At 40.0% G+C, this 72089-nt stretch overlaps 3 protein-coding genes across 7 annotated transcripts; 2 read left to right on the forward strand and 1 right to left on the reverse strand.

Annotated features, from left to right (window-relative positions):
• Positions 1 to 9544: 9544 nt before the first annotated feature.
• sgk1 (serum/glucocorticoid regulated kinase 1) lies at positions 9545 to 44327 on the forward strand (the record flags this gene model as incomplete). 4 transcript variants are annotated; one of them, XM_080883665.1, is made up of 13 exons in its annotated part: positions 9545 to 9685; positions 13866 to 14105; positions 27386 to 27601; positions 31256 to 31319; positions 40081 to 40156; positions 40373 to 40448; positions 40556 to 40744; positions 40861 to 40992; positions 41766 to 42002; positions 42122 to 42217; positions 42346 to 42501; positions 42584 to 42673; positions 42874 to 44327. In XM_080883665.1, the coding sequence occupies 13 exons, from the start codon at positions 9545 to 9547 to the stop codon at positions 43039 to 43041; spliced, it is 1881 nt and encodes a 626-aa protein (XP_080739791.1). In that variant the 3' UTR covers positions 43042 to 44327. The 4 variants fall into 4 exon arrangements, with proteins under 4 accessions (XP_080739791.1, XP_080739790.1, XP_080739789.1 ...); XM_080883664.1 differs by lacking the exons at positions 9545 to 9685; positions 13866 to 14105; positions 27386 to 27601; positions 31256 to 31319 and adding an exon at positions 37944 to 38100; XM_080883663.1 differs by lacking the exons at positions 9545 to 9685; positions 13866 to 14105; positions 27386 to 27601; positions 31256 to 31319 and adding an exon at positions 38467 to 38565.
• Positions 44328 to 54219: 9892 nt separating this feature from the next.
• Positions 54220 to 64603, forward strand: slc2a12 (solute carrier family 2 member 12). Its single transcript, XM_080883891.1, has 6 exons — positions 54220 to 54380; positions 55148 to 55265; positions 58898 to 60193; positions 60755 to 60877; positions 62918 to 63050; positions 63310 to 64603. Exons 2-6 carry the CDS (start codon positions 55169 to 55171, stop codon positions 63395 to 63397), a joined length of 1737 nt encoding a protein of 578 aa, XP_080740017.1. The 5' UTR covers positions 54220 to 54380; positions 55148 to 55168; the 3' UTR covers positions 63398 to 64603.
• Positions 64604 to 64747: 144 nt separating this feature from the next.
• tbpl1 (TBP-like 1) lies at positions 64748 to 70067 on the reverse strand. Of its 2 annotated transcripts, none has more exons than XM_080883894.1 (8): positions 69950 to 70067; positions 69319 to 69418; positions 68824 to 69069; positions 68643 to 68725; positions 67493 to 67556; positions 67081 to 67184; positions 66468 to 66562; positions 64748 to 66092 (listed from the first exon to the last, which is right to left on the reverse strand). In XM_080883894.1, exons 3-8 carry the CDS (start codon positions 68956 to 68958, stop codon positions 66010 to 66012), a joined length of 564 nt encoding a protein of 187 aa, XP_080740020.1. In that variant the 5' UTR covers positions 68959 to 69069; positions 69319 to 69418; positions 69950 to 70067; the 3' UTR covers positions 64748 to 66009. The 2 variants fall into 2 exon arrangements, with proteins under 2 accessions (XP_080740020.1, XP_080740021.1); XM_080883895.1 differs by having other exon boundaries at positions 70022 to 70058.
• Positions 70068 to 72089: the final 2022 nt, after the last annotated feature.

Below are 72089 nucleotides of genomic sequence, written 5' to 3' on the forward strand. Positions count from 1 at the left end.
CCCCTCTGTTAGTCTTCCTTGGTCTCTTGTGTTCTGGGGGCCTCTGGATGTCTGGAGTTTTGATCTCCTCCATACCTGCTTCATGCCCTGGAGGACGGGGCAGTGGCCCCCCCACACCCTCTAGCAGATCATTACATGAAGGAACCTTTAAAAAAAAACAAAAAAACAAGCGCGTCCATGCTCACAGGTGTACACACGGGTGATCACACCCACAAACTACACCCTTTTTGGCTCCTACCTCAAAGCACACTGTGTTCTGTTGATCTTATGTGCTGCACAATAATGTTTAATATTTAGTATTTACTGTCATATTCCCATATATCATTGTGATGTTGTTTATTCTATTACTCTTGTTCTCTTCTGCTTGTTTTCTTTTTTCTTTCTCAGCAGGTGATCCAGGTGATCGATATATATATTTGTTTTTTCTTTTTTTGTTTCTTTTCTGCCCGTTCTGTTGGTTTTTGTTTTTTGCCCTTCTCCCCCGTCCCTCTTCTCAGCTGTTTCTCTTTCCCTCTTTCTTTCTCCCCTTCTTTCCCCCAGTCAAGTCTGTCCCGTATTCAGTAAGTGAAAATAAAATAAACAATAAAAGGGGAATCAAATGGACCATTATGGCAAGGCTGGGATGGTCAGTTTGGTAAAGTAAATCCGTTGGGCATCTTTCTTTGCCTTAACAATTCTGATGGCAAAAGAGCCAAACGGGACAGGCAAAAAAAAAAAAAAGAAAAAAAAAAAAGAGTTCACTGTCAACTCAGTGACTGCAAAAAGAGGCCCAAATCCTCAGCCCCCCACCACCGTGCTTGACAGCTGGTGTGAGATGTTTGTGCTCGTGTCCTGCGTTTGTCATGACGTTTAACAGTTAACAAACTTTCTGAACTCCGAGGTATTTGAAGCTGTCCACTCTCTCCACTGGGCACTCGTTGATGACGGGGGTCTGGTAGTTCCTCTCATGATTGTGCCCCAACATGATTGTGCCCCAAGTCTATTTAAAGATTCTGAAGTTAATTCAAGAATATAGATATATGCCAAAAATATATAGTATATATAGTATATGCAGATGAGACTATATATAGTTTCATATATTTCAAATATAAGGGAAGGGGTTTATGGTTGTGATCTAAAATGGACATCTATAGCACAAAAACATACATTAGGCTGCAGCCACTGAGAAAACAACTGTTATCGGATCAGTTTATTCACAATAGGTAACCATAATTTTTTGTTAAGATAAAGTATAGTTAACTTTCCATGGACTTTCTGCTTATATTTTTAGCTGACTGAGCTTAGTGATGAGCACCACTGGTTCTCTCCTCTCTACTTCTTTCCCTCTGTCTCCTTAGCTCAGCACTGCAGTATTGTCAATCCCACTGGGAGTTTCGTTGCTGAACTCCCTCCTACGCACACCATCACACACAGACACCAACGCAATACTGTACCGAGGCAAACAAGCACCACAAACAAATACACAAACACACAATTTGGCACATGGGGGATCTGTATACATGCCACTACATTCTCACAACCTCTCTCTACACTTGCAAGCACCACCACTGTTACCTCCCACGCATGTAATACACACACACAAACACATATGCACACGCACTCACACAACCTTGGACCAACAGTAGACTCGTGGCTGTGTGCGTGCTGCTCATTAGGCAATAATGAATTCAGTAAGCTTAACTTTAGGCCCTGGGAGAGCCTTGAGGTAAACTAAAACCTAATAAGCAAGGGTGACAGACACTGAAACACACATACACATACAGACAGACAAAAATAATCACACCCAAAATAGTGTTCATCACCCTATTTATTAGTTAAATATGGGTGTCAAAGGAAAATGAATGTTGTTTGCTCACTTTGCTCACAAGTCTGCCTTTAGTTGCAGATGGGAGTCCTTCACTTATTCTCAATCATCCTGATACCATCATACACATACCCACCCACACATATGCACACACACACATACAGACACCTCTCTCTGCAAAATATACTTTTCTTCATAATCTTGTCTTCTAACACCTTTGCTTCCTGAGACAATTCACACTTAACAAATGCTGCAGTTTGCGTACAGAATACGCCAACAATGTCACATCCAGAAAAAGTAGGGAAAAAAGCAATGCATGAATTCCTGTACAGAAACACATATACACCCAGAAAGTCACATTTGAAGAAGCTGTGTGCTTTATGGCAATGGTATAAAAAAAGGTTGCTATTTTCAGAATGGGAGGGAACTTGCGGCTGGTGTAAAATTGAAGCACTTTTCACTGTACATGCTCCTTGCTGAAGCCTGTAGAGGCAAAGTAGGAACATGGTTAATTTATGAAAGTGACTCAGAGTCAGTGGGATCCTCTCAGAAGTGGAAGACAGCGAGAGAAGGCAGTGGATGAAAGTGTGTTTCATGAAGCAATGCAAAGATGCGCACTTGCAGCCAGGGTCACGAGGTTTGGGCGTTGTTCCAAGTGATGAGCTCAGTACTTGATGTCACTGGTCAGCCTGTCCCTGGAACCGTATGAGCAGAGCTGAGGCGGACAGTGGAAATTAACTGAGTTTGATGCAGTAGAGAAAAGTGAGAGGACAGGGGCAAAAACGGAGAAGCTGGTTGGGTTACTCTTCAACATCCTTTTACCGTCAGAACTCCTTAATTCTTTGTGGTATCATTCAACAGGTCTCTGGAGACATTCATCAGAGATTTTTGTCCATATTGACATGATTGCATCACATAGTTTTACAGATTTGTCGGCTGCATTTCCATGATGTGAATCTCTTACTCCACCACATCTCAAATGTGCTCTATTGCATGACAATCTGGTGACTATGGAGGCATTTGAGTACAGTAAACTCAATGTAATGCTAAAATACTGTGATCTTAAAAAGAATGGACATGGTCACCAAAAATACTCAGGTAATGCTGTGGCATTTAAACAATGATCAGCTGATACTGAGGTGTCCCTAAAATATGGCACAGATTTATCCCCCATACCATTACACCACTAGCAGCAGCCTGAAATCATCAAGATGAAGCAGGATCGGTCTATGCTTTTATGTTGTTTACGCTAAATTCTGACTCTACTGCCTACCAACCCCATATCATGACAAAGGATCCTAAAAAGAAATTGTCCAATTTTGGTGAGTCTATCCAAACTGCATCCTCTTTTTTGTGTTTAAGATCGGCACCTGGTGTGGTCTTCCACTCTGTTGAGATTCAGAGATGCTCTTCTGCATACCTTGGTTCTAGCAAGTGGTTATATGAATTACTATAACCTTCCTATCAGCAGGAAACAGTCTGGCCATGCTCCTTTGACCTCTGACATCATCTCTATGAACTGCCAATGAGTATTTTCTCTTTTTCAGACCATTCTCTGTAAACCCCACAGACAATCTGAAGATCAGCAGTTTCTGAGTTACTCAGAAACTCCATTTTCAAAGTCATTCAAATCTCATTTCCTCCCCATTCTCATGTTCTGTTTGAACTAGAGATGGACCGATCCGATATTACGTATCGGTATCGGTCCGATACTGACCTAAATTACTGGATCGGATATCGGAGAAAAATAAAAAATGTAATCCGATCCATTAAATATCACGAAAGCACCTCACAAAACTTGCAACACGCCGTAACTCGCCTCAGAACGTTAGCACGTCGGAGCAGTATGCATCACGTGATAGAGCGGCTGTGGCATGCGGGACCTGTGGTGGTCTGGATAGCATTTGGAGCTTCGCTAGCAACCCGGCATTTCATCTCCGACAAAGTTATCCCCGAGAGAAGTAAAGCAAGTGTGTAAGTCCATCTCTGAATGTTTGTAAAGCATTCCTGCGTCAAGCTTAACAAGCGATATATGGAGCGACTGCCTCCTCTTGCTGCTACTTCAATCATGAAACTGCTTAACGATCAGCTGATCGGCCTTTCTGTCGCGAGTCCGTCTCTCTTGTTTGCTTTTGGCCCACTTTGCACCAGAAAGAGGAAACCAGCGGCTGAACAACAGCAGCTCGTTTAAGCTTGATAAGCTGTTGTTAGAATTTATTTACTTTCTACACCAGGATCTTTTTCTACGTAGCTGACGCTGGTAACTGTGCAGGGGCGGATCTAGCAAAGTTTAGCCAGGGGGGCCGATAGGGCATTAACAGGGAAAAGGGGGCACAAAGACATACTTTTCTTTCTTATTCTCATTTAAAATGTCTAGCTTTTAATAAATAATTATCTGACACCCAAAGTTTTAATTTGATGCAAAATGAATAGAAGTCCATTACTGTATATAGTAACTATTAAGTCTAATATATATACCCTAGTAAGCTATAGTACTTTTTCCTTTGGGAAGGTACCATCTGTGCAGTCTGCAATTTTGTTGAAGAAAGATGTTGAATCTATTTAATATTTCTTGAAAAATAATTGATTTCTGTGCATTTTTTTTCACACTGCATCAAATTAAGGTTGATTACGTCGATTAAGCATCATGAGGTGGAGCGTGAGGGGTGGTTCCCTATTTTTTATTTATTTATTTTTGTTGTTGCTGGCAGTTGGAACCCTATTAGTTAGGTTGCTTAATATTTATGCTAAGTACTCTTTAAAATACCAGAATAGGGAGGATGGTGTAGGTTTAAGTTTATTAGATTGATCAGTATTGCTGAACTATGAAATATTTTTTTTTGCATACAGGTATAACAGAATAGCTTTAGTGTAGTTGTTGTTTTAAACTTGAGTATGAACTTATACAAAATGCAGCAAGATATTTAAAAAAAAAACAGTTGTGTTGATTAAAAAACACTATATCGGATTCATATCGGTATCGGCAGATATCCAAATTTATGATATCAGAATCGGTATCGGACATAAAAAAGTGGTATCGTGCCATCTCTAGTTTGAACGTCAGCAGGTTATGGACTTGCTGCATGTGACTGGCTGATATTTGCGTTGAACAGATGCACATAATGAAATGTGTCTGGTGAGTACTGATCAACTGCCTGCAGATGCATACAAACCTTTATGCTAAAGAGGCAAATACATATTATGCTGATTATGATTTCCATTTATAAAATTACACTACTAATGTTTATTTCTCTTGTTCTCATATCCAGAAAAGACTGTATCATTTTCTTTCCTTTTTTTTTGACATTTTAAAAGTTTAAAATTGGCTCCCAATGTTTTCTCACTTCTTTAGTGTTGTCGGTGCTGCTTGAGTCAAGTTGGGGTGTTTTTCTCTGTAAAGTAGCTGAAAAGACTTAAAAGGAGATTTTTTTTTCCTTTTTCTTTTACCAGGTCTCGTTCAATATACAATCAAAACATACCCAGTGGAGCTCATTAGCAGTCTGAGATCGCAAGTGCATATCATCTCTGACCATCACAGAGGCTTGAAACAGCTTCACTTGGCTTTTAGTTGAAAGTTGCTGTTCTCCAATGTAATGTCTCATTACTTTCAGTAAATAATATGCTTGAAAAGGCATGTGAACGCCACGTGATATGTAGGATTTGTGAGCTGCAGCTCCCACACAGGCGATAATATCTGTAAGCTCTTTGGAGGAGGGCCTGGTTGTATATGACACTTCACTGCATTCACATAACTTTGAGGAAATTCTATAATTTATAGACTTTGCATTCATTTTGGCAAGTCTGTGAAACATTTAAGTAGCCCCATTGTCAATTATTTATTGGTCGGATTTGAATTCATAAGAGAAGCACACAATCTTTTGGGAGATCACAGAATTATTCATGTGCCATGCAGCTATATATTTTAGTGAGAATCTGTTAAGGTTATGTAAGTCTGTTGCTGCTGTCAGACTATGTAATAGCACCCTGGAGCCCTTACAGCTCTGGATGAGGAGATATTTTAGCAAACTAGGTTTTTGTCTTTATTCCCCCGACTGGATTCAGTGAAGCAAATCACTGGTGCTTTAATGCTTAAAACCAGAATAGGCTTCTTCCCTTTTTCTTCTATTGACTAGATGCAGTGAGGCAAATATTAAAATGCACATCAAAGAATAAACAATCTCTCTTAACTTTGGTGCTACATATGAGGCTTTCAACCTAAATTACCACTGGTGTGATTTGTCTCCTCTCTCTGATACGATCTTCAAGAGCGCACAAGCAGGAGGACACAGACAAGCTATTAAAAATCAGTGTAGTGCTGTGTCGACAAAGCCATCCACCCTGAACCCCTCCCCACTGTTGCTTTATAACATGCCATTGTTTTCCTCTGTCAACAACTATGCTGTATATACAATCAGAGAGAATATTTTAGAGACCAATTAAATGTGAAGGCATTCAAGAAAAACAAAGCTCAGAGGTTTCCAGATGTTCCTTCCATCTGTAGAAGCTAAGCCCAGTAAAGTCCACACTTTATTTCATCATTAACCATTTTGTGTCATTACTGCTGAGTCATATGACCGATCTTGATTATTCTGCACAGTCACTGATTCCCCTCCGAGAAAGAAATGCATCCCTCTCAATTTGTAGCTGAGGCAAACAGACTCACTTGCTGCCTAATTAGAGTTTCATTTTGTCTGAATGCTTGCCACATGTACAGCAGGGTGCCTTTTAATTTGCACGCAGTGCAGAGGTGTTTTTTGGTGAAATTGGTTCTTAATCTTTCCTTTCTAATGTTTTTTTTTTCATCAATACAGCCACTCAACACAGTTGCACCATTGTTCTCCGATAAACACAATAGTTAATCAGTAAAACTTGTGTGTTTCACAATCAACTGGTATTTTAAACACATAAAGTACTTTGCTAACTAATGGGTGAAGTGATTCTGTGCATCTCTTATATACAGTGTGTCCTAGACAATTATACTGTCAATTAAAAGAATCCTTCCTCCCTGCAGCTGTCAGACTGTACAATCAGAACTGCTGCCAACAAACATAGATGTTTAATCTGCGCTGTAACTGCAATAATTTAATCAACCGATTTGCACTACAACCTGGTTTGCCTCTTATCTGTAGTTATTTTTATTTAATTTAATAACTGTACAGTACTCTGTTTATAGTAACCATTGTCCTTAATGTAAAAATTTTAATATGTCAGAAAAATTGTGTATGTTTCTGTTCTGTGTCCTGTGTACTGTTTGTTCTATATGTGTCTTTCTGGCTGCTGTTACAACCAAATTTCCCCTTGTGGGACAATTAAAGGATTATTCTATTCTATTCTATTCTATTCTATTCTATTCTATTCTAAATGCACTCTTTTATGTAAACAAACAATCAAAAACAATATGTGTTAGTCTCTGATTAGTTCAAAGCAGTGAGTGTACATCTGATATTTTAGACAGTAATATTTTTATGTCTTTTGTCCTGTCTCCTCCAAATGCTCACAGCAGATGGCTGCCATTCTCTGAGCCTGATTCTTCCTGTTATCAGGGAGTTTTTCCTTCCCTCACCAAGGCCTTCCTCAAACGCAGTCGTCTGATTGTTGAAGTTTTCTCTCAATTATTGTATGGTCTTTACCTTTCAATTTAAAGAGGTGACTGTTGTGTTGGGTTGTGATTTGGGACTTTATAAATAAAATTTAATTGAATTTAAATATCACACAACCAATTATGCTTTAAAATTCTGAAACAAAATTGGAGTTATAAAAACTTTTAAAAAGTAGTACAAGAACAAGAGCGCCAAGATGTCATGTGATGACATCTTGACGCTCACTGCACAGGTCTTTATTTTAGCACGATGACATTCGTGCTAAAATAAAACCCACTCATGTAGTCATGGCTTGGCTTTTCTGTCATAAGTGTATATAAAACACTACCTTCTAAGATGCTACTATGGAGATATGGCAGCCAACAGGTGTTGGATGCTACTTCCTATAATCTTTACCCTAACCTAACATAATCCTGGTAATCGTGTTGGTGGGGTGGGTCAACAAAAACACTGCCTTGTAGCTCTTCCTACTTGTAATTCAAGTCACACGTTGACATTAGCTGCTAGAAATGCCGTTGAGCAATATGAATTTCGAGATGAAGGTCAAGTAGAAAGTAATTTTCTCATCAGTGCAGCAGAGTGAGTAAACATTTGCTTCTAATTGCTACACGAAAAGCCATGAAGCCTATCGTATATAAAGCGTATGTAATGGTTAATAATTCACGTGTTATTGTTTTACTTTAAAGGCAGCAGCCAGCTCGCAACTAGAAACACAGCTTTGTTTTTTGTTTTTTACAGGACACAACATCCATGAAAGCGTAACCAGAAAGTGATTCAGCTTTATTGTACACGGGTGTCAGATCAGGAAATTAAACTGCTCCTGCCTTATTGGTACAGAGGCAAGGGCATATGCATAGACGGGATGAGATGTGTGTCAGTGTGAGCGTGATGTCCGGCTGGATCAAAAAGAGCCAGTAACAGTGGTTCACTACCATTATCCCTCACATGCAGGCCTGCTGTGATGGATGTCACTGTCCTCTTTGGTCCTCAGCGATACAGATTAAGAAAAAAGGGGAGAAAACAAGGGAGGACTGAGGTGAGGTGAAGGAGGGAGAGAGAGTGGGAGGAGCCAGCCCTGACTGCAGCAGAAAAATGAGTGAGCGGAGGGAAAAAGGGGGAGGGCAGAGTGGTGATGAGGAAACAGTGAAGGATTTGGAGGAAGGGAGAGAGACAGAGAGAGAGAGATGGGAAGAGAAAGAGAAGGGGAGGGGAGGCAGCATCTGCTTGCTGCAGAGCCTTTCATTGATAAAGTAGCACCGGAGTGAGCCAGAGGACTGCAGCTGGACTCATCACACACACGCTTCATCATGCTTTCATTCATATACTTCGCGAGACTTCCTCTGTGCACCCACCCACAGTGCACCTCAAGTCTTTGCACCAGTGAGGACGCACACGCTCACCCACTAATCACACAGTGACATGCTCTTTATTTAACAACACCATCGCCTCAGACTTGCTTCTGTTCTCTGCATCCTATTTTTGGGAATGTAAGCTTAGCCCAGAGAGGGACACTTGTAACTGGGAGTTGTTGGTGTTGGTGGTGCATCTGATCTGGGACCGGGCTTCGGAGGAGTCTCCGGACAACAACAAATAAAAAAGACAGGCTGCAGCAGGATCGGGGGAAACCAGCCAGCGCAACGGCATAAAGGTAGGGATGGAGAAATTAGGCATTCATCTAGACTTGTAGAACCGTGCTTAAACACATCCATCTTGTAAATACACTCGTGGATGCACGTGTAAACTTCACACACAGCTGACATTCACTGAGATGCTGAGTGTGGGGTGCTGTAAACAATGCTGTTTCCTGCCCACATCAACAGGAGCCGGTGTATTTGTCTCTCCATCTCTTTCTTTTCTGTGAATTTCTCACTTTCTTCAGCCCGTCTTCATCTCTGTTCTGACAGGTTGGTTTTGAGGTAATCTCATTCATATCACAGTGTCTCACCCTCAAGTTTTTGGTCCATCTGCATCCTCCTGCTGCCTCTCGCTCTCCTCTTGCATCTCAAATCTTCCTCTCATCGCAGAGGCATCACTCCTGCTTTCGTTCCCGTATTGAACTCTTTCTCTTGCTTTCTCCCTGTCTGCCAGTCTGCCCGTCATCCTGGGATCTACAGAAGCAAGCGGTGTGCCGGTGTCGGCCATGAAGCTGGTTAATGGGGGAGGAGGAGGCGGCGGAGGAGGAGGAGGAGGGGGAAGCAGTGGCGTGGGAGGTGGAGGTGGGGGAGAGAAAACTGCCTTCTCCTTTAAGAAGTGCTCTGCCTTCCAGTTTGTCAAGAGAAAGGTGAGTTTGGATAACAAGCAACATTTTGGTGGGGGTGCATCTTTGTGCATATTGGCTGTGAGAGGTGGTGACACAGAGCCAGAGTGTGTGTGTGTGTGTGTGTGTGTGTGTGTGTGTGTGTGTGTGTGTGTGTGTGTGTGTGTGTGTGTGTGTGTGTGTGCGCAAACCAGAGATGATGTCATTGTGAAGGCTAAGCTGCTCTAATCAAGCGTAAGATTGGACTCCCTGCTTGTCTGTGTTTACAGCGTGTGTTAGGTTTTTATCTTTTTTTGCTTGCGTGTTTGTGTATTCCAAAACACTGTTGCACTTCGGGACCCACAAGTGTGTGTTGTGTTGAAATCACTGAGTGGAAGAGAGGTCCTGTGGTTAGGATCTAGTCAGCATATCCTGGGTTCTGCTGCAGTGCTGCCACAAGGCTCATTACTGGTGTGTAATGTTGATGGTTCGTATTAAATGTTTTCTGTGATGGTTTGTTTGTGTAGGTCTAATGAATGTGTGCCCTGGCTTTTATGAAAGCATCACTTAAAACTGTACTCAAAACTCAAAACGGTACTTAGGTCTCACTGTCTAATAAGGTTCACCTCACAAGGATACATTATAACTGTCACCCTCACTAGAGGTCAATAAATCAGAATTATGCATATTGCATATTACTGTTAAATTGCAGAATAATTACATCTGTGGGCTGCAGAACATCTGCAAGACTTTGCATTGCATATTTCAGACTATCATAGCTATATGTTGTAAAACTCAAGTTCTAGCTAAATAAATAATTGAACAAATAAATGTGTACTCATTAAGTTATTACATTTAATGGGGAACTAAACACAAAAGTGAACAACACCTCGTTCTCCTTCTTCTTTCGGCTGCTCTCTTTAGGGATCCCCACAGCAGATAATCTGCTTCCTTCCATCACTTCGTCCCTAGCATCTCTGCGTGTCCTCCTTCGCTACATCCATGAATTTCTCTCTTGTCTTCCTCTTATCCTCCTGCCTGGCAGCTCTATATTTAACATCCTTTTGTCCAATATCCCTCCTCTGCACATGTCCAAACCATCACAGTCCCCACTCTTGCTTCTACACTCCTGTCCTTCTTTCTCTCTCACTGCCTCTAAACATGCCTTCCCTCCCTCTCCTACTCTTTTGTATTTGTTCAGCAGTAGCGCACTATCCACTGGGCCCCTGCTGGTCAACTGCATTGGTTTCAGTCATCGTCAACCCAGGCTTCAACCAGTATGCAGTATGAAAAGCTCATTCTTATTTCATTTTTGCACCAGTTTTATACCGAATGCCCTTCCTATCTGCACTAGCCTAAACCTCGCTTAAAACAATAACGAATATATTACAACAATAGTTTGTACCACACTTTTTCAAGTTTTATAACTGATTAATTATTAGTAAACCAGTCATTAGTTGTAGCCCTAAGAAACTAGCGGCAAGATTTACTAAATGGGGCAAAACAGAAAAAAAACACACATAATTCGTTTTATGGGTGATTTGCAAATGTTGTACTGTTTTCTAAACACAAGCACAGAAGGTTCACTTCGACATCAAGCACAAAAATAAAACGTGCTTTTTATCTGCATTACATATCAGGGCAGTTATCAGTAAATTGCATGTCACAGACGTTAATAAATCAGTTTGCATACTTGATTGCATCTTGAGAAATGACCGTGTATGACTGCCGCAGCTTTGTTAGATTTCGAAAAGTCACTGTATGCTGTAATCTGACTAAAACATGTCAATCTTAAAGACAAATTTAATTATGCTCCCTGAATAATTTGCAGTCGATTTACACGAGATCAAAACACAAAACAGCGCGCGGTGCCTGCAGGCCATAACAGGAAGGATATGACTAACATTACTTCCCGCTTGTGGAAGAGAGGTAATGCACTCAGTCAATAATCACATTGCTGCTTTGGGGATACAACAGAACTTTTTTTTTTTTTTTTTATGTAGTAAAATAATTCAAATGACAAGTTAAGGGCTGATTGCAGCTGTTATTTACTTCATGTTGCCACAATTTCAGCCTTAGGCAGCGAACATCTTCCCAGATAGCAACAAATCAGCAACAATCACTTAAGCTCTTGATTCATATTAGTTTCTTATCCGCTGGGTTACTGGATAGATTTACATACATATCTGATCTGATTGTGTCACTGCTGTGTTTTTATTTTGTTTTTTGGTTGTTGTTTTTTTACTCAGAATATGAGTGGTCCAAAATGTCTGTGCTGGCTCAGATGGAGTACAGTATGGTGTGGATTACTGATGAATCGCCTAGTGAATAAGGACAGATTGCGTTAACACCCACACACACACACAACTACGCATGTACTCCCACAGGCGCTCTATGCTGCAATGAATTTCCCACAGAGTATCTATCGATGTAAACTTAACATTTTTCTTTTCAATTTTTCCAAAATGGTTTCAATTTTGGCTTCCCTTCTGCTCCATCCAAGCGATGATAAAAAAAACAAAAAAAAAACAGAACCTTGCAGGACATTCCCGAATCCCGGTTGATGTTATTGCTGCCCTTCAGGGTTTATTTATTTCTCTAATTGCTTCAGAATAATCCTAATTGCATAATAAGGAAAGCATGAGTCCAAACAGAGCCTTGGGTCATGCAGAACAAGGAATAGAAATGTAAAGTCAATACAGCTGCATTCTGCATGTAACTGTACTTTTATCTGTCACTGTATATTTGAACATTTACAACTTGTTACACAGGAGCAAATACGTAACAGCAATGATGTCGTGCAGAGCTTTTCAGTGATCCAAACAAAAGCTAACATTTTCACGTTCCAATGAGCGATGGATGACTGTGTTTTTGTGCCAAATTCGGTGGATTCAGCACCTATAATTAGTTTCACTGTCAGCGTGGCGCGGTGAACAACAGGTATGACAGAACACTGTTTGATCTGTCACATTCCGTTACCTCTTTGAACCTGATCTCAAAAACAACAAAGGGAAAACTCATCTAATTAGATGGAACTCCAATCACGTGCAGCCAGTTCATGACTCGCGATGTGTGAAGAAGCTTGTGTTGCTTTCTTATTTTAGGTGTGCGTCATCCGTTTTCTGTGGCAGCCCTACAGCAGCTGGCTTGTTTTTGTGTTGACCTGCTGGAGTGTTTTTCCAAGTCTGTTTTCTCTTCGACCCGACACGCCTTGACAGGCTGTCGAGGCCGCCCTTCGACTTAGGCGTTCGATCTCAGCGTGTGTGCTGTATGTGTGTGTGTTACTGCATTTTGGACTCTGTGCTGCTCAGCTGCCACAGGCTACAGCCCTGTGGTGTGTGTTTTCTAAATTTTCGAGTCACGCAGCAGGATGAAATTTCACAAGGTTCCTCTCACTGTCAATCTCCTTCTGTTTCTCTGTCTGTTTATCGGTTTCCTCTCCACTTTCACCAAGGTTTTTTTTTGTTTCCTCCACACTCACACACACACACACTCACACACACACAAACGTAAACACACCAGTGTTTCCTGTAAGTGACAGTGCTTCTCTGGTCTTAGTCACTGAAGGAGCACGGTGTGTACAGTATGCATTGTTCTTGCGTGCACCGACTTGTGCTGCGTTTGTTGACAGCATAAGGGTAATAATTAGAACACGTGCTCATGACGTGAATGCATGAAGGTTTGACTTGTGGTACTTCATCACAAAAGCACACTTGAAGACTGATGTTCTCCTCAGCTTTTACGAAGTATCGGTGAAGCAACACTGGTGTTGAAAAAAGACACGAAAGCCAAAAACATACCCGGGAGTAGACAAACAAGGCTGTTCTTTCATTCTTCATCAAAGACAGACTCAACATCATACTTTGCGCCATCAGATGTCTTTGTGTGTGCTTGCATGTGTGTGTGTAATACATATATGTCATCGTGTGAGTGCACCCCCTCTGATTAATGTGTGGCAGAGTGGAGACACAATCTGTGCCTCTCGTAAGTGCATTGTGTGTATCTCATTCTAGCCAACATGTAATCATGGATAAGATTACAAACAGCTGATGATGAGTTGCAGCTGGTAAGGTGTGTCTGTATATGCACTGTATGCACATTTCCGTCTGTGGAGATCTTGCGCTGTTACCTTTAACAACAGAGGAAGAAACTGAGATGTTATAAGTCAGATCAGAGCATTTTTTTTCTTATTTAGAATAAATATTGTTCTTTTTTTCCTGTGCAGGTACGGAGATGGATGAGGAACCCGAAAGTGAGTGTGGAGAAAGCTCAGGGGAAAGGCCTCCTTTACTCCTGTCCAAAGTGTCCGCTGGCTGAAGACCTGTGGTACACCCACTTCCCATCACCGTATGGCTGCTGTCATTATGCAGGACTGCAGGGTGGCCTGTATTACCACCAGGAGCCCTGCTCACCTTGTCCTGCAAATGGGAAAACGAGTGGCCATGAAAAAAGCAAGGGCTGCAAGGTAAATGGAAAAACAAACAGTCGCTAATCGTGAATTCTACCTTGGAATTCCAAGCTATTAGCTATTAGTTCACTTTGGTAATTTGACTACAGAGAAACTGTATCAGAAGAATCTAGTTTGGTAAATAAAAGCTACTTAGAAGAAATTTAAAACTAGAAGAAGTAAAAAAAAATATGGCAAAAGACACATTTTAGCAAAAAATTTCAGCTTGACTAAGTTACAGCAAAGGTCCAATGTTTTTCACAGGTCGCACATTTAAAACGTGCAAGTAATATTAGCTTTTGATCTTTGGTCTCACTCTGGCCTGTCATATATTTGCTTATTCAATGTGATATTTGGAAAGTTTGTCCATGTTGATGTCACTGTGTGAATAATGAACAGAGCTCACCCTTTTGCACATGCAGTACACAAAAGTCAAATTTCTGACCGATGAAGGGACTGCCTGTACGTGGACAATGAACAAACGTACTGTGCCACCTACACATTATCCCAACAGGGGCTGTGCTTCCATGGAAAGCAATGCCATGAAGTTAGTGCTGGAGGAGGTTTGGAACTGCTTAGTTATCGAGTCACCAGTGTGACTTTTATGGACTATGCTGCTCATCACTCTGTAACTTTCCATGGTCTCCCACTGAATTGCTGTGGTTCCTAAATAGTTTCTCTTTGTAAAAATTTTTTCTTTTTAACTGATCAGACAAAACTTGAACTTTTTGGAAGTTTTGAGCTGGTGTCTGGTGGAAAACTAACACAGCATTTCATAAAAAGAACATCATACCACCATTGAAACTCGGTGGCGGTAGTGTGATGGTCTGGGGCTGCTTTGCTTCTTCAGGAACTGAACGACTTGCTGTAACTGATGGAACCATGAATTCTGCTCTTTACCAGAAAATCCTAAAGGAGAATGCCTGGCCATTGAAGCTCAAGTGCTTCAAGGGTTATGATCCAAAACACACCAACAAGTTCACCTCTGAATGCCTCAAAAAATAAATAAAATGAAGGTTTTGGAGTTTACTATATAAGCCAAGACACTTTAACATGACCTTAAACAGGCTGTTGATGTTCAAGAGTGGGCTAAAATTCTCCCACAGCAATGTGACAGATTATTCCCCAGTTATCACAAAAGCTTGATTGCAGGCTGTTCAGGCTAGGGTGACACAACCAGTTATTAGGCTTAGGGGGCAATTACTTTTTAACACAATAGGTGAATCATAATTTAAGAACTGCAATTTGTAATTCCTGCAGCTTTTTGATTTTTATCGATTATCGTACCACGCAAAGTCAAGGAACAAAACCAGCTTTGTGGAACTTTTTGGGCTTGTGCCACTAAATAAGTCATTGTTTACTTATGACCCATTACTTTGACTAGCTTTAGATTAAGTGTGCGCTTTCAACACATTATGGGGACATTTGGGGAAGTTCAAAGGATTTAATGTATTTATTCTAGATCTAAAGAGAAAAAAAATGTTTCCACATTTGAAAATCTCATAAATCAATTTTCTGAGCACCAAATTCTAGTGTCAGTTCAACAAGAATGATTTTCTGCCCCACAAAATTAAAAGTTAATAAAATTCCAATATTTGTCTTTAGCTTACAGAAGGGAAAAAAACATTTTCAATCTTGAATTTAAATCAAATATGTGTGAAACGGTACAGCCATTACAAGAAACAAGAAAAATCATCACCATCTGTAGACAAACTAAATTGGATTAATGTCTCTGTCACATAAGCTTTATTCGTACATGTGAACAAATTGTTAATTTAAAGAGCAAGCGAGAAGTTAACAAGAAGAATGTGACCTATTTCATGGTAAGGGAGAGGCCGCCCACTCACCTGGTGCCTTTTCACCTAAAATCTCCTCATGCCTGCAGCAGGAAGCATATCCCCGATACACTCCAGAACATCACTTGACTCATTTCACTGATGTCCCACCGAAGGCAAACAAACAAACCAAATTAGGCTTTAGAAGACTCTAGATAATGTTGTGATCCTCATGTTTTCCCTTTAAGCTCCTTCACGAGTGCTGTTATGTAACATAAACAATAAGGCAACTGAAGAAAGGGGTGTTTTTCCAAAGTCCACCTTTGTTGTTGCTGTAAATTAGTGCAGGAGGCCTGCATTTAGCACAGAACGCGGATACTCTGTTAAAAATCTTTACCAAAGAGGAAGTAAATTCACACCTGTGCACTGGAGGAAAAGTAACTGTCAACACACACGACTTGCCCAAACATGCATGGCAGGCCTTTTATGTCGATGCTGCTGCAGATGTACTTGGTTATGCAACTACGATTACAATAGCTATCCCACTGCCTATCAATCATTTTAGCCATCAGATGGTTCCCTGCTTGTGTGTTTTTCCAGACCCATGGGCATCAGTAGGGAATGAGTCATCACTATCCCACTGAGCTAAACTGTGTTTGTTGAGAAACCATGCTAAAGGTGTGTTTGGATATGAAACAGCACGCTATTGTTGCCCAGCACTCTATTCCCTTTCCTGTGTTGCTTTTTTGTTTCGCTGACTCTCCATCTATTCCACCTCTTGACCTCAAAACCAATAGATGTGTCTTCAGTAGTACTGATGTGTCTCAGCGGGTGTAATTGGTGTGTGCGTGTTTGTGTGTGGCTCTGGGGTTAAAGAGGAGGGGGCTCGGTGGTGAGTCACAGCTTGTTTATAGTGTAGTGTTTGAGCTGTGGTAGTTGTTCACATTTCAGACATAGTCGAAAATGGGTTTTGATCCAAGATTTAGTTCAATGATTGACGGCATGCAAACAGTAGCCCTTACTATGTGTCTCAATATGAGGGATTCCACCATTCGACTTGTTCTACTATTGCCAAACACTACACAAACATCATGTTTGGTCTTGTTCCCGGCATACTGTGCTGTATCTTTGCACACATTGTCCAAATACTTTACAACTCAGGGCATCAGGCGTAGCTTGCCAAACACTGGCAGAGCGTGATGCTTGTTCAACAAATGGAACACTGATAGAAACATTTCCCTCGCACGTCAAGCTCGCTGCTCTGTTCTCCAGGAGGCCAACTTCAGCCTGACTCAAATTTAAATGAGAAAAATCTTCACTATGAAATTTCAACAGCCCGTCAAAGCAAACAACAATTTAGACAGCTCTCTCAGACTGGAACTTCAAAAAGTGGGATGATGACGCTGAGAGACTGCTGTCACTGCTGACACCAGATGATGGAAACGCTCTCGGGACACTTATCGCGGTCTGATACGTTGCTCCTTGTTCTTCGCTTTTTGTGCTCTGCATTGTTAAATATGAATGTTCAACTTTAGCCCGGCTTATTGCAGCTTTTCTCATTCAGAGAAGAGGCTTTTGAAACTGTTAATCTGCGCTTGGCAGCAAAATATCATTGCAGTTGTTTGTTGCCAGATGAGCTGTGCTGAACTTGAATTAAAGTTTTAACCAACCCACAAGAGGTCAGAGCAATAAGTAAAATATGAACCGTGCAATATCTGAATTGATAAGTTTAGAAAAGGCAAAAGTTTAAGTGTTGTTCTCTCTCCAAGAGAGTCCTCGCTGACAGAATGCCCACCTCCTCTAATAACAAAGCATCAGTACCATTAAAAATGCAGGTAGCTCAGCTTGGCCTTGACACAGTGCGCTACATCACCTTCACCCCACCGCCACAGCGCCTGTGAGCGATGCTAAATATAGACCGAGCTTTATGGTGCTGATTATGTCATAAAGTGTGAGTGTGCTAAATTTATGACACAGCAGTTTTTATTGAGGGGCAATGAGGCTTACTGGAAGCAAGAGGAAGGTGGGGGAAGTGAATGTAAGAAAACAGAAGTGGAAAAAGGTGGAAATATAATAATATTGTTGGAGAGAAAAATAAAAGGGAGGGGCACAAACAGAGGAAAACTGTGATAGAGAGAGAGATGAGAAGAGCTGAGAGGATAGTTTTATTACGAGATTGAAGATGAGGTCAGCGTTTGTGTCCCACTGCCAACGCATGAACAGAAATCAAAAGTATATAAATCCTCCTGATAAGGAGGGCCTGCACTGTCCCGTATACACAACAGCAGACGACCAGATACACTCATGAACACACACACCCGCACACACATGGCTAAATGCAAATACAGCTTTTCCACTAATCTCTTAAATCGAGCCTGCACCATTCTTGATGAAGACTTAATGAAAAATGAAAACAGCGTGAACCTTTGGTGACTCCTGGTTGTCCCAACATGTGATTTCTCTCTCTCGGCTTATGATTTCAAGAGTGCCTAATGTGCTTTATTCAGGTTTTCTCAGAAATCTTTGAAATTTCGTTACATAAATAGATTTAAAAAACCCCAAAACAACTGTCCAAACTGTTATTTTCTAAGAATTTGACAAAAAATACAATTTCACAACATGGACAATCTTATATAACTCATTAATATTTAAGTTTTATACTTAATCTTATCTCATTTAAAGGGCTAATCGTGAGTTTTAGATCAGGGAACTTTAAGGAAGTACTGTGTTGTATTTATTCACAGTTTGGAAGAGTGACTCCTGGATTACCTTGACACTGAAAAAGCCCATATGGAAAAGAAATAGTAAAAACTTATATGATTTAACTCATGAAAGTGGCCACTTTCATGAGTAAATCATATAAGGTGTTACGACCCGGCTCAAAAGCCGCAACATAAAAAAGGAGACGAATACTAGAGTGTAGGTGAAAAGAGGTTTTATCTTAAAATGGACTATCAGGTTGGCTAAAGTGGCTAGTGCCACCAAGGCAAAGACTAGTAAGCTCCCCGGGAAGCTTGCCTCAGGTATGCTTTTATCCACACCTGACTAGGTGTGGCCAATTAGCACCAGCTGAAAACATTGAGATGATTAGGGGCTGCAGAGGGACGTAACAAAGGCTTACATGATTTACTCATGAAAGTGGCCACTTTCTCATTACTTTTATATATTGTTTTAGTAAGTATCCAAAACATACAAGTTTCATTATATAATTTTTCAAGGGATCTTATATCTGTTTTCACTCTTGTATGCTTTTCATACAAGTTTCACACAAGACAGATACAAACTTTATAAGATTTATATATATCTTTTCCATATGGGAGTCTTTAAAACGGAATAATTCTTAAGCAAGTACTGGAGTTTTAAGGGGTCCCTTTTTTGTGTTTTTTGAAAAAGTGTATATTACGTCTGTGCATTGAGATTTGACTACATTTTGACTAACAGAAAAAACCCACATGCAATGTTAACTGCAGCGATGGCAGGATTGAGGATCATAACTGACCTCCATGAGCTAATTGTCAGCCACTGCTATAGAAGTGCATCTCATCCCTGTTGTTTCCTAAACCGTTCTTTCCTTCTACTTATTTGTCCTCTCGCAAAGCCCCTAACATTATACTGTATAAAATAATTACAGTTTAATAGTATAATATAAGAGCAATATATTGTCATTAATCACGAAAAGTAATGTATTACACATTACTTGTTACTTTTCTTAAAAGTAATGCTGAATGTTACCTAATTAGTAAGTTGTTACAAGACTTGTTACTTTCTCATTACTCCGTAAAATGACCTGAAAAGCACTGTCTCATGACTACCAGGTAATTATATAAACCTATAGGCTACTGTCCCGCACACCAACACAATTCCCTATCCTAATGAGGACACACACAAGATCTCTCCTTCAGTTTTTAGGTTTGAGCACAAAGCTGACAACGCAATCTTGGCTAGCTTAGCATTAGCATGCTGGTTGTGCAAATGTAAGCAAAGAGATAAATTTGTGTTAGCAGTATGATACAATTGCTCCATCCTGGATGCAGTTTCCACTTTACCTTCATGCTGTCCTTTTGTGCAATAAAAATAAAAGTAACGTCCACAGTCTTCAAAAGTTGTCTTGCTGGACCAACTTCACCATTTTATTCCTGCAGCACCTGAACTAAAATCAGCTAACTGTAGCGCAAGTGCGCAGGAAGGAGAAAAGAGCATGTTTGTTTGATGTTTTTTTCTTTCTATCCACCTGGTGCGCAGATAACTCAAGAATATACTATTATAACACAAGTTACAACATAATTGTAACTGTAATGTGATTACTTAATTTTGCACAATAATGCATTACTTTGTAACGCTTAACACTGTATATGACTTCATTTCTCATAAGAGAGGCTCTGATTTGCTCTGTGGGATTAGTGTTTAGTAATTTCCTTACATCCTGTTCCGGAAGCTGATCAGGTGATATTGTTAATAAGTCCATCTACTCAGTATGTTTTAAACACCAACCTTACCCAGAATCGCCTGGCCCAGTCTATTCCCTTTTCTGTTTACTGTCCAAAACTCATTCATGCAAGAGAAAAAGAGAGAGTGCATTAGACCAAAGTAGGAAGGAAGGAAGGAAAAAGCAAAAAGGATGAGGGCCGGCCGAAGAAATCCTGAGAGATGAGGGAAGTCAAGAAGAACAGTGATATTTATCTACGCTGATGCATCCCTGTGAGACAGGATTCACTATCCATTAACTCACAGCAATGCACATTTCAAAAGGTTTCTTTTGAAATGTTCTCGGACCCAGAAAAAAGCCTCATTTGACAGTTAGTAAGTTCTTCTTGTTAATATTTTGTCAGAGTCAGCTAGATCATAGTGTACCTTTGTACCGGCCCAGATGATACTGGTGTCATCTGCATTTTAAAGCAAATGTCTCATGGGTCAGTTGGCCGTGACGTTTTGTTCTCCACAGAGGGAGGCGGTCTATCATAAATCTACCTTTTCTGTTCTCCTTTAGCAAGTGACAAGGCCCTGCGGGCTAAAGTCCTCTTCCACGAATGCTGATGCATTGTATCTGAGTCAGAGAAGGAGATCAGGGAGGAAGCATGATGCTAGAGTTAATTCCTTTGCAAGATCCTGTCAAGCGACTGTAGGGGTGATCACGAGTACAGCTGCATGTAAGGTGTTGAATCACACATGCTGGCAGACTTCAGAGGTAGAAATGGCCCTGTTGTAGGCCCACATATTGGCTGTTGACACTGACTTCTCAGATAAGTGGTATTTTCTTTTTAAAGTGTAAATGTTCTATTGCTGCACTTTGCACTCGAGACTCTGGCTCCTGACGTAGTGTTACCTAAGAAGAGCCCTTGCTGTACACTCTGTTACTTTTTGATGACGCTGATAGTTAATGACTTGTGAGACAGATTCCACTGATTTACTTGTGACCTTTTCACTGGCACACAAACTCACTCTGGATTCCAGTCTGATCTCCCAGCTGGGGGATGTGACCTGTGAAAACTGGATAGAAACCCTCAAGCTGCTGCATTTTCAATTAAATTTATAAGTTTACAGTTTTTTTAACAATGCCCTCCACAAAATAACAAAATGACATGATTTATTGCAGGGCTGCTGGCCCTGTATTAATTGCAACTAGGTGTACTTAATGAACTACTGAACTTTGTCCTCTGTTCACCAGCTTGAGTCGCATTTACCGTGAATCGCATTACTGTCGAAATATAGGTCTTAGCTACTACTGGGAATAAGAAGGAATTAAGAGTAACAACCCACAAGGCCCAATTATATTTGATACAAAGAATTACACAGAGAGCACTGGGAGCCAAAATCCCGTTCCAAGTTGTTGGCTTGTCATGCATACTGTACCAATACCAGGGGAAAAATACCTCTCATTCCAAACTTCTGATGGTACTCTTTTGAATAGTTTAGAATAGCCTATGGTCACAAATCTTTGCCATCTGTGTGATGGCAAAAATGTAAAACCACACCAGTCTGTTGAATGCCGCACTTGGTGAGGTATGATGATGGGGTGAGGTAAATAGATTGGTACTTATATATAGCACTTTTCTACTTTAATTGAGCACTCAAAGTGCTTTCCTGCAACAAGCCCCATTCACCCATACATTCACAGAACTTTTTTTTATTAACATTCACAACCTCACAGTGTCTTGGATACATCAGACGCAACTTAGGGTTCAGTATCTTGCCCAAGGAAACTTCAAATTGCAGATTAGAGGACCTCGGGGATCGAACTCAGACCTTCTGACCCTCCTCTACCACCTGAGCAGCCCCCACCACATATGACACCTGCTTAGCACCAGTATGAAGATAGTTGCTGTCAGTTTGGCTTGCTGCCTGCTTTGGCTTGCTCACCTGGAAAAACCTGAAGAAGTCAACTGGTTGACTTTTTTTTGACTGTATCAGTTTACCTACATCAAAGGATGCGTCATATCATTTACAACCTTGATACTTTTACATTATTACCAGTCATGCCAATGACTAATAATATCTCCCCCAATTTAAAAATATTTAATTAACATATAAATAAAGGAAGTCTCCCAGGGCCCCGGAAAGCAGTTCTAAGCTACCACTGTTTAGCATAAACTTAGCAATGGAAAACTGCTAATCCTTTCCTTTTCTTTTGTTCCACAGCCAAGTGCTCTGGCAGGCGAAGAATGTGGTTGGCATGCAAACTTGGAGTTGCTTTTCTCACATGATCTCTCATCTTTGCTCACAGTGAATGCATATATATGCTCTAAAATGGCACAGTGCATTTGTTTCCATTGTTACTGCAATATCATACAGGCGGGCTTTTTTCTTTGCCAAGCCCCAAGAAAAGATAAATAAACAGAGTGGAGGCACTTCATACCTTGGCTACAGTTTCCTGTATCTGCTGTGGGAATTTTGCTTTGTGGAGATTCAGCCAGATCTATCAATAACAAACTAGAGGCAGGTGAGGCAGAGAAAGTAAGGCAGATTGTTTGTGGTGTTAAGAGGTATTCTGATAATCTCTGAAGTTTGAACAGACATTGAAGGCATTCAAGGTACACAGGAAGAGATACCTGTTTTATGACTGCTTGACATGTAGTGACAGGTTAGTTTGAGGACGTTTTTACCTGATATTTTGAACAAAGAACGATTGAAGACAGGGTTAAACAATAAGAGTAACTGACACAAACAAGTATTTTGAATTATGTTAATGCTAATGACTGTCTTGAGATTCCCATTCACGTTACTACATCTCTTCCTCTTTTCTTGACCCACTGGAAAAAAAATCCCTTGTTTCATTGTGAGGGAATTTAGGAATTACTGTTGTTCTAATCTACCCTGAGAACCCCGCTAATCCCATCTTCCCCCTTGCTGTCCCAGAGCTAAAGCCAGAAATGCTGTGCCACAGAGGCTCAGTAGCTCCCTGAGACTGAGGCAAAACATTTGCTTCTCCCAGTAACATGCTCATCTCAGCTGGAAATGATTTTTGTGCTGTGCTGTGGCCTTAGTACCCAAATACAAGCTGCTCCTGTTGTGCATTGTGTGCATTTTGCTGTAATTTGTGTCTCAATTTTGGCCTAAATCTGTTAGTACACCCTGTGTAGTACACTATGTGTGTAATGTATAGATTTCAACTGGATATTTGTTGTCCTATGAGAAAACATCCTAGTTTATACTGCAAGAGAAAGTAGCTTCAACTATCTTCAACAAAGTAGCTTCAACAGATCTTTATTCTAGCTTTAAATAAATAACCTCCTGAGTTCTCATTTGGGAAACATTTTTAATTTATCCTAGCTATTTGGGATTAGTTGGGCCTGATGAATATAAAAACAAGTCTTAGTCAGGAAGTTGAGCAGGAAGTTGTTATTTTACTGTGTTTTTTTAAAAAAAAAACTGTATGTCCTCACATGGGTTCACTGTTTTTTGTTTTTTTTTAAGTATAACACATAAAAGTTAATGTTGCTTAACAAAGTATGAAACTATTGAACAGAATGAAGTATAAGGTGCAGAAAAGCCAACATGGGACAATGAACCATGAAGCAGCATTTTTAAATTCAGCCAGACATGTTGCCACCTTGTTTTTTTAATCAATTTTAATTTAAATGCTGAGGATTTTTTTTAAATGTATAGTTATCAATATATAATATATAAAGAAATGTGGGGGAAAACTTCCAAAAAATGGTAAAAGATAGCATTATATTATCTTTAAAAGGGGCCATGGGCTGAGGCATAGTAAATGACCATGAATATTAATGTATTGCTAAGAAGACAGGGTTCAGAGACCTTGTCACCGCAGTCCTTGAGATTTCAAGATGAAAGCATTCAAGCAAATCCATTGAAAATTAGAATGAGCCCAGATGAAAGCTCAAAAGCAGCTTAGGGTCAATATCCAAATCTTGAAATCCCAAATTTACTCCTTATCCACTTCTCTCTTTAACAGTGGTATTATTCTCTGTCTTGTTTTTAATTTCGGGTCTCCAGAACTCTCCTTTTTTCTCTGGCTCTGGGGCTCAATTTCCAGTTGGATATATTGCACACATTTGGTGATTTTATTCCACGTGGACTGTCTGAATCATAGTTTAGGCATAGCCTGTTCACTACTTGGATCAGATTTCCTACCATCTCTCATTAATTTTAAGACCTGTTTGCCATCTAAGAACGGTTTGGGGAGGTTGGGGGACCTATAATTGGATATTTTATGTAAGACCATCTTGGTTTATCGTTCTGTCTTTCAAACATATTTTTCTTTGTCTTCACGTTGCTGTTCAATTTAAGCCAGGTCGATTTAGACTTACACACTGAGGGGAGCTGGTGAAGGACATGAACGGATAAGCAGGAGAAGGCCACAAAAGGGTTACCAAGAGAGAGAGCTGAGCCGTGGGCTGGCTGTTGACAGCACCAAAAAACACTGTTGTTATCTGCTGTGCAAAAGCCTCTTGACTTGGAGCTTTATCATACAGTTTCATGGCAAAGTCTACTGTATGGGGCTTAAGGGCATACCTTTAGGCAGTTTTATATTAATTTATTACTGGCCAAAGCCATCTTTCTCCTTGCTGACAGGAAGCAGGAAGCTTTAAAAATTGCTCAGATTGAGTTTTCACAGAGCTATGTAGCTGATGTCTCCTGGTATAAACATGGAAAATATTACTTCCTGAGTTGATGAGGTGAAAGGACAGATGTTGTTGGAGAGTGCTTACATAATGTAACCACTGTTTTCTTATTGGTCACAGCACAAAACAAGGTCAAAGGAGCAGGGAAAGGACTGGGAATGTGGAAACGGCATACATATATTTGTATGTGTGCGTGTGATATGCACTCCCTGCGGACATGAATTTTCATAACCCCAGAAGGAGGCTCAGATAGAGGCCATTCAATAAAAAAGCATGCATGATAAACATGTACGGTCCAATCGAATGAATAGCACTCGTTCGATTTAGACTTGCATACCGAGGGTAATACTGCACATAATTAAATATGATGAAATGCACAAAAACACACATTCAGTCACTGACAACTCAGGTCTATCACATTTCCTTTCTAATATGAAGTTAAATGTGTACATCCTTTCATACATCAACAAGTCTCTAACTGGTTTCACAATGGTACATTTAAGTTTATTAAAACCACAGAGCTATGTTCCTGTTTATGTAAATCACTAAGAATAGTCACATTTGGGGAAATATATACATTCTCTGACTATATAAGATGACTGATATTGACTTCATGTCTTTAGCTACAGTAGTTAGCCTAGCAAAAACACAAAGACAGAAAATGCTAGCCTGATTATGTCAAAATACAAAAATAACACAACCTCAGAGACACAAATATTTTTCCCTGAAGGTTTTTGGTTTTAATTTGCATATAAACAGACTGACAGTAATAATTCATGAATTTATGGGGCATTACTTGGAATGCTAACTTATTAGCTTGATTTGTTAAGATATTCAATCATATACAGTTTGCCTCCACTCTAAAAGATTTCCAGTACAATTTCTCTGCCTGAATCTAACCTCATTTTAAGAAGACACTGATTCATGGGTGTGCATACTTACTATTTTACTGAGGTTCAGTGTGAAGTGAAGTTCAGTAGCCATTTATCTGGGTCACCTGAAACAAGTCGACACTGGCAGTGAAGTATTTGTGTCACAGCTTAACAACACACTGTAAAGCACAAAGCTGTTAGTCCTCCTGGTGTGCATGAGACAGATGGGTTTTTTTTTAAAGAGAAACTGTTTTTCTTGCTACTTACTCCTTGTAGTCTTTTTTTGTTTGTTTTGCTAGCCACTGTTCAGAACAGCAAAACAGCACCTAACGTGACTCTCTCACATTTTTCTACAAATATAAAAAACATAAGTTTTCCTCTTTCTGACGTTCTGATACATAGATTTTATTAACTTTTGTTACCGAAAAAAGTTGTTTTCACATATTTCACACCTTTTTTTAAAAATTCGTTTTGCTAAGCTAGACTGTTTGGCTGCTGGCGTTAGCTGAATTAACAAACAGATAAGGAAATCGTATCCATCCACTCTTATGTAAACCTCAGCCAGAAGCAAACACACATTTTTATAAAATGCTTAATTGTTCCTTTAAGACAGTGACTATGACTAAATGTCATTGGAACAGTATGTGACCAGAGAAAACAGCTCATTATGAACTCTCCTTCTAACATTGGGTAACAGCTAAAATCAAGACCTGAACTATCCACATACAGGAAACTTTTTTACACCGAGTTGCAAAATTCACCTCAAATATGCTCACATGCAATGTCACTCACACACTGTATTTCTTCATGCACTCCTATGCAACTGTAATGTTGGGTGAGCAGAGCAGTGACCGCCGATAGAGGCCTTGATAAGATTCATTTGAAATGGCTCCAGTCACTGAACATGTCTACTCTGCATGCCAAGGGCAACATTTCCCTTACATAAGAGCTTTTCTAGGTCACTGGCACATATATCAGTGTGATTTGGCTTCCTCAAGAAATATTTGCACCTTGACTTTAGTTTACACTGTCACATGTGTGATATATTTCTCTCCCAGACCTCCTCTCACTTTTATATGTGTGTGTGACAGAGCTCTTAAATTATTTCTGTTTCTGATATGTGTTCTGGCAGTGTTGCTGGCCACTCACTAAGTAGTGATTGAGAAGAGGATGTTTGTGGAGAAATTGTCCTCTGGAGCATGTGTCACTGTGCAGCTGTCACAAGAGAGAAGATTACTGCTAAGACTGAACCTGACTCACTCAGTTTATCCAGTGCAAAGCAAATCCGAGTCTCAGTTATTTGATTCATGAATGGATCAAACCCAGTACAGTTTAATCCATCAAATTTAAAAATGTCACTCACAATTTTTTTAAACACATAATTTGAGGCATAATTTAACTAGTAAATTGGTTAAACTGCCTTGACCGGTAAATGTGTCATACTGTAAAACTATCCAGGTTTTTTACTGCTATAACCAGCGTATCAATAAAGTTCTATTAGTCTTGGATATTATTCTGTTTGAAACTTTATTGGCTAATGAAAGAACACGACTTCTCTAAATTTTCAGGTTAGGAAGTGGAAAATGCTGGCTTGCCATCATGGTGACGGTACAGGCAAGCAGAAGGAAGCAGAGCCCGACCTCCACCTGTGTGGCTGCTCATCCTGGAGGATTCACGCCTCACCCCTCTTGGCCAGCCCCGTCATGCTGGAGTGTTCTATTTGCAGCGGGCCCTACATCAGCTACGCCCTAGAGGACACCTGGCAGCCACGCCAGCGTACACAGGCAAGTTTATTCTACAGCTACTCAGATTATTGCATCAAATGCTAACTTGTTGAGATAAACAGTGGATCCAAGAGTGATGGGAATTCCAGGTGTATTAAGCAGGAAAATTAAGGAAATCTCCAAAGAAATCATTACCAAAACCGTTGTTATATAATATCTATAATACCTGTATGTGGAAATAAAACATTTCAAATCTATATGTTATATGTGAAAAGACTGATTAAATAAATGCACCACCAGGCAGTAGGAGTAGTTACTGCTACAGTGCTCCCATAAAGTAGGCAATGGAAGTCTTTGTGGTATTTTGCAGGATTTCTAAAGGTCTCTGTCAAATCCTCCCCAAACATTAATTTCAGCTCATTTTCTTTTTTCTGTGGTGCAGTGTGTTTTCCGTGAATGTTGACATGATTTTAGAAGATAATTCTCTACATGAAGATCTGTTTTCCACGGCACCTACAGTTTTATTATGGATCATTTGACTCCTACTCTCTGTAGTGCAAAATGCTGATGGGCACACTAGTTGCATTGCTGAGCCTCCCTTTTGTATTCAGAGTAGAGTTCACCTTTGTAGCAGCGTTAAGGACCTTTACCAGATAAGTGCTTACCAGTTTTTATTACCTCTTCGCCATTCTTCGTCTTTATGTAATGAAAGTGTCATTCACCTGCTTCAAAATGTTGCTACTGAGGTAAATGTATAACAAGTTAACATGGTTTAATATTTGCCTCTCTCCCCTTGGATAATAGGGCATGCCACATTCCTACTGCCCAAAATTATTCAGGGAACTCAAGTTCTTATCTGCCAGCTTAATAAATAATTAACAGTTTACTGGTTTTACCTAGCTATGGTAGCGGTAAGCTGTTAAGTTTAAGAAAGGATGACAAGATTTTTTTTCTGTTGGTATAAATGAAGTTCTGTGAGTAACTCTATTTTTTATATCTTTCTTTTGCTAAAACGAACCCAGATCAGAGTTCCTCAGTCCTTTGTTGGTAAAAGTCGAAATGCTTCTTTTCTTTTTTTGCTGTTAAATGTGCCTCATCCGATGATTCACTGTCAAGTTACACAGACCGCTACCTCCCCTTGATCCCAACACAGAAAAAAATAAAATTAAATAAATTCTTCAACCTTGTTCTCTCTGCTTCAACAAGCCACACTGGTCTTCTTTTGGAAAATATGATGAAATATTAATGAACAGAAACCCCAGATTCACCATCGCTATGGATACATCTCCATCAGACCTTCGCTGAATCAATAAACAACCTGAAGAAAAGGAAAGTTAGTCAGGAGGGGGTTAACGGGGAAGGCAGAAAGACAGATGCAAGTGTAAATCCAAGGAGAAATGAGAAAGGAGCATGAATGGTGAAGCGATTGTAGACTGTAGAGAAAGATGTTGACAGTATGAGGGGATATGAACAATGAGTCATATATTTGTTTACAGTATTCGTGTCTGAGAGGAACGATGGAAAGATGCAGCAACTGTCAGCTATATAAAGACTTAGAGGTAAAATGACTGATGTGACAGGCAGACTGCTCAAAGCTTTGCCTCTGAATGAGTGAACAAACTGATGGGATTGGAATAACTTTTGTGCAGACACACAGGCACACGCACACACATCCTTATCCCTCGGCTTGTTTCGATCTTGAAAAAACACTCATGGGAGACTACTAAGTTTTCCGTGCTGCAATGTGGAACAACAAAGTAGGCTAAGATTGTGTTTACCAGGAGCCACTTTGAAAAGTTGATGACAGACGGCAACATCATTGACAACTAATATCTGACAAGGCAGTGCACTTTGATGGGAATGCCCTGAGATGCAAATGCTGCCAGTCCTGTGACAGCTGCCGGTTATGTTGTATGTGGAAAAAGAAAAAGTGGGACAAGCTTAAGAAGCTACTATTGGGACTTGTGTGTTTACACTCGTATGTGTGAGTCATTTCTGCCTGTCACATGCAGAGAAATGTTTTGACAAAGTAAAAGACATCCAACTTCAGATGCGGATATGTTGACTCCATTACATTTATTTATGCTTCCCAGTGAAAGTCCCTAACACAATTTAAAAGCGTCAACCAACCCAAACTTTGCCTGAAGCTCTATTTTTGGCGTTTCACCAGATAAAGGTTTTGCATTAAAAATACATTTTTCCTTTTATAGTTATCAATCTAGTCTTTCTAGTCTGTTGCCTGGTCTAGTCAGGGCCCATTTTTCATGTTTGGAATATAGATGAGTTTTAAGCAAATTTATTAAAGAGTCATTTCCACATTCAAGTTGTTAGCTATTTTTGTTTTAAGCAACAGATTCACAGAAATCCAAATAAATAATAGAGAAAATTCTATGAAAGCTTACTTATAAAGAGCCATGCACACAGGAAGAGACTAGAAGTGGTGTGATGACCAAAGACCATCAAAACTCAATGAAACTGAAAGACCTGGGTAATTGAACAGGTTAAATAATCATTTAGAAGAAGAAATGGTCAGATATTGAGGTAAATACAACTCAGCTTTGAGTCAAAAATTAAAGTGGCTTTCAATGGAAGCAAAGGATACATGTGATTGATAAATTATAGGTTGGAAAGCATATTAGACATTTATTAACTAAGCCCCGTAGCTATATAATGCATAATCCATTATATAAACCCTGCATTTTGCTTCACACCTAGTCGTAGGTCAGTTAGTGGATACTTTACTCCCATTGGTACCCTTTGAGAGTATGAGAACTGTGTACCCATCCACAGTGATTACTTTTGCCTAGTCATCCCAGCCCCTTCCTGTGTGCATTGCTCTTTTAGAAGCAAATGTAAGCTCCAGTTTGTAAGTTGACTAGCTCATCTTACCTCAACAATAAAATGCTATTTAGACACCAAAGTATCATTAACAATTAAATTCTATGTATCAATATGTAGCATAGTATATCAGCTTCAGAGGCACTTTTTTCTCCCTGCAGTCTTCCTGCAGCAACTCTTGTATCCTGTAAATGTCTTTGGCCCAACTGAACGAGATGAGTTTCATTTTGGCATTCTGTCTGACTGAAGAACAATGATGCTTTTATACTGTCGTTTAAAGCAAGCGATCCAACCACTTTTTAGAACAGGAAACCAAGAGAATCAGTGAAGTCTCACACTGGGAATCCAGCCTTAATAAGACATGTCGAGGGGAGCTAGCTGGAATGAAGGCCTAAATCAGTGTGGGAGAAAACCAGCGTGCTTTAAAATGCCAGCAGTCAAAAAGGTCACACCTCATATAGTCACCATTTATATAGTTAAGAATATCAACTTAGACTGATGATTTCAAAACAGCTTAGCTTTATTTTATTGCATTTTCCCCCCTTTATATTTTATTCTAGCAAATCAAGCAAAAAAGCATCGACTAAAGGGAAGGAATGGATTTTGACCTTTTAATCAACTAGCAATGAATCGAATTTGTCTTGATATGGATTATTTCACTGTAGATAGACGTTATTTTGTTGTACTTGGGTGTTATTCTACTGTACATAGATATTATTTTACAGTATATAGCTGTTCCTTTAGTGTATTTAGATGTATGCCATAAAATGGATTTTAAAACACCAACTAAAATAACAAGAACAATCTTACTTTTATATTTGTTTCTCTTGAGTATTTGACTTGCTTTTTCTAAGTGGTGCCATATTTTCCCCCCAGGCTATGGACCTGTACTACCACAATGAGTCAGACCCAGACAGCTACTGTTGCCCTGGTGACAGCAGTAAGTAACCAGCAACTAAGCCTGTTGTTTTGTATTCTTCCATTTCCTGCCTCCTCCTTCTTTCCCTCTGCTTTCCTACTGTGACTCCACATCACAAACTCGTATTCCTCTGTTGTTTCTTTCCACCATCCCACTCCAGCAGTCCCAGCTCATTTCTCTTTATTGTCGCCAGTGACGTTTATTTTTTTCTGTAAGTCCGAAGTAATCTTCATTTTGCTCTACTTGTTTGTTGTTGCGTCTTAGTCCAAACCTAATGAGGTTGTGACTTCACCTTACCTCACCACTTTGCCCTCTGATCCACCCTCTAAACTCCTGGGATAATAACTGTTGTTCAGAAACCAAGCTTACTTATTTGTTTTGTGGAAACTTGCAAAGCAGTAGTTACAGAGGCAATCCTCAGGACCGATCATTATGCACACAATGCAGTGACCTTTTCTGTTTACAACCTCTCGGGCGCTTGTTGCTTACATGTGTACAGTTGGGTGAAAGTCTACCTTGGTTTATGGCCAAAATGACAGTAAGTGACTGTACTTTAATTTTCCATCATGCTTCACAGTTGTGCCACAAATCAAGCTCCAGTACAAAGTGCATAGGCTGTATGCGTGACATGTTTTGGCACACACTGCCTATCTTCTTTCAGTGGCTGTCAATTAACACAATAGCCAAAGCATAGGCTCCACCGAGTATGTCCGTGTGTGTCTCTGTGTGTGCGTTCCCACGAATCACTTTCCTCCCTCTTTGCAAATTCAGTTTATTAATTCTAAGTAATAAATATCAGATGAAAGGCAACATTTAGCATTTCCTGCTTTGCACTGGAATTGTACAGAATCTTTAGGAGCTATCTGTTTCCAATTAAATTATTTGCTTGTACTATCATTAACTGTGTAGAAAGTGAAATTTTAAGTAATACGTAAATGTCACTTAGTGCTATAAAGAACCACAAGAAGAACCATATTGCATTTAAATACCAGTGTTATATGACTGTTACTATATTGTTGTTTATTATTACTGCAGAAATAAGCTTTTAATGGCTAAGGTTGAGCTCATTTTAACAATTCTATACGTACTTTTTTGTATGTCTCGTCTAACATTCACAAAAACACACTGATGAATGCATCAGGGGCAGCTCAAGGCTCTGTTTCTTTGGGCTGTATCCTTGCTTGACTTTGACTTGTTGGAGCAGCTAAGATTTGAACCAGTGACCTTCCAGTGATTAGACGACAATCAAAGTGCGTCATTTGCAAAAAGCTTATCATATAAACTTTATCTATACAGAAATGTTCTCATTCATAAGCATTTGTAGTGCCCAAAATATTTAGAACAAATATTTTTGTTCTAAGAATTAAAGGTGCAGTACAATGGCGTGTACTACTCCCTACACAAATCTGACTTTTGTCATCTGAGGACCTGTTAGAGGTCTGTTTCTTCTTGTCCAATTGCTCATTGATGCAGCTTATCTTTCTGCTGTGGTTTGAGGCAGTTGGTCTGCTCTGTGAAGGGAGTAGTACACACTCTCGTATTGAGATTTTAGGTTGCTTTGCATTGGAGTAACCAACAACTTTGGAGTTTTAGAAAAATGACTAGCCATTTTGAAAGTGTTCTCAAATGTGTGGAGGCTGATGAACCAGACACTTAACTAGAGTTATGCTCACATAGTTTAAAAAAGGGTTTTCAAATGATCAGTTAACAATTAATATGATAAATTTGCAATCGATAACAGCGGTGTGATAGTTGCTTATCAAGGCCTGTACAAAACCTCGTAAAATTCAGTGCTTTTATAGCTAAAAAAATATATTTTCCTTTACAAGAGAAAGGTATTTCATAGTCGGCAAAACATTTTAAATCTGAAGTTTAAGTGCCTGTTTGAGCTTAAGCACAGTCCTGAAGTAAACTTGCATTCTGTACTACTGCAGCAACTGTGCTGCAGATCTGCAGGTAAGAAATGTGACAAGAACCGTATTCTGGTTTTTTGGGGGGTTTTTTTGGCTGGCAGTAGTGTGCCTGTTAATAATGGGAGTTTTCAGCGGATGGATAGAAATCCAAGCAATTAGCGGAGATGGTGACAAGCTGTTCCCGTGGCCTCCGCTGTCATGCTGCTACATCCTGTCGATCCACATTGAGCAATTAGTGGCTTTTGGAGTACTTAGAAGTTGAGGACCGTCACATATGAGTCGTTTACAGTGATGCACCGATGTATGTGACACATGAAGCGGTGCAGAGAGACAAAGACTGAGGGATTGATCCAGTAATAATAATAATTATAGGGAGCAGGGATCTGACTGGCTAATTTTTACAGAGGAAACCATGCCTGTGTTATTTTTTTACTCCTCTCAATAAGGGCAGTCTTATGTAACCAACACTACTTGCAAAAGAAACCCTTACTGGAAACACAAATATGCTAGTGCTATAAATCAGCATGTACACATTGACTTATGGTGCTTTTCCCTGTGGCAGCAGGTTTATATAACATGTTAATTGCTAAGCCTGGATTTGAGTGTGTGCATGCGGGGGTGCGTGTTCTCAAATTTTCCTTTTGTTCTGATGTACAATATTATCAAAAGGTCTGTTTTAAAGCTATTATTTACTCTTTTTTTCCCTGCGTGTATGACACATCATTTACCTGTGTCAACCTGCCTTTCAGTGCTTAACACACAAACATGCTGCTCACGCCTACACACAGCACGCACATATTTGCAAATACAACACAAATATATGCATATAATTTGTAATATAATATACAATTCCATAATAACACTGCAAATCCAAAGTGATATCACAGGACTGAGAAGAAAGTCTGAACACATTAATTTGTATTACACCTTAAAAATTAATAATAAGACCTTTAATAGAAATATATATAGGTCGAGATTAGCTTGCTCCACTTTTCTCAGCTAAGCTACTAATCACAGATAAAAATAAAAATGTAACAGTGATGTAACAGTTTTCTAGTAAAACGCTATGCCATCTCTGACACTATCATGAGTGTCTTCCTGGAGTTACATAAACATTTCAAGGAAATGGGAATTTTTGGTGATTGAGTGACTTGCCATTTTACTTCAAGGAAGTGATTAGGAAACTTCAGGGCCAAACATATACGCCTCAAATGCCACAGGTGACCCAGTGGACATGTCCATCAAAGCAAAGATCAAACCGGGAAGCAAAGGATGCGGTATCGATATTGATAGTCAAGCGGGCCATCTGACAGTCCTCCATGTCCAAAATAAAAGCCTAGCTGTCCTCTGTGAACAGCCGAGGACTTTATATAACAGTGTCATTTGGTTCCTCATCGCCAAGGCTCATTCACATTCATCACCAGATCAGCTTTACTCACAAGCACCCTCACCATCCTCGACACACAAAGAGTGGACATTAGGACATGGACGGATGAGAGGCTGAAAGAGATGAGCGTATTTAATAAACGGATGCCAGATGCCGGAAACAGGATGAAAATGGGCATATGCCGGTCTTTGTGTATGTGTGGCTATGCTAAAGGTGGGTGGGATGAGGCAGCAGGATTGTGTTTCCATGTATACTACAACTCTAATATCCTGCACCAAGTCAACCCCATCCTGTCCTTTCATGGCTCACAGGGTCTCTGTGTGAGTCAGTTATTTCTTTGGCATTGATGGCAGTGCCACTCACGGGTTACATAACATACTAGTGTCTCACACACATAGGCAGCAAACACACAGCGTGAGTATTGTGGGAGCCTCCTCTTGTTCAGGCCTGAGCTTGGAGCAGCCTGCGAATCCTGAGGCGAAAGCAGGCCAGATAGGAAAAACACTGAGAGAACCTTTGTTACAGCCGCTCCCTCGCTCCAATTTCTTCCTCTCTTCTGATCTTCGCTCAACACTTTGCTCTCATTTCATTCGACTCTTGGCTATGACCAAACAAGTGCAGAGTGAAGATCAATGCTTACACCCTGACGAAGGTAAGGCAGCGTCTTCTTCTTCGTCTTCATCGTCATCTTTTTAAATCTTCTCCCTCAGTGCAGAAATGGCTATATTTTCAGCCATTCCTCTGAGGACAAAATGCAAGTCATTCTGCTAAAGACTAATTTTTCAAGTTCAGCACTACAGTAGCTCTCTCTTGGTATGTCATTTTCCTGTCATCTTGCTATTTTTTGAAGGAAGAAATATTAGATGCTTCAACTTGTGTGGCATTTCTGAATTTTCCGAATGTTGATAAAAGATGTCAGTTTTAATCCCACGCGGAGTGTTGCTGAAGTGTCACGCAGAATCGTAGATTAAATGCCCGTTGAAGGATGTCACTACCACACAGCACCTTGCACTGCCTCAGTAATAAATATCTTTCACTCAGTTCTTGGTGGTGCAGTGAGGACGGGCATGTGGAGCAAATTTAGGATGTGCTTCCAAGTACTCTTGTGCCCTTTCTCCCTTTTTTAGAAAGTGTGCTCTGTGGGTCTCTCTTCAGGCTTGTGGGTGCTTGCATGTCCTTTCAGACTCCCTGCAGGTTTGTTTTGCCCTCCAGCTCAGCGTTATGTGTATGTGTGAGTGTGTGAATCAGGTGGCTGTGGTGGGCAGATTAATAATAGATTTTGCCCTGACTTAAGGGAGAAGAAGAGACAGCAGTAAAAAGTTGAGGCTGTATTTAAAAAACTGCAGAGTCACCCATGGAAACAACCTGACTCTGCACAATTCTCATCTTTGAGTGTGAGACTAGAAAGTTCGATTCAGAACACCAAGACTGGCAGGGTAGTTTTATAAGTGCCCGTGAGCAAAACTACAGTGTGCAGATTCCTAATAGCCAACATATCAATCAGACTCTGGGGGAAATAATTATTTGATCCCCTGCTGAATTTGAGTTTGCTCACGTACAAAGACGTGAACAGTCTTTAATTTTTATGGAAGTTTCATTTTAATGGAGAGAGAAAGAACGTCAACTAAAAATCCAGATATAAAAAACACATTACATAAAAGTTATAAACTGCTTTGCAAGCTACACGGGAGGAGCTTGTTAATGATCTGAAGGCAGATGGGACAACAGTCACCAAGGACACGAGTGGTAACACGCTACGATGTAATAGAAGCATATGTACAGACCCTTAAGTTTGCCACTGAACGTCTAAATGATTCAGAGAGGCAAGGAAGAAAGTGTGGTCAGATGAAACCAAAATGGAGCTCTTTGGCTTCAACTCGACCTGCTATGTCAGAAATGCTGAGCATGTCCCAAAGAACATCTCCACAGAACATCTCCACAGTCAAGCATGGAGGTGGAGACATTATGCTTTGGGCTGTTTTTCTGCTAAGGGTACAGGACGACTTCTTGGCACTGAGGGTCCATGCACCATCAAATCTTGGCAGAGAACCTCCTTCCCTTAGAGAGAACACTGAAGGTGGATTTTCCAACATGACAATTGAAACTGAAAGGTTTTATAGAGTTTCTGTAAAGAGGAGTGGTCCAAAATCCCCCTAGTAACGTGTGCAAACCTGGTGTGCAACCACAAGAAACATCTTACAGCTGCGCTTGCCAACAAGTGTTTCTCCAACAAGTACAGAGTTGTCATGTCATAACATGCAAAGGAATTTATAACTTTTATGTAATCTGTTTTTAACCGACTATATAAATGTTGATGCTTGCAGCTGATCAAAAAAGAGAAAACGGCTTCTCAGAATAGACCAAGGCTAAATAATTTCATGAAAAGCAGACATATTCAGGCTCCAAGGTTTAGCTCATTAATCGATAAGAACTCGGCATTGCTCCTGTTGCTCCTGACACAGGTGTACCAAGGCACTGTTAATAAATACCCACAAAAAATTAAGATAAAAATAACATAAACTGCATTGCACAACTTTTTTTTTGAAAAAGGCGCAGTTTACGTCAGAGTTCGTGCAGAACTGCAATAAATGATCACTGCCTTGTCATTTGTATCCTCACCTCCCCTGCTTCCTTTCACTTATCACTGAGATGCCTTATCTCACTCACTCCCAAAGACTCCCAAAGAAAAAGAAATATGGGAAAATTCATGAAAGACACTACCGTAAGAACATATCAGGTAGATAAAAGTACTCAGGATAATGAGAAAGCATTTCATCAATAGACAGGTTAATTAAAGGCCCAAACACTGGCAACGGCCAACTTGCCAACTCTGTGAATTTCTGCATCTTTTTTAATTCTGAGCGCAGCGTGTGAACCTCGGGTGGCTGGTGGAAAAACACTGGATATGAAAATGAACTTTTTTTTAAAGGGGGAAATGTTATTCTTCTTCTACACTTAGCCTTTAACTATAACCCAGCTTCGTAATGCTGTCACAGGGAAGTACAATCCCAAGTATACAATACAGATGGATGATGAGGATTATTAGCTCATACTTAATATTAGCCTTACCCTTAAATCCATATCAATGTAGGGTGGAAATAAACATGTGCATTTTTGTGTGGACACTTTTATTCATCCATTCATCCTTTTCCACTTATCATCAGGATCACGGGATATTTTTAAATTAAAGTTCAAAGTTTAAACGCTTAACTTACAACTCGAGCAAACTCAAGGGGAGCATTTGAAGGCAGCAAAACCCCCGCCCTCGAGAAAAGTCATGCAACCATGCAACGAAACACAAAACTTGGAGAGTGGAAGGAAATAGAGGCGGGACGTATCCGCCCTTTTAAAGAAAGAAGAAAAAAAATGCTGGATGAAGGTCTTCAAGAAAAGGAATGCGGTGTAGTTCGATTACCTCCCTGCCGAGGAGCCAAACCTTTGTTCTAGTAGTGATTGGGATATAGAAGCATCCACATGAAAGACAAAACGACATCTCTGACGTGTAAGTACGCTCAGTATACTTTTGAAAACACCGGCAATCGTTTTACAAAGAAAGAAAGAAAAAAAAATCGCTGTTGTATTTGGATCGTACACTTGTAGGAAACTACAAATCCGCAGTGGGGTTTTTTTTTATACACTTACGGCGCAGGTATGCGTATTTTAATAGTTAACTAATGCAAAGCAAGCGCTTCTAACACAGTTTGTGCATGTCTGTGTGTGTCAGTGTGTCCTGCGAAGAAAACACAGGCACACATACTTGGTGTATGTGGGGGGGGGGGGGGGGGGGGGCCTCCCATTCATCCCATAATCCCATGACCTGGATTTATGATGCTCATATCTATTTAATTGTCTTGCTGATAGAGAGTCTCTTTAAAAGCGCAGGTGAGAGCTTGGTAAGTCTCTCTTGCAACTTGTTGAGCTCCGGTGATGCTGCAGGTAGACAAAATGAAAACTTCCGAGCTGAAAGGTTTGTTTTCTGTGGAATCTTATTGCAGTGCAGTTTTTTTTCTTTTGATATTAACTACGGAATTGAGATCTTTTAAAAATGCATTTTTCTTGTGTTTCAAAAATTGTGCGGCGCCACTTTGGTACTTAGAGTGCGTTTGTCTCCGTTCTCCTCACGCACAGTGATCGGCGTCTCGATTAAGTGCTTTTGGCCTTCACATGAGATATCATCTTACGCACATTCCACGGAGGGGTGTAGATAGAACTTGAACCAGGTGCCTTACATAACCGTGTATAACTGAGCCCGTCTGCTCTTCAAGTGTGCCAGCGCAGAAAACTAATCATTTTCTGCATTGTTACACACATTTTTTCAACCCTCATATTCTAATACTTTGCTTTTTTCTTACTGGTAAGTTAAAAACACACTGTTTCGTCTCTGTTTTACTTTGGACTGACTGTGTACAGGAGTTTCACTCTGTACTTTTCCACTACCAGTGGCTTTTCTTGGCATCTGGCCTCTCCCTCTTGTCCTTTGTGTGCCGGGACAGCCTGCGTCACTCCCGACGGTTTTAAAAGAGGAACAGCCAAAAATTGAACTTGATAGTCCTCGTGACGAGGCTATCAAATTATTTGTACTGAACCTTACTGTACACTCAGCGCGAATACACACGGTGCAGGAATGACAGAAATAAACAGGGACTTGTGGAACAGTCACGAATGTCTCGATCAGTTCTGTTTTAGTGTGCACTCATTTGTAAGACAAAGTCCATCCTGTATGCCTGAAACACTAAGTGGCACCATATGTTAGGCTGTTTACTGGATACATCTGGATTTCATTTGCCCATAGGGTTTGTGTTTGCAGTTTTTGTGTGTGTAGATTGAAAATGTGTTTATTTCGTGGTCGGTTCAGACTGCCTGACTCTCGCCTTACTCTCGGGGGTGTTAAAGTTGGAATGGTATTGCACAAACTTATGTGCAAATACCATTCCAATTTTACAGTGAGTACAGTAGTAATCACATCTTTTTTTCTGCCTTTTGTCCATGTTTTTGACGCAAGCACGGCTGATGTGCGGCCATGACGCGTTGGGAGCGCAATGACCGCTGATTTGTCGAAAAACGGGATCGATCGCCTTCTCTTGGTTCACTTACCAAAGCTAAATGTTTACCAAGGATCACGCCCACCCGGGAGGTGGAGTAGGGGGTATGGAGTGTTGTGGCGTATGGGGTGGAGAGAGACAGCTCCTCCCTCTTCGTAGCCCTATGTAAAGCGAGTGCCAGGGCTAGATGGAGTTTGGTTTTTGGCAGTCTGGAATCGCGGAGCTGCTTTTTAACTCATCATGACGGTCATAACAGAAACGCAAGAGCCTGTGCTGACTTACTCGAAGTCTAGAGGGCTAGTGGCATTAGTCACGGGTATGGATAACAACAAGATTTTAATTTATGATGATGATTAGTGGAATCTCTATGTTGCTTTTTTCCTTTTTAGTCCAGTGTAAATAATCTTTCCATCCGTCTTATTTTTTCCATTGTTTTGCAGCTTTTATGAAACAAAGGAGGATGGGTCTGAACGACTTCATTCAGAGGCTAGCCACAAACTCCTACGCCTGCAAGCAGTGAGTATCAACTCACATCTGACTCATATTATTGTTCTGCGCTCAGAGTGGAGATTGAAACATTGGGAAACCCAACCAAACATTCTAGTTATACTGCACTGAAGAAATATTTGATGTGTGGAATGATGTTAGTCTTTTCATATTAGTGCAAATCTTAGTTCATCTCCACACAAATGACCAAAGTTTGAACTCGGTGTGGTTGTTGTTGTTTTTCAGTTCCGAGGTTCAGTCCATCCTGAACTTGAGTCCTCCTCAGGATCCTGAGCTCATGAACACAAACCCCTCTCCTCCTGTAAGTAAAATGAATTGTGCAATATACGGGCATATCCTCTGTTTTCATGCTTATCATACATGTTATGGCTCCAACTTTTTTTAATCATCTCTGTCCTTCCCTCACAGCCCAGTCCATCCCAACAGATCAACCTCGGCCCATCATCCAATCCTTCGGCCAAGCCCAGCGACTTCCACTTCCTCAAGGTTATCGGCAAGGGTAGCTTCGGAAAGGTTTTGCTTGCACGCCATCGCACGGATGACAACTTCTACGCTGTGAAAGTCTTACAGAAGAAGGCCATTCTCAAGAAGAAGGAGGTATGTGTGCTTGCAGACATGTTTTTGAATTTGAACTCGTACACACAAATTGCAAGCATACCACGCAAGGTGTGTTCATGTCATCCCCCCTAACCACCTCTCTTTGTTTCAATCAGGAAAAACACATTATGTCAGAGAGGAATGTGCTGTTGAAGAATGTCAAGCACCCGTTCTTGGTGGGCCTGCACTATTCTTTCCAAACAGCGGACAAACTGTACTTCATCTTGGACTACATCAATGGCGGAGAAGTGAGTTACTAGCTCAACTGCTGACACGTAGAAAGATGGACAGTCTGATCTATTTAATGCTGGAATTAAGGTCGAATAAATTAGAGGATAACTTTGAGATAGAGGAAGAAACGAAAGGGAACAGAGGCACCAGACGTGACCTGTAAACTGAGGAGGAGTTTAAAGGAATAGTAATGCCTTTCCAGATCAGAAACAAAGATGAGACAGAGCAGAGACAGACAGAGGGGATATCCTGTCATGAGAAGAAGAATAGAAGCTGCTGCTCTCTGTTTTTTTTTTTCTTTTAAACTAAAGGAAACACCTCTCAGGAAATCATCGAGGAGGGGGGGGGGTTGGGACAGCAGAAAAAACTGTGGGCCAAAAATAGCAGCGCCATTCAGACTTGGTGTGCCTCTAATCGAGCTAATTTCCTGTGATTGTTGGACGAGCAAAGACAGTGCTGATTAAATATGGGCCTCATCAGGAAGCAGGATGCATTTACTCTCTTTTTCTCCTTTCTCTCTTTTTCCCTCCATCCTGCCGGTCTCTCACTCCACCTTTGGTCCTCAATTCATCTGTCTTCTCTTGTCAAACTTTTTAAGCTGTCGCCATCCTGCCTCTTAATTTCCTCCCATCCGGTTTCCTTTCTGTCTCTGTCTTTTTTCATCCATTAATTTCCTACCCCTACTTATATATATAATTCTAACAGTGTAATCAAGTTTAGTTATCAGGAACAAAACTGCTCTCTGCACTTGTTTCAAAGACACTTTTTTCTGTTTCCCTCTATGTTCCAGTTGTTCTACCACCTGCAGAGAGAGCGCTGCTTCCTCGAGCCCAGAGCCAGGTTCTATGCAGCAGAGATCGCCAGCGCACTGGGATACCTGCACTCACTAAACATTGTCTACAGAGACCTGAAACCAGAAAACATCCTGCTGGACTCCCAAGGACACATCATTCTCACAGATTTTGGACTCTGCAAAGAGAACATTGAACCCAATGGGACAACATCAACTTTCTGCGGTACTCCAGAGGTAAGGAGAAGCTGTTCAGTGTGGCTCTGCTGTTAAGGTTTTCTCACAGTTGTCTGTAATAGCTGACCGTTTTAACTTACCATTTCTTATCATCTTTTGTTTTTTTTCTCCCTCTGCAGTATTTGGCTCCTGAGGTGTTGCACAAGCAGCCGTATGACAGGACAGTAGACTGGTGGTGTTTAGGAGCTGTTCTCTATGAGATGCTGTATGGCCTGGTGAGTACTTCTAATCATATTACATTACTTTAAATTGGAATAAAATTAGATATTTACTGTTGTCTTATTTGGAACACTGAAAATATTACAGGCATTTATGCTAATTTCCTCTTTTATTCTGCCACCAGCCTCCGTTCTACAGCCGCAACACAGCAGAGATGTACGACAACATCCTGAACAAGCCACTGCAGCTGAAACCCAACATTTCCAACTCGGCTAGACACCTGCTGGAAGGCCTGCTGCAAAAAGACCGGACAAAGAGACTGGGCTGCTCCGACGACTTCGTAAGTCTCCATCTCATTTGATTGTTTACACACCACACGTGGTGACGAGCATCATTTAATTGTTTTGTCATTTCTTTTCCAGATTGAAATTAAGAACCACATATTCTTCACCCCCATCAACTGGGATGACCTCAATGCAAAGAAGATCACCCCTCCCTTCAACCCCAATGTGGTATGCTCCCCTTTTTTAATACTCTGTTAAGCCCTGAGAAAGTCAGCTTTATGAATTTTCACTGTACCCGCTCTTAGTATTTACACAACGTAACTAAAGAGCATGAAACATCGTCACTTAATAAATTTCCAACTATGGTAAGGTATTTTAAAGGTTGGCTAATTCCTGCTTGTCTCCCTGCTCCTTCCTCTCTCATGCAGACGGGGCCCAATGACCTACGGCACTTTGATCCGGAGTTCACAGACGAGCCGGTACCCAGCTCCATCGGTTGCTCCCCAGACAGTGCACTCATCACAGCCAGCATCAAAGAGGCGGCCGAGGCCTTTGTGGGCTTCTCTTATGCCCCATCTATGGACTCCTACCTATAGGATTTAAACACAGGCACTTATCATAGACACTAGTTTAGACTTATTGGGCATGAAACGAGGCATGCCCGTGGACTTGCATCGTGACCCCACTCAATGTTTACCATCAGAATGATGGACATCTCCGAAACCTAACCCCACGACAACTCTGCATCTACAAAGACTTAAACATGTGTACTTTGCCACATCCTCTGCAACTCTTGAATGCTTGCCACAAGAGGATGCCCAGTTGGAGTTCTGATCCTCAAGCTTTTACTTTCACTACCTGCAGTCCCCTTTCAGCCTTCAGTTGTTCATCTATTTCCTGATAGTGGAGGTCATTTGCACACAGGCAGCTTAAAAGCTCCCCTTGATCCCGACGCCACGAGATACAAGCACACGTCCAAGTTCCCACCTTTTTCAAAGAGAGGAAGGCCGGACCAGGCCCAGAGAAGATTTCCATTTTCATCTCTGTAGCGAAAGAACCTTCCCTCTTGAGATTTCTGCTACCACCTGTGAGGACCTTACCTTTTGAGCGCGAATGAGTAGCTTGGAGATGACATTCATTTTGGTGCTTTAGTTTCTTTTCATGTACTTTCCGTGTGTTTTGAAAAGGGAGTTATTTAAAAACCGAATGTTACAGAGAGACAGATGGGGTAATTTAATTTTTCTACAAGGTGCCTTTATATTTTTTTCTCTCCATCAGAACTTACATCATTTGAGTTTGACTGTGTCGACACTAACATCAGAGTTTTATCTGCTCTGCACCTGATTTTTTTTTTGGTTTTGTTGAAGTCACTATCGAGGAAAGATGTAGCACTAAGTTAATCCAATTCTTCTGTCTTTAACATGTGACATGTTAGAACTCGAATGATGTTTCACGTCTTCTTTTGCACATAAAACAACAATGCTGATAGATGGAAAGAGAGCGCACTGCTGCTGCTAGGTGGCGACAAGAGGGATGTGTTGTGCAATGTTTTGGGGAGAGCTGCTCGCCGACCGAGTTCCCCCTCATTCCTCCAGTCTTCCACCTGCCACGCAGTAATGTTAACGGCAGCCCGCGGACGGGCTGACACTTTAACTGAACATTCCATTTTAATATTGCTGTAATGCAGTTTGACGGTATTTAAGTTTGTTTGTATATTTGGAGTTCTGTGTACTAGTTTTAATGTATATTCAACAACAAAAAATGACTAAAGGTATGCTTAAATATGTATACAGTATGTAACAATGTTAAATGTACTGTAAATTGTAAAAATTGTTTAAGATTTACGTGACCATGTTTGGTTTGCAATAAAAGTTTAACTTTATTACACCTTACAAATGTGTTATTATTATTGGTAAATGACTTGTGCACAGAAAAGCTTAGCTGATTCCCCTTTGGCTTGAAATGTCTTTGCCTCTACAGAAAATAAGTACTTCAGAGTTAAAGAAAAGCCCAGCATGAAGAAACATTTACTAGTCCTGGTTGGAACACATTTGAACTACTGAATGTCCCACTTTAGGTTAGAATGAACTTTATCCTCCTCCATGCGTCAGCAGCCTTACACAACAGTGACTATGACATTCAGCTGTGTCTGCCTGGGTGTGTGAAGGGTCAAAGTATTTGCTAATAAAGCCAGTACAGGTTAAACAAAAGTCAGTGCACCCATGAGCAATGCTTTGCTTTGAACTAGAAAACAGGCACATAGGTGAGAGGCATTTTGTTCCAGTGCTAATAAACTAATATTAACAAAATAAACTAACAGGTTGGCATGCTGATGAGCTACTATGTCCTTCTGCTAGAGTTCAAGGTTGTGTCAGTACTCAATAACATCCAGGGGATTGTTGTGAAGGTGAACCCTGACCTCTACTTTCCTTTGAGGGGAAGAAAAGGAGAAAGAATTGGCCACCAGAGACAAGTGTTATAAGGGGGCAGAGGTGGCAAAAGTACAGACTTTCTTTGCTTAAGGAGTACAGATACCTGGGTTAAAAAATACTCCAGTAAACGTTGATGTTTTTTTATTCCATTAAAAGTGAAAAAGTACAGGCTCTGAAATGCACTCAAAGAAAGAAAGTAAAAAGTATCTTCTTGAAGGACAATTATACGAGCTATTTCTGTACAAAGTTAACTGAGCCTTGTGCTACATTAATATGTTAGTAAAATAATATTGCTACATGAAAAACCAAGAATTATTCAAATTTAAATTCTAATTCTAATGAATCTGTTATGTGTTAAAATTCCCTTTACTGAACCCTTTACTTCAGCAGGTTGGAAAACCCTAAGATCGGTTGAAGTAGATCAGCATAGGGAAAAGAATTACAGCTCACAATAACTTCTAATGTGAGCTCCAGCAGATTTTCTTTGTGTACATGGCGTGATCAGCTGACCTGCTGTTCTTTGTGGATTTACACAACTGAATTAAGCAAGATGTCAGCAGTTTCACAAGCTATCATGGCTGATGTCCATCCCCTACCCGGACACTATACTGTTTATACTGCCTTTACACCACACGGTATAAAGTAAGAATTCAGCGAATTCATCTAAGCATCATCAGATTATATACAAATTAATCTCTGCTACACTTGCCGTAACCTAAATCTGACTATCAGCACCTCAGCCACCCACTGTGCACCAGTCCAACACAGTGCTTCACTGTGAGTTCACATCAGTACTGCAAACTAACCTGTTTATCTTGCACATAACTACTAAACAGTATTTTCGTGCACCATTTGAGTAACACAACATTAGTGTAGCTTTGTTTGTTTTGCAGGAACGTTTCACAAAACGAAAATGCATAATTAATCAAAACACATCATATATAAATCCATCATGTTATTAAAATTATGACATCACACGTAAGCCTTAAATTTGCCATTAATCAAGCGTCACTGAGAAGTTCTTATCTTTATATATAAAGTCTCTCCTTTCTGTCTTCCTACATGTTTCTACATCTCTGAGTGAAGTTATCGCGCACTCTTTTCTTTCCCTGTGAAATACAGCAGCTGGACCTTTAGTTACCAACACACCGTGAGGCAGAATGCACACAGACAGTTTGTGTGTTTGCTGATGTTTGTTGAGCTGATAGAAACATCTGAATCTGAAGTGCCACGACCACAACTTATGGACACCTGGACCTCTTCAGGGCCTACTTTAACCCCCGAGTATAAACGCTATAAATGATACCGTTTAACCTAACGTAACAAGCCTGTTAAAGAAGCAGAAGGTACAGATATCTGTTTAAAAATGTAGGAAATAAAAGTAAAAAGTTTTCAGAAAAATAAATACTCAGTTAAAGTGCTGATACATCAAAATTCTACATAAGTACACCTCTGTAAGGGGGCTCAGAAATGTTTCCTGGTTGGTTTGTACCAACAGATTGCCATGTTGGCCTGAAATCTTACATGAACACATTTCAGAACCACATGATGTCTGCCTTTTTGGATGAAGCAGAATTAGACAATCCTGATTTGTCTTTTGCAAATGCTACTTTCCTAACAGGTTATCACACAAGCACATTTCTCTAAATCCCTTTAATCTCTGTGAAATACTCAGAATTCAATCCCCGTATACTATACGTGGCATTTGCAATTCATTTTTTTTTTGTCTCATTCATTTGTTCTTCCTGCTGTATTGAGCTGACTGTGATGACGCTGCCTCTGCTGAAATAGCCATTGTCATGCACTGCCATCTGCTGGCTAAATTTCTGAGCTACAGGTGCCAACATCGTCTTTGTGGTTGATCAGACGATGCTTCATTATCACCTGGACAATGTTTTATCAGACAGAATGATGTCACAGCTATACAGAGAACTTCATTGAATTCAGCTTGTGCACTGGGAGCCAAACAAAAGGTAAGGACTGGAAGGATGACTTAAAAAAGTAACAAGAAAGTAGAGAGAAGGCTGAAGGAGGTCAAAACAATTAATTTATGACTGTAAAAACCTTTGTTATACAATACTGTGTAAACGTTTTAAGTAATCACTCATTCCTTTATATTTTGCTAGGGAAATATGGGAAATACATGCAGGAGTTTACTGAAACTTGCAAACATAAATGGCTCTGCTGGAGAGGCCATTGCATGAGTGATAGTGTTTCATTCTGTATTTGTCTATCCAGGTATGCTTTACTGTAGTGATGGGTTTGGGATCATTATCATGCTGAAAATGCATCCTGTTTCTTTGGGACTTACTTTGTGTCTGTAAAATACTACTTTACGCCTGCCAAAGTGCATTATCATTTTTTCTTTGTGTATTCAGCTGAAGAAATTGGAACAAAACGTGTTTTTGCAACAGGCTGCAAGTAACAAACTTCCTAAAGATATAATTTAAAACAAACACAATACTGGTTCATCCCTTGAATTAAGTGATTTTTTTATTGCTCGACTGATTCAAAGGTCAGTGTTAACTGGCTTAAAAAACAAAGAAACAACAACAAAAAACATTCCTCTGAAAATAATTGGGCACAAGTACTGCATGAAAGACCTTCAGAAAGTCTGAATGTCAGGGTCCCTGTGCCTTCCCGGTCGGCTCAGTATGGCTACATATGTTTTTATTTTAATTTTTGTTCCTGCTCTCTCCCTTTCTCTCTTTCCCTCCTCCCTCTGCCTGGGCGGAGCTCACCTGTGGGCTCCCGCCCTTGGCCCACGCACCTGTGGCTCATCACCTGAGAGTGTTCCAGCTCCTTTATAAGATGGCAGCTCTGTGTTTCTCGTCGCTGGACCGTTGCCGACCCTCATTCCCTGGACCAACCCCTGTGTTACCTGAGTGATCGAGTGTGCGAGGAGTGGAGTAAGCCATGGTGTTTTCTGTGGAGTGTGAAGAGGAGCGTGAGGAGTGGACGGAGTGTGTGTGGACTTTCAGCGTCTTTCCCCATTTGTGTGTGGACCCCCGGAGCCCGGCTTTCCCCTCACTTTTGTAAATAGATCACCTGGTGTTGCTGTAATAAAGACTCTTGTGTTTTCAAAACTTAGAGCCTGCGCGTGAGTCCGTTCAGTCCTGTTGTGACACTGAAGAACTATGGCTCAAGACCACTTTAAAAATTACAAGAAATTCTGGCCCCTTGGAAGCAAAATATAAATAAAATAAAGGGTGACTCGAGACTTTTGCACAGTATTATAGAAAAAAAATGAAGATTACAACCCATCCATAACCTCTGGTGTTTTAGCTTTCAGGGTAATGGTAAAATAATGTACAGGAAATGTGCTGATTGCTTATTTTTGTTTGAGATGTGTTTTAACTAAAAACATTTTTTCCTCTATTAAAATGAAACGTTTGGTTTCAATTGGCAGTCCTTAAGAAAGCTTACAAAAGCTCTGATGAAGGCCATCAGAGTTGGCCTTCCTGAGATGGAATTTCATGGAACACTCATGGGATGGAATTCTAGTCATTCTTATGACAGCTATTGCACAGTTACAATGCAGGTTTAAATGTTGCAACTGAAACTTATTCTTCACTTCAGCAACAAGCAGATACGCACACAGCTGAACTAGGATCCTTTCATAGAGCAGTTTCTTTAAAAAAAAAAAGGTGAGTTTAGGGGAACTGCTTTATAATCACAATTAACTTCGATGCTGTAACATTGATAGCTGATGGTAGATATTTAAAGTGAGATTTTTGAGCTTGGAAATGTACTGTTTAACTTGAATAACTTATTTCTTTGTGGTATCTTTAAATCTCAGATGATGGGACAAGGAGATAGGGCCCATTCTCAGCCTAATGAGGATAAGAACTTGATCTGTTATTGCACAAAAGAAAAGTAATATAGTGTTGAAGTTTATTTTGATCAGCTGTGACTTTGTTAACTGATCTTTCACGTAGAGCAACCACATGAAACGGCTGAAGATGGTGACGGGGTAGAGAGGTACAACTTCATTGAAAGTCCTGTGTATCTGTTTATAGCCATTATACCACGTTCAGCTGCAAGACCGCTGCAGCTTCACAACAACAACAATGATGATCACATCGATCTGGAATTTTTCTTCAACGTTCATTTTGAAATTGATGACAACAACGCTGATGCTGAAAATGACCACAATAACAGCGATATTGAACATGACCACAATTATGGTGATAATCAAAATGCTGACAGCAGCAACAATGAAGAAGAACGCAATGAAGGTCATCAAGATGAAAATGCCCTTGCTGCTGCTGAAGCTGACTATGAAGTCAACCCGGATGCAGGAGAAGCAGAGGAGGATCTGCTTCCTAGAGGATTTAGGAGACGGTTTAGAGAGGAAGACAGTGAAGATGTGACAAGTCAAACATTTCCGCTGGCCTTTTGTTGTGGGCAGTCTGAGGTACACCTGTGCACTACTCATGATGTCAGATCAGCATCCTGATGTGGCACACCTGTGAGGTGGGATGGATTATCTCAATATAGCAGATGTGCCCACTACCACACATTTGGACTGATTTGTGACCACTGTTTGGGAGGGATGGTTATATTGTGTATCTGGAATGAATTTTAGGTCTCTACGTCCATCCCATGGGGAATGGGAGCAGTAACAAAGGTGTTGCGTTTATATTTTTGTTGAGTGTAGAATGTCATATGACTGAATACAACTGCACCACTCAATATAAACCAACAAACCAACAGAACGTCCACCATTTTCCTTCCATAACCTTTCTTAGCCCTAGAACACTATCGCCGGGTGATTTTCACCTGAGAAGATATATTTACATGATTTTCAATATGTTGCATTTGTCTGAGTGTCATGAGTCCTTGGGTAGCTTCAGCATTGTCTTTGACGTATTCGAAGGTGTTGGTGTTTCCCTACCCCAAAGCCCGCTTTTTCCTACAAACATGTGTTCGGGTGATTTTCACCCAGCAATAGTGGTGGAGGGTAAAGTAGGTTTTGGGTGGATTTCACTCTGTGATGGTGTTAGTGTATAAAACTTCACGTCCTGATCTTTAGCGTGCACGACATCCCTATCCCTGGCACTCTTGCAGCTGAGGCAGGACCAGTGGCAGCAGAAAGCAGTAGTCCCTTAGTGAGGTGTGCTGACTGTCTTGGACAGGAAGTGTATCCACACCATTACTACCCTGCGTGTATTGACTGCATGTAAGGAATTAAGGAAGTAAAAGTGGTCCTGGAATTTGCACGTTATCCTAATTTATTGCAGTGGTTATGAATACATATCACAAAAGTGTTATTTCCAAGGGAATTCATATGATGAAAAAAATATTTTAGGCAAATGTTCATTTTTACCCACCAAAAAGTGCATTTTTTTTTGTTTCTCTCTCCTGCAGCTGTTTGCATGTCGAGGAAACTGTGCTTTCACCAGAGAAGTCTCAGATGTCCCAGGAATGGGTGGACCAAAGACCAACTTTCCAGTGTCATTAATTTTTTGATCAGGAATTTTTTGTTCTCGAATTCCTAATTTTTCAGTAATTTTGGAGCATTTGTTTTTGGAGCATGGCACAGCTGAAAATAAAAGAAGACCACTCTAATTTGTCATGTGTTGTCATATTTTGATATATTTTGACGCCAAGTGCTTTTTGTTAGGTATATTATATCGGGTAAAAATCACCTGGCATTAGTGATGGTGTTACTATTTATAGCAATAGTGTTCTAGGGTTAAAGGGCACAAATTGTACTAATTTGTTTTTAGTTTTATTTCAGGATCTTCTTGAATAGGTTTAACAATAACATGAGTAATAATACAACATTCATTATAAATACAGAGAGAATAGAATGCATGTGATAGACAGATATGATCTGTCTCCTGCTCACCCTGTTCATAAGAGTATTTAAGCCAGATGCCGGGTCCGTGGTTTTCCAGTTTCTATGTGAGTTGTATATGTTTTTGGTTTTTTTTTTTTTCACATTTACAATGATATTTATAAAGGCTTTATAAATAAATCCTATCTTCAACATCTTCCTTGGATCCTCAAAGATCTCAGTGCTGCCCCCAGGTGTCCCTTGGTAACATTTAATGAAGCCCCTCTAGCAACAAGGAAAGAATGGCCCTACTCTACATTTGATTCAAATTCAGTGGGTGTCACAGCACGACACACACAGCAGCCAACAGCAAAACATTTGGTGTTCTTAGTTGATGGCTGAGGCATTTTAGAGGTAGAGTTAGCAGAAGCAGTTGGAATGTATGTACAATGTACAATGTAATTGTAACACTAATAAACTCTAAGAGGTGTGTGAAAAGTGGCAGTATTTATTTAATAATAATATTAACACATTTCATCTTAAGCAGCTTTCAGAACACTGAAGGTCACCTTACACAGAACATAAAAAAGAAGAATAAAGAAAAAACTATCAATTCAATAGGACCTGTTTATAATATATTAAATCAATCAAGAACAGAGGATTCATCTGACAAATGAAACCGGGACGTTTTAGGACGATGCATTAAAATCAAATGTTTTTGAACCAAGTTTCCAGTTTGTCTCCTTCGCATTTCATTACTCTGTTGTTTACAGCCTCTGAAAGTTGATACTTTGGGCAAAATCACATGTCATATTTCTAAATCAGTTGATAAGATGTGTGAAGATGTTCTTGTGCAAGTGAGCAGTCAAAACAATTTGTGCACATGCATCCGTGTTTAACCCTCCAAAAGATTATTGATGTGTTTTATACATTATTGATGCACGCTCGTACGCACTCCCTCATTAGTCACTGAATATAGCATCAACTTCAAGTAGCAGAACTTAACTCAGTAACTTTTCTTAAGCATCTAAAACACGGTTGCACTTTCTTGTACTTTTTTCTGTAATATTGTTCTTTCTTCCCTTCACTTATCAGGTAGCATGAAAAAACACTTTTTAGTGATTTCAGTCAAAGTACTGTCGAAGTCAAAGTATGTGACCAGTCTTTAAAATAGTATTGGATGCATGCTATCCATTCAACTACAACACTACATGACTTAAATAGACAAACAAACAGATTATAATGCAATCTATCATTTAGCTATTTAAGACAAGGGTCAGTCTTCTGTTTATTTTGTGCTTTTGCTATAACACCTTCTGTATGCTACATTATACAAATAGTATTTGAATATGTTTACACAACAACATGTACCTTTTGGCCTTTAGACTATCAATAGGTGTGCTTCCTGATTATTGCTGAGAGATAGATAGGGGCAATCGTGGCTCAAGAGTTGGCAGTTTGTCTTGTAATCGGAAGGTTGCCGGTTCGAGTCCCGGCTTGGACAGTCTCGGTCGTTGTGTCCTTGGGCAAGACACTTCACCCGTTGCCTACTGGTGGTGGTCAGAGGGCCCGGTGGTGCCTTTGTCAGTGCGCCCCAGGGTGGCTGTGGCTACAATGTAGCTTGCCATCACCAGTGTGTGAATGGGTAAAGCGCTTCGGGGTCCTTAGGGACTAGTAAAGCGCTATACAAAATACAGGCCATTTACCAACAACTTAGGAATGAAATTAAAACAGGAGTCATAGTGATAGCAAAACACAATGAACCAAGCATAAATGACTAACATGAACATGAATCAAAACTAAAGGCCCATTAACATCAAACTCAAGCAGAAGAGAAACCAAACTCCAGAAAACTCACAACCCTCGGTCCAAGGCCATCACCTGATGTAACCGCAATGACAAAAGGGTCGGGTGAGATTAGATGTGCACAAAGTGTCCTGTTAAATTCTAAAAAGTATCAGGAGCCCAAAAGTTTACAGTTAGTGTTTAGTGTCACTTTTATTTTAGATTTACCTCACTGGTTTTGGTATAGCAGCATCTTCTTCAGCTTTTCATCACTTTTTCTGATTCAGTGCTGCCGAGCTGTTAGAAATGCAACCACACAGTGACCAAGAACTTAGACGTTAACATCAGGTTGTTTTTGTTGTAATGATGTATTTTCCTGTGCCAGAACTTCTCATATCCAAAATCTCAGTTTTTAATAAAGGCATAGTGCTGTAGTGAATCAAAAAAATCTGCTAGCATGAATGTTTAGTTTCGAATTGTAAGTATAAAATAAGTAAATGTGTAATTGCCTTTACTGTCCTGCAATCTTAAAACAGAAATTATCTGTTAATTTACTGGAAAAAATGTACATCACTCTTTCAAAGCAGACCGACATACCCCAAGTTACCAATACAAGATGGCAGTACTGAACACCAACAACAGCAAACCTGTAAACTTTTTAATCTGTAATGCCACTGTTGTGCATTTTTGACTCACTAAAATAAGGCATACACAGAGACACGGATCAGGCTCTAACCATGAATCTGTCTAAAGTGCAAAAAACGGGGAAAAAAGTATTATGCTGTATTGCAAATGATAGCTGTATAATTCTACCTTTCTAGGAACCAAAACAGATCCTGTTTTTCCTGTTATTTTGTGGAAAGCACTAACTGGGGAGTGACAATGTCTGAATGTCTGGAATGTGGCAAGGCAAGGCAAGGCAAGTTTATTTGTATAGCACAATTCAACAACAAGGTGATTCAAAGTGCTTTACAGAGACATTAAAAGTACAAAATATATGTTGTCCATCATATTTACCAAAGCCACCCCTGAGACAGATTGCAGTCTTCACAAGGCTGCTTCTGGTTCTCTGGCCTTATGTTTGACATTCCGGGGTTATATGATCAGATAACTGGTTAAATTAGGCACCTCGGGAAATGAGACGGTAGATTCTTTATAACAAATATCCCCCTTTTCAATAGAGGATATGAAAAGTCCAGTATTTGCTGACTCAAATATTGTCATAGCTTATGAGCGCAGGCATGTGTGCACACCTTTGGCAAACTTCTAAGAGGATCAGATGATGTGTTTCAAAAAAAGGTCAGACTGGATCATATAGGTCGGACCATCTAAATACATATCAGTGAAAGTAGGCCAAGCACAAACAGAGCTCCCCAGGCATGTTAGGCCACATTCTGTCATCTGTGAAGAGCGGCAGGTGTGACTGAAGCAGTCGAAGAAAAAGGGCATGGGAAACTCAGTAAACAGCAGGTGGCCGGACTGCTTGTTGTCACATGCATCCAGTGCCTTTATGAGTGACTGAGCATTATTGATACAGGTGCATTTTTTTATAGCCTGCTTTATATTAGGAATCACAGCTGAAACCACTACATCATATTTGTCTGTGATTACAGCTGGAAGTCATATCAAAGAAAGATCAGAAACTCGGGTGTGCATTATTCATTAGGAGGGGCACGTGGAGATACACTTTGGTCCAATAAGAGGTCACGATAGGAGGTCCAAGGCTAAGGAGAGTTTTCTATTGGTAGTGCGGGAATAAGTGTGCGGGGTTATGCAAATACTTGAGCAAAAACAAGCCGAGAGCGTGCAGTAACACGAGCGAAAGAGGAGTCCGGGGAACTCTGGAAGTGTGGACGGCGAAGCTGTGGACACGAGAACGAATGGACCGACAGACTCGGGCGTAGGCCAACAGCAGAAAGAAAGCCTGTGGCGCCAGGTAGGAATAATGTCACTGCACTCGGCTGTCATTACAACCTAAATGTGTGCTCTAAGAAACTTTTAGGTAGCAAAAACGGTTTGTTTGCACATAAACACACCCGTATTTGAGCGCCGTGGGCTTTTGCACTAAAGACGTCTGTGATTCCTGGTACTCAGTGCTGTCTAGCCTCTACAGAAGTGCACTGCAAGGGTTTAGCTCAACTCTTGTATATTATATAGGCAGAAAAACACGCGATCGTGGACTTTGTCTGTAGTATCACTAATTATAACAGTGATCTGTTGCAACATTGAAGTAGCATTGATCACAGTGCAGTATCTGGTCACAGGTAAAGGAGAGAGCACAGTTTCTATAGCTATTTCCAGAGATTTTCAAAAAACACGTGCAACACTTTCAGCTTTAAACAACTATATGCCACACAGTCGTCAGCTCTTTACAGATCCAGCTGCAGCTGTCCGTGGTGAGCTTCACACAGCTGGTTTGTATGACAGGGAAACCTGGGTGCGCCCAGCCAGAGCCACAAAGAGGCATCAGCTGATTCTTCACCTGTGACTGGGGATCATGTTTGATGATTAATTATGTTTTTCTGTCTGGATCTGTTCATGTTACTGTATAATAAATATTTTATAATGATGCCTGGGATGTTGATGTGAATTAGAATTTCATGTATCTGTCCTTGTGCAACATGAATAATATCTGCTGTATTTTTTCTTGCCTTTGCACAATGATTTGTTTGTTTAAATACGCTGGTGTGTACTTGTTTGTAGGTCTATTGTTAGTGGCGGTTAATGATGGAGTCCAGCAGCAAAACCAAGAGGATGACCTCTTACCTCCCAAGCAAACCCTCAGCTGAGAACCAAAAGCTGACCTCACCCAGAGAACCAGGTATGAACAGCCACTGATGTTGTCTTTTATCAGGTTTAAAAGTGTGCATGTGCATGTTCCGTTTAGAGCTTATATCTTACGTCATTTAAAAGACTAAATAGGGTTTAAAAAAAGGGGGATTCTCTGCTGAACATTGCTAAACACTTAAATCCCTAAGAATGCATATAGTGAAAGTCAGTGTTGGCTGTCCCTTAGAGAAAGAAGATGTAGATGATTGCTCAAGGAATACTGTCTAGATGTGGAACTGAGATGTAATAATTTGGCTCAACATCTGGAAAACTCTGCAAACCTGCTTCTTAGAATGGATACATGAATCCTATGATTATTAAGCTGGAGCAAAAGAAAGGCATTTGCTGCATGAGCAACTTCTTCACATTAGCTGTTGCTCAAACACTCATTTATGATTAAGCCAAAACATGTTTATGACAGCTTTTTATGCTTGAGTCCTGGTCATGCTGACCTTGGTTGCACAATAGCAAAAACGTTGCACGGGCTCTTCACAAGTATCCATCCATAATGTTAAAAACATAACCCAGTCAGCTTCATATGTGACTAAACTACACGCTAGAAATATAAGTCACTAAACTGAGATATATTGATTCTCCAAGTAATAATTTGCATCAATCAGGAGCTAGGTTTAGCTCAGCATCCAGATAACCTGACAAACCCGCTTCTTAGAATAGTTTAATGAATTGCAGGATTACGGAGCTGAGCTTCTCGAACAGTGATTTATGATTAAGCCAAAAGGTGCTGATGTCTGATTTCTTGTGTCTCAGTCACGACGTATTTATGTGCCAAAAATGTGACACAAATTCTTCACATAATGCCCACCCACTGTTTGGAAAAACATCAGTCACCTTGCTATTTGCCTTCACTACATGTTGGAAAGAGTGCATTTTATGATAATCAGATACTGAAGTGTGGTACTGCCAGGCTTACACTTGACCTGGATGCAGAAGCAAACACTTTGCTTTCACTGCACTGGCTCTGCTGTACATGGACTTCATTGGTAGTCAGATAAGGACAGCTAACAGGTCACGGTAGGCCAAAAAACATTTCCCAGTGGTGGACCCTCCAGCCACAGTAAACGTGTGTTTGTGCGTCTAAGGTAGGCTAGCACATGGTTGGAAATAAACAATTCCTTGTTTCAAATTAAAAAAAAGTGGGGTTGTTCTCTAGAACAGTATTAGCAAGTGCGCCAGTGTGAATTTTGAGTTAAGGTATCACAGGCTGTGACATGCTAACAAATGACATAAAATCCTATTATTAGACAACCATTTAATGGAAATGACTGATATGAGGCTGAGTGCTGGGGTTGCAGCTGAACTGTCAAAGCAAACTTCGTAGCATTTAATAGTTTGCAGCTGTGTTAGCTTTCCTTGAATCGTGTGTAATAAAATCATATGTAATCATATCTAATAAAAGCTCTCACTAGTGTGGTCGTTAGATACACATTTGTGTTTATAGCTTTAGAAAGTACAGTTAATAACAGGTGCAGGGATATTATCACCTAATGTAATATAACTAATGATGCATTATGTAAGATAATGCTAAAGTCATCTTCTTCCCCTTTCATCTGTAACAATAATCTATTAGTCAACGTGAAGCACTCCTAGCACATGTTCACAAACACACAGCCTTACCAGATTGCTTCATTCTTCTTCTGATCCTTGACCACTAATTCCACACAGTCAGCACTAATAAAGTGACTTCATGGTCGGGTGAACCTTCTGAGGACTCTTCGTAAACCCTGACTTGACTGAATATTTGTTACTTAAGAGTTTTTTTGTCGTGGAAGGTGAACGGACACAGTACCGCATTAGCTTACGCAATATCATCTACTGCCCCTCCACACTCTGTTTACCAAGTTCTTAATCCTGCATATGAGCTTGACAAGTTATAAACAAGAACATATTACAACACTCTGATTCTGATCCATACAGGTTGTTTGTATTACTGTTTAAATGTGAGGCACAACAAAGCAGTGTTAAGAAGATGGCATCCATTCTCGAATACAGTTATTTTTTTAAATCTAAATGTTTAACTATTTATTAGTTTGCAAGTAAACCTTTTTCAGATCAAACATGTCTAGGACATACTAGTTCAAGATGTTAATATTTCCTACTAGTCTTTGCAACAGGCCATAACCACCAAATAAAAAGGACCAGCGGTTGCTTGTAGCTGCTTAAGGGATATTATCAAGTATACATAAAATTCTCATGAGCCTTTGTTAAAGATACAGAGGTTAATCTGTTTAATCGAAAAAAAATAATATTGTACTCACTAAGATATATAGGTAAGTTTATAATTATATATCCTAATTTTGTATAAATTATGAATTGATACATTTGCAAAAACTTAGAATTAATACATTAAAAATACACAGAAACAGTTTGTGGAAGCAGCCATGTCATTCCACCACACTGAATAAAGTGGTCGTCCCTTCTAATTGTGTTTTGGCAGGACAGCCTAACACGACTGCACCCCCGTCAACTGCTGGTTATTAGCATTAGTATCTCACGGTCCCTCTGGCAAACAGTTTGATTACATTCACACATCGTATGAGAGTTTATTTGCTAAGTGTCCGAATCCAACACTGTTACATTCACACTCACTACAACTGAACAGCAGTCAGAGACATTTGTTCTATTGTGGCCACCATAGCTAGGATGGTGGACTTGAATTGGGAGGGATAGGAAAACAGTTCAGTTGATTGCAGTCTACAGTCTACAGACATCTAGTGGTAAGATTTTACACACTGTAACTTTAATAAATGAAGCCACAGCACTGTGTCCTTGCATAAGAAAACATTAGATGGTATCAGATCACCTTAAGTGAGTTTTTAATCTTTTGAGGTAGTCAAATGCTATATAAAAACTTTTAATCTTATCCGGTTTACAGGCAGATACATGTGTTCTGGAAGCTGTTTTAGGAATTGGGTAACATGTTGTAAAAGCATTTTACCTGGGGCAGAGTCCGTTTTGTGGCCAATCAAATAAGGTTCAACCTGTTCCTCCATTCTAGACTAAATGGCTGTTTCTGGCGATGGCATGGGGGTGCAGTGATTAGCACCTGTGCAGGAAACATCTGGCTTTGTATGTTGAAACTCCAAAGTGATGTGTGTTAGTTTAGCTGATTTATTTCTAAGCTGACTGTAGGTATGAGTGTAAATGACTGTTTGTTAGCCTTGTCATGGATCCCACCTAGAATGAACAGGGATGATGTCGGGACACGTTACTAAGGCCAAAAAAGGCATTATTGACACATATTGTGACTTCATTCTTACATGCCATTTTCCCTGTTGAACGGCATTGACTTGAGCCAGTCCAAATGTGGAACTTTGTCACAGAATGTGGGACAAGAGGACCTGGATACTCTAGACGCACCTCTTACCTTATGTAGCCCACAACCCTTTCTCTGTATTTCTCTGTATTACTGATAATGTTTGAAAAACACAACACAATAAAACTAGGCCCACTTGCTGGGTTAACCTACAATCTTGGTCTTGTTTTTTGGGACAAAAAGTGAAGCTAGGAGATTGGAAACTTGCACTTGGCGCTTAATTCAGTATAGCTATCATCTTAAGATACATTCTCTCACTGTGTTCTCTGTATTTCTGTCCCTTTCTGCAGGCTGCAGCTGGCTGGTGGTGGTTGCAGCCATAGCGGCCTCTCTGAGCGGCCTGATGTTGGGCTATGAAATGGGGCTGACCTCTGGGGTCCTGCTGCAGCTGCGGGGCCTCCTCTCTCTCTCCTGCAGGGAACAGGAACTGCTGGTCAGCTCCCACCTGCTCGGTGCACTCCTCGTCTGCCTGGCCGGAGGAACATTTTTAGATCGCTACGGCCGACGCTGCTCTTTGCTCCTGAGTGCTGTTCTAGTAGTTGGCGGCACCGTTGTGCTCATCGCTGTGGCTTCTTTTGTTGCACTGACACTTGGCCGTGTAATTGTGGGCATGGGAACATCTCTTTCAGGGACAGCAGCTTGTTTGTACATTGCAGAGATCTCACCGAGGGAGAGGAGGGGTCTCCTGGTGACGCTGTACGAGTTGATGTTGGTTGTTGGTGTAATGCTGGGATTCGGCTGTAGTTACGCCTTTGCTACCGTACCTCATGGCTGGGTCTATACATTTGGACTAGTAATTCCTCCAGCACTCCTGCAAATAGGTGCGCTCATATTCCTCCCACCCAGTCCACGCTTCCTCGTTGCTCAGGGCAAAGTGGAGCGGGCGAAGAAAGTGCTGGCCAGAATGAGATGCGTAAGTAAGAAGCGTGTGGAAGTGGAGCTCAGGGATATCCAGGTTGGACTGAAAGAAGAATCAGAGCATAGCTTCTTGGAGCTTTTCAGTGCCAAAGCTAATCTGCGTTCACGGCTCCTAATAGGTGTGGCCTTAGTCTTCCTCCAGCAGGCTACTGGACAGCCCAACATCCTTTCCTATGCTTCGCCACTTCTCCGCAGCGTTGGCTTCAACAGTGATGCTGCAGCAACCCTGGCCTCCACGGGGTTCGGAGTCGTAAAAGTAGTTGGTACCATCCCTGCCGTGTTGCTGGTCGACCGATTGGGACCCAAGAGCTTTTTGTGTGTGGGTGCTGTCGCTATGGGATTATCGCTGGCTGCCCTTGGTACATTGACTCTACAAAGTCACACTCACCTCACAAGCCTGTGCAATAGCCAAAGCCCTCTAAACAACACGCATATGCCATGGGATTTAAACGAAACCTTCACAGACTTTGAGAATAGTGGCACTTTGTCTACCCACCTGGAAAACCAGTGGAACACTGAACAGGTGCATGGGCTCAAAACAGAGAATGATGCAGTGTGGGAATCAGTAGGAAGAAGGACTCTTGTTGAAGTGTCTTCCTCACTGAAGTGGGCGTCATTGATCAGCCTGCTGGTGTATGTGGCAGCCTTCTCAATTAGTCTTGGACCAAGTAAGTACCCGTACATTATGGTTCACATACACATGCAGTGTCTCTGTATTTATCTAGAGACTGGATATATAAGATGGACATTGCTTCTGAGTCTGAAAAGTGAAGCTAACTCATTTGCTTCAAACATGCATTTTTTCTAATGGACGACTTCCGTGGTTGCAAAAACCACTTCCTGTTATTTAGAAGTGTATGGAAAGTTAATCCAATGTTTTCGGCATTGGTAAAAACACTTTCCTGGGCTCAAGTCAAGTTTTTCCTCTTATTAAAGTTTGAATTAATGAATGATCATGACATCTGGTTTCAAAAATCTGAGATGGAAAGCAAATATAGTCAGCTTATGGTAAGACAGTGAGATTTCATTAACTCTCATTAACCTTAAATGGTTAAGGGAATGGTTATACACAGTCTTCCATGTGTGAGCATTTTGCTACACTTACATTTTTTGGCATCCAGCAGCAGGGCATTCCTTCCCAGTGTTAATCCTTGTAGTGCTATATAAATAAAACGAGTTAGACTGAGTTTCTTATACCCCTCTTTTTTTTGTCCTTTATCTCTTTTTAGTGGTGTACGTCGTTCTCAGTGAGATCTTTCCGATGGGAGTCAGAGGTAGAGCTGTATCGGTGGTGTCAGCTGTAAACTGGGCCACAAATCTGCTGATCTCCATGACCTTCCTCACCATCACGGGTGAGTACTTTATTACTTATAATTTATAAATTGTAGGTTCTAGCTAGTTGTGGTATGTGCTATACTTACAGCAGCTATACTTACACGACACCAACTCTCTGCCACCTACAATGCCGCATTGAGATCCTTTCCCTGGTGCCTCAACCCCCACTCACATCTTACATCAGGTGATCTCATTGGGTCTCACAATGGTTTCACCTAAAACCTCTGGTGATAATGAGCCATGCCTTTTTTCATACCTTGCCTCATGTGGTGAGACACATGATCAATCAACAAACCAAACAGAAATTTCCAGCTGGGTTTAAATACCTGGGACTCTCAACCATTTGGTTTTAGAACTGAACAAGTTTCTTGGATGAGAAGTGAAACATCTTTAAGAAACTTAAAGACTTGAACTTAAAGTCGAATCGCTTTCTTTTCCAAGCTCCTTAGACTACCATGGCCTGAACGACTGAGAGCCTACACTGACATGTATTTGCACCAGACATGTTTAAACTAGTGCAAGAATTCACAGAAACTCTGTAAAAATTAACACAGAGTTTCTGTTTGACAAGTGATAATCATTTTAAAAAACACATTTTTACAATTTTACTATCCTCCAACAGAACTGCCAAGATCAAGCCCAAGACCACACCTAACCCAATTAGTTAGTGTTCACATTTTGGCATCTCTTTATTTTAGCACCTGGTTGGCATTGTTTGCCAAACATTTGCCTATATAGTGGACCTAAACTAGGTTATGCAGCTATATTTTAAATGTTACTTTATTAGTAACATGTAAAAATGAAAATACATAGTCGTCATACAGAAAGAGACAGGGTAAACCCTAGACAAATTCTCATTATGTCAGAAAACAGACAAACCCAGACTTTTATATTCATACTTGTGACTAATTTGACTTTAAATCGTTAATCTTGTGGAAAGAAACAGAAGCGTCCAGAGGTTTTTAAATAAGAAACCTTACTATGAGCGTTACCAGTGCATCGCTGTGTTGCCCAAATGTCAAAAATGAGAAAAGTTCAAAGCAATTGCAGACCTGTTGCTCTGGTTTCCTAAAATGCCAAATGTTTGTGTGTATCTTTTATGATTGACAAGTCTGGACTGCAAGAAAGAAGCCAGTTTAGCTCCTGGACTCTTTTACTTTTTAGTCATACTATTGTAACAATGCGGTATGTGTATGTGTTGACATTGTCTTTTTTAAGTAAGCATAGCATTTAAATACTGCTCCCTGTCATATGTAGGGTGGCTACACAAACAAAGCTCAAAGCAGTCCTACCATTCATGCTAAAGGGCAAGTTCCAAACTGTATAATTACTGCTGCAACATGCAAATTAGGGACCTTTTGTCTCCTTATGTAAGTCAGTCTGTAAGTCTGACAGGTAAATATTTAATTAAAAAAAGGGAACACTCAGAGGTGTAGTAGCGCTATTTAGTGTGTGACAAGTAGTGTTGCTATGGTAACACAAACAGTCAAACATTTTTGCTTAATCAGCTGAGTTACTGCGCTATACTGTTTGAAGATTTTTGTTTAAGCGTGGTTTGGCAATGGCTTGCTGAAATAAGCAAGAACTTCCTTGAAGTAGATGTTGACCAGATGGCAACATCTGATGTCCTTGTATACATTGCTCAGCTATAATCCATTCAAAGATGTGCAAGTTATGCATGTCATATATTGTAGTGCACTCATATGGTCTTACAAATTCCTGAACTCATGGTGCAAATTTCAGTTTTTGCTTTTAATACGCTGCTGCCTGAACATTGTGGGCAATCATGGAACTTAATTGTTATCCCAGGTTTCATAGTAAGATAGTGGTATATAGCTTGGACGTGTTGTTGGTCTATTGAAGGAAAATGAACATGCGTATAAAATTCATCAGTATCAACATTTGGACTTTTTAAATTAAATTTGGATGATTTGCAAATCATTTCTTATTTATTTTATTTTTTTACATAATGTCTCAATTTTTTGGGAAACGGGGTTGCTTATGCAGCAAGTATGGTATTGCATTATATTAATTGTTTCGTTTTTTGTTTTTTAAAGAAAACATCGGTGTGCCCAATGTTATGTTCCTGTACTCCACCATGAGCTTTGTTCTGCTGGTATTCGTCATCCTCTTTGTCCCTGACACCAAAGGTCGCACACTGGAGGAGATCTCAAAAGAGCTAGCTAAGAAGTGAGTGGTAACACTTCCTAGCTAAATTTACCCTTTACCCTTCATTTTAATTTTCATATTTATTTCCTATCCTATTCAGTCTTTTTTTCTTTAGGTCACGAGCAGTCTAAGCATTTCACTGCATATCGTACTGTGTATGACTGTGTATGTGACAAATAGAATTTGAATTTGAACATTCGACGTCTATGCCATCAACATCTAGTAAACTGGTTTGTGAAAGTGATTTTTACCTTCTGTTTCTCCCCTCCCTGTTTAACAGGAAGACTTTTAAGGTGAGAATTTCCAGGCCGGTTCAGCCTCAAGAGAGCCTGATCAGGGACAGCAAACCTACACAACAACTGTCCTGAGAGTCAAGAGCAACGATCAAGACAATATACAATCAAAAATATCCATATATCTAGAATAATCCTTTAATTGTCCCACAAGGGGAAATTTGGTTGTAACAGCAGCCAAAAAGACACATATACAAACAAACAGTACACAGGACACGGAACAGAAACATACACAATTTTTCTTACATATTTACATTAAGGACAATGGTTATTATAAACAGAGTACTGTACAGTTATTAAATTAAATAAAAATAACTACAGGTAAGAGGCAAACCAGGTTGTAGTGCGAATTGGTTAATTAACTTATTGCAGTTACAGCGCAGATGTAAACATCTATGTTTGTTGGGAGCAGTTCTGATTGTACAGTCTGACAGCTGCAGGGAGGAAGGACCTGTGGAAACGCTCCTTCATGCATCTAGGATGCAGCAGTCTGTCACTGAAGGAGCCTGCAGTTCAGCAACAATCATCTCATCTACGTCGCTATATTGGCTGTAGTTACAGCTGTTTCTTGATGATGATGATGCCCACATGTGATCCCATCATGGAGCCTTTGATTTTTTTTAAATGAGCATAGCTAGTATTATATTCTAGTATTAATTGCTATATTCAAGAAAAAGCAAATCTTTTTCTCAGATTTCCATCAGTTTTTACATTTTTTTTTCTCCGTTTTGAGTAAAAAAAAAAATTCATCTAGCAAATCTGGCATTATATTAACTAAAATCAAACACCAATAGCCCAAACTGGTACTCGTTCTTTGGAGGAGGGCAAGCTTATTCCTAAGCACAGTGTCATTTTATTGGTGCCCATTGTTATATTTAACGTGGTACACAAGGGCCAAACCAGTCATACCAGTTATGTTAGTGGATGTGTTCAAAACCCACATGAAATATGGAAGGAATTGTTTGTCTCCTCATTTGCATTTTATGGGAACACGCAGCTAGCTGTGTAAGACCGGCTACTGAATGTTTAAAAAGAATCGGCGAAAAAAAGCAAATCACGAGGTTCAGGAGCCATGTTTGGCATGAATTGTGATTTAGACCGATTCCTTCTTTTATTTTTTATTAGTACGATGCTGTAATGAGTTTAAGAATACAAATTCTATAGCGGATGCCCTATGCACGAGTAAAACATTTACATTTTATAACCTGTACTTTGACTTACATCACCTTTTAAATGTTGCAATGTGTGTTTGCAAAGCCTGACATGGAAATCTCAGTCGTTAATGACAGTATGGAAGACATTCTAGGGAAAAAAAAACCAAAAAAACAAATCAACTGGGAAGTGCCTTCTCCACATGTACTCGGGATATGTTCACACACACAAAAACAATGTCATGCAAAGGGGAGCAAACACACCACACAGTAGTCCACTGGTTGCCTGTTCACTTTTATTTTTTTTTATACAAAATACAAAAATCCAAGTGCCACAATTTTTCAGTTGACACTAGTTCAAAAAGTACTCCATCATACACACATTTAAACAGCATGTCTAAGCTTTTAATCAACATTTTTTCTATCAGATGCATTTATATACATACATACATGTTGCCTTTATGCCTGTCCGAACACTCATGGTTGCCTCAAGAATTCACATGAATGTATTACGAAACCTTTTCGACAAGTGTTAGTGCTGCCATACAACTTTGTACGACTCCACAGAGTGGCTGCTTTTGTAATTATGAGTCAGTTACTTTTTCATGTTATGTTTTTGCTACTTTGTGTGTGTGTGTGTATACTGGCAATTGTGGACAGTGTTTTAATGATTTCTTAGTCCTCTGCTAATAAAAAAAATCTCCTCAATATTGTCTAACAAGTGGTTGTGTTCAATGAACAGCTTAACTCGTCACTTGAAAACTGAAAATATTCTTAACCTTTGAGAAGTGTTCAACATGTCAAAACATTAAAATACATCAAGCATATTTGCAAAATGTTCTTAAAACTATTAAGAAACAACAAGAAATGAAATGTGCCTTATTGTGAACAAAAGGAAGTAAATTTGAGGTGTGTTTAAGTTGTAAGTGGATGTGTTTCTGCATATCGGCCTGCTCTTACATTGTGTACACTGATAATATTCCACTTCTCTGTCTGCTGTTTTTCTCCTTTAGCAATAACACGGGTAATACAGAGTACCTGTGCAGGACTTTTACAAACCTTGGACGGCGGTTATATATATATATATATATATATATATATATATATATATATATATATATATATATATATACATATAGCCAAATCTTAAATAGTTTCAAAATGGTCTTTAACTGTCCATGCAGAGACATCCAAAAGCAAATAAGCTACAGCAAATAACTTCCTGCCTCTTCACTGTCAGGTGAGGAGGACGGGTGCCTGCTGAAGGATATTAAGTTTGGAAGACATTTGCAGGTTTAGGCTGTTAAAATCACAAGATCCCAACAACTCCACAACAACGTTAAAATTTTGTAAAAAATAACGAGGACATTTTAGGACGTTACAAGTGTGGTATTCCAAGCCCAGCCTATGAATGAGTTCAGACGTTTGTGGCTGTTGCCACATAGTGATGAAACCAAAGCAAGCAATTCCAAGGATAAGGTGCTTCTTCGTCCGTTTTGAGTACTCAATAGCTCGAGTCCTTAGTCTTGTATCGTTTCATTTGCAGCGGGGTTTCTGACACTCAAACAGTAGCGGGTAGACTTGCTCCACTGCTGTGGCCACGTTCTGGACATTTGGTCCTAAGCCATCCAGTGATGGTGTGAAAGCAGAAAAAGATCAGCAAAAATATATCAGGACAAAGAAAAAACAACAGAACTGGAATAGAAGCTTTAAAAAAAAAAAAAAGGAAAAAAAAGACCGCCTTGGGTTTCAACTTTAGCCTGATAAACAGTGCACCACACGAAAGGAAGCACAAAAAACAATTTCGCTGGAGTAAAATTCTTGGAGGAATTGGGTTATTTACAAACCGCTTTCCTCATTGAAACAAGTTATAAAATGCTTTCATTTTACATGACCTCAATCCCTTAAGCCAATGTGCCTTCTTAGCTGTACATAAAAAGGGGTAAGATACTTAATGTGTCTGTGTGTGTTGAGCCTCGTAAGGAGTGAGATACCTGTAACTGTGAGGCTGCCAGTTGAGAACACTTGTATAGTCGCCTTTAGATTTTTGATCCTGTATGTAGCAGCTGGGTGGAGCTCAGGTTCATAACTGTAAATGGTAAAAAGTTTTTAGTACATGTGTGCACATCGGCAAAGTTATACCTACAGCTTTGTGAGTAACGGACTTGATGCATGTTTAGATGCCAGCCTATATTCTGTCAGATAGCATGTACAACAGTAATCCAAATCCAACAACTAGAGTACACACACACATACTTCTTCAGCCTGCTTGCTCCACTGTAGTGTCAGGTACATGCACTCAATGCGGTGAGGTTTACTCTAACCACTAGAGGTCATCCTCCACTAGCAAACATTAAACTTTTATTCCCCGTTCACTTTGCACATTATTGCTGCTCATGTCAGGACTTGAAATCACAGTTGTCACTATTTTCTTTCAATATGGTATCACACCATGAAGCTAACGACCCAAAGAAAACAGCAGAAAGCAATAAGACTGTGGATAAACATATGCTACAGCTTGATCAGGATAGTTATAATGACGATGACAATGATGGCATTGATTTTAATTAATGTTGCAACAGTTGTGACTTAGCAGCACTGCATTACCTGGCAATGGGTCGGTTATTCTTCGTGAAGTTTATAAGATTGACTGCAAATGGCATGGAGCACACTGCCAGCACATTCACAACTTTGAAGGCTGAAAACCTCACCTGAACAGACAGCATAAACATATGAGACACAAAATACACGCATTTATGAGTTTACACTTCTTTTTATTTTAGGTCCAATAATTAAAGGAGAAATCCAGTTTAGGTCTTATGGCCTTAATGTAGATAACTGCAGTTTCAGGTAGTTTGAGCTTTGTGACACTGCGCGTTACCCTGCTAGTAACAACCATCAGAAGATGGGGACTCTGTGGTCTTAATAGTTGGGACAACGTTCAGGTAGGCTGAGTTTAAACAAATAACAGATTGACTGTGTATTTCCATGCAAAACCAGCTGCTGTGATTATTCTTACCTTGAAGCCTAGTTTCTGCAGACAGCGTGCTAACCTGCGAGCACCGAGCTTTGCCTCATCCTCACTTTAAAAAAAAAAAAAAAAAGAAGGAAGGAAGAGAAAAGAACGGATAAATGGCAGCATAACTCAGTGAAATGAATTCCTTGGTATACAAACCATAATCAGAAACTAACATCTTTTTGAGTAATTAAGTAATACTTACAATCCAAACCTCTAAACTGGGCTAATACAGATGAGGACAGAAGTATTATTCATGCACATTCTAGTTTTACTTGGGCTGCTTATATTATTTGACTTTGCATAGAGAAATAAAAATATTTGACAAAAACTACCAGGGTTAAAATCATTAGCCTCCCGACGCCAATTTTCAATTGCGTGGATGCTGCTGGATAACAGTCTCCAGTCATTAATTGGAGTTTTCAGTCCTTAATCTGACCAAAAAATTCACTTTAAGTATGTATAATCCTTCTCCAGGTTGTTCTTAGCATGTTTCAGTTTGCCCTAAGATGTCTCTTCTGCAGAAGTAGAGCTTTTCTTGGTCTGTATCCTAGTGAGTGTCTTCTTTGTTACCACAATTCTTGACTTGGCTAAGTCAGTCACTAGTGTCTTTGGAGTTGGTCTTTAGACACATCTGTCACGACTTTTCTTTCCAGAGTGTTTGCAATCTTTTGCTTCCTACCTTTGCCACACTTGTGTAAGTACTCTGTGGCTCTCTTTGAATTTCTTGATGATATCCAATGTGATAACTTTGTATATTCATTTCCTGCTTTGTGAGCATAAACAATTCTTTTTCTCAAGTCCGACCCGATTTCTTTTGAGTTTGGCATGATGCTTTCCCAAGTGACAGCTCAAACCCTTGTTGAAATTTCTACACTGCTGATAAATTGAAACATAGTTATACCAATTTAGTATTTAGTTTACTCTGTACTTTTAAATTAAATCAAAACTTTTAAATTTCATTCGGGGGACTAGTAATTCAGCTCTCATGTGAGAGAAATGCTAACTGCATTAGTTACATATGATAAGGGACGTAGCAGTACAGCCCCACAAATAAAGTAGCAAGACTTCTGAGGCCAAAAGAAGCAAATAATTTGACATTTAGTTAGGTATAGGTGTGTGTATCCATGTTGCATTATGAGTGTCAGTCTACCTTGTTGCTCCAGTGCAGATGATTTTCCCTGAAGACCAGATTGAAGCAGTTATCATTGGTTTACGAAGCTTCATCAGGACTTTCTGAGGACAAAAAAAGAGAAGTCACAATTTCATGTCTCAGTTCTAACTGTTGACATGAATGCAGCATTCTCTAGTTTCACCAATAACAATACACTTACCCCTACTTCTGGCTTATAGATGACATTTGTTCCTTCTAAGGCAATGGTGCGGAGGTTGAGGTGACACCGAGTCCGAAAGGTTGCCACCACATTGGTGATAATAATATCAAGTGCCTCATCATTGCTTGAATCCATGGGGAAGTGTGTGGTGCAGCAAGAGGACCACAGAGGTTTTTCTTCTCACTTATTCATGAAAAATGCCACCCCTCACCATTATTGCACCGATGGGAAAGGAGACAAGATGGGCTAAAAAACAAACAAACAAAAAAAGACCCAAATGAAGCCATTTTTCAAATATTTCTGAAATTTAAAATCAGAAATACTTCAAGGGGCATTGCACTACACGAATGAATATGTATTCATTCATTAATAAAAATATGTATTGCGGTGCCTGCTCTATATCAGAATTTTGCAGATGTATTTTGTGTTTGCTGAATTCATGAGTCCAGTTAGTATGTTAGTGTAAGTAAAAATGCTAAGAAGATTGGTTATCACCTCAGTTGCACACCACCATCTAATTATCTCCTCGCCCACAAGGTGTTCTCCTCCACTTGAAAGACTTGACTGTGTCTCAAAGCACGAATCACTCAGATATCTGCAAGAAAATATTATTTTGTCAATTATTATTCTTTTAGCTGAGCGTCCAGCTAATTTCCCGACAAAAACCGATACAGACTAACACGTTAGCTACTTTCTACTGCTACTAACAACCAAGAAAGTAACAGCAAAATATGACCCTCGACGTCAATAATTCGTTACTTATAGACACGTTTAATGTATAGACCGTTGCTTTGTATTATAAACTGCGTTATAGCTCATGCAACTGATAAGCTTGCTTGAGGAAATGTTGCTAGCTAATCGGCAACTAATTCAACATAACTACATGCACTGAGTCGGTGTTTGCGCTAATAACTGCACTAATATGGGATTGTAAGCAAAACAAAGAGGTAACGACATTTCGCAACTGCTCAGCTAGCTAATGTTGTGAAGAGGTCTTTCCGTTAGCTAGCAACAAAGAAGAGTACACAGGCAGCAATGAATGAAAAGTTGTCAGCTATGCTAACTAGCAGACTAGCTGTCTAAAGCAAGTTAATGACTGGTGTTTGTATCTTAAGAATCCAGCTACCGCTTTCGCTTTTTCTGTGATGTTATTCCAAAACACAAATAAGGCGGATAATAGTAAAATTTGTGGACAAACCACTTCCTCCGCACACAAACAAGCAGTAACAAACACGACACCTTCCGCTTCTGTTTTACAAAATAAAGCCGCTCCTAGTGGGCGCTAAATTAACGTCAACTTCCGGATCGTAAAATAAAATATAATTTAATCAGAATCAGAATCAGAATCAGAATACTTTATTGATCCCTGGGGGAACTTCAAATGCCTATATATTTCTGTTGCGAAGTTGTACCTAGCTGCTTACATTTAAAAAAATATATATATATATATATAAATAATACTAACACTGCAAAACAACTGTGCAGCAATAATACAGTTTTTTTTTGAAAAAACTATAAACCATCAAAAAAATGAAAAACAAAAATTTAATAAGAACTCCTAATATATAGCTTTGTGTGTAAGTGTGTGTGTGTGTGTGTGTGTGTGGGGGGGGGGGGGGGGGGGGTGAACACAGACACACTGTTGATCCAAACAGTCAGAGACAGAAACTTTTTCATGTTTATCATAAGCTTGTCAGGAACCTTGGCATGATTTTGGATGGCGATCTTAGCTTTGATAGTCATAATAATAAGGTCACCAGAACTGCATTCTGCCACTTAAAAATATATGAAAATTCTGAAAATTCTTACCTCAAACTGACTCTGAGAAAGTAGCCGATGCATTTATATCAAGCAGCTTAGACTACTGTAATGCTCTGTGTGCAGTATTATCCAAATTATCAGTAGGGTGATGTAAACTCATCTAGAATGCAGCAGCCAGAGTCCTGACATGCACATGGAAAGATTACACCAGTACTGAAGTCATTTTATTGGCTTCCAGTTCAATCCAGATTTACCACCAAAATACTGCTATTAGTTCTTTAACCAGTCAGTGACTTTAGCCCCCAGTACAAGTCTGACTTTCTCAGTGTCTATAACTCGATTAGACATCTCAGTCACCATGGATGGAGGTCTTTTAAATTCCCAGAATTAGATCCAATTGGGTTGAGGAGGCTTTTAGTTAGTGTGTGTGTTCTTTGATTTTGTGTCAGTTTGTTTGTTGGTTTTTAACTCGTATTCTATTTCTTTGTAAAGTTTTGTTTTGTTGTTTTTATTGCCTTATGATATTGTAGACCTACATGGATTTTGTTATCAAAAACATGATAATTACACGACCTTTTTCCCATCTTTGAAAAGTTAAAGACAAGGTTGTTAGTACCTATACTGCTCCAGGTGACATGAATGTACTGAACCACTGAAAAAGCCTTAACAAAGCTCACTTTAACAGCACATGGAATCACAATCACCTATGACTAATAAAGCATAAAGCATAGTAATAAAGCATATCACAAATATTTAATATTTCATGACTGCCTACCTGCCCTGCAATAGGCTGGGTTACAGCGCATACAAATGTACTGCCTATGCAGGCAGACTAACTGTATGTTGGTTTAAAGCTGTTTGGCACCACCTTGTGGAAGGTTGGCTTTCATAAGAAGGAAAATGAGGCAAATTTAATTTTCTGCTGCTGTGTGCAACCTTTGTCAGTTTTTATGATGTGTTGACATTTAAGACGTGCGGATTAGTGGCATCTCCAAGGATTGTGAATCAGTAAACACTCCCCAGGGAATTCTGAACGGGATTACAAAAGCAGACTGAAGTTTGGAAAGTTTATGTTATCAATGAGAGCGTTTGCAGTCGCTCTTGTGACTCATGAATGAATTTAGTCAATGGATGCTGAGGTGCCTGCATGCTGTCGCATTCTGTGGGGACTTTGACCTTTAAGCAGACTGATAATTTATGAATATTGTTGGTCTGACTTGAGCTCTTTTTAATTTATTTACATTTTATAAACTTTGCACAATACAGCATAAATGTTAAACTGATAAGAACAACATATCATCTTTATGAGATAATGTTGCCTAAAGCAATCGCAGATTTCAAAGTTTCTGTGTGTACGTGTGCGCATGTGTGTTTGTTTGTGTGCTTTAATACCCATTGACTTATGACTTGCTTATGAACACGTGCGCATTGTGAGCCGTGGCCCAGCTTCTTCATCTTGGCTCGCTGCAAACACTTCTCCTTCCTGGCTTGCTCCCAAACAAAAC

Source organism: Rhamphochromis sp. 'chilingali' (assembly GCF_963969265.1).
Source record: "Rhamphochromis sp. 'chilingali' genome assembly, chromosome: 5".
Lineage (NCBI taxonomy): Eukaryota > Metazoa > Chordata > Actinopteri > Cichliformes > Cichlidae > Rhamphochromis > Rhamphochromis sp. 'chilingali'.

Bases quoted from the DNA above. Each gene is read 5' to 3' on its own strand.
- slc2a12 (XM_080883891.1), top strand. From the start codon at position 55,169: ATGATGGAGTCCAGCAGCAAAACCAAGAGGATGACCTCTTACCTCCCA. The intron at 55,266-58,897 runs GTATGAACAGCC...CCCTTTCTGCAG, and splicing joins GACCTCACCCAGAGAACCAG to GCTGCAGCTGGCTGGTGGTG. The intron at 60,878-62,917 runs GTGAGTACTTTA...TGTTTTTTAAAG, and splicing joins GACCTTCCTCACCATCACGG to AAAACATCGGTGTGCCCAAT.
- tbpl1 (XM_080883894.1), bottom strand. From the start codon at position 68,958: ATGGATTCAAGCAATGATGAGGCACTTGATATTATTATCACCAATGTG. The intron at 68,726-68,823 runs GTAAGTGTATTG...TTTTGTCCTCAG, and splicing joins TCTATAAGCCAGAAGTAGGG to AAAGTCCTGATGAAGCTTCG. The intron at 66,563-67,080 runs GTAATGCAGTGC...TACCATTTACAG, and splicing joins AATAACCGACCCATTGCCAG to TTATGAACCTGAGCTCCACC.